The sequence below is a fragment of the Mustela nigripes genome, chromosome 3, assembly GCF_022355385.1.
Source record: "Mustela nigripes isolate SB6536 chromosome 3, MUSNIG.SB6536, whole genome shotgun sequence".
Taxonomy (NCBI): Eukaryota; Metazoa; Chordata; class Mammalia; order Carnivora; family Mustelidae; genus Mustela; species Mustela nigripes.
In genome coordinates this window covers 182,606,447-182,677,691 of record NC_081559.1, presented here as the reverse complement: position 1 = coordinate 182,677,691, position 71,245 = coordinate 182,606,447, and the positions used below count along the sequence as shown (strand labels likewise).

Sequence of the window (71,245 nt, the reverse complement as noted above, 5' to 3'; positions counted from 1 at the left end):
ACCTCACTTCCACCTCATTTTGCTAGTCAGAGACGCTCACGGGCCAACTCAGATTCACGGGGTAGCGGAATAGAGTTGGCCTCCTGATTGGAGTTGCAGCAAAATATGTTTTTCAATCTACTACAAAGTGAGAAATTATGCATGTCTTCCTGGAAAACTTTCCCCACCACTAGAAAATAATTTGGCAAAGTTATATTGTCTGAATCAAAAACCAGCACTCCCAGACTGACAAAGAACTTTTGTCTGATTCATGAGTGTGTGTGCATAGGCAAGTCTTCGGGCTCACATCGAGTTCTACGTCGCCTTATACTTGACTTACAACTTATCACATTGAGTTATTCAGCCCTGGCTGAACAATAAAGTCGCTTGAGAGGCATTTCCAAATCCCAACTCACTGGGTCCCACCCAAGACATTCTGGATGGGAACTGTGATGGCGACAGGGCAGTGAGGGGTGCTGGGCCTGGTGATCTGCATTTTCAAGCTCTCTCCCAGTGATTCTGGTCCACAACCAGGGTTGGCTGGATTACCAAACAAACTTTATGGGAAAGAAGATCAAGGCAGGATGTCTGGGTAAATGAGACATGTGCCTACCTTTTATACACAGGCTTCTCAGCCTACAAGGCCTTTGTTGGAGCTAGTAGAGTCTGACACTGGAGTCTGGAAGGAACAAGAGGCAGTCCCTGCTCTCAGATTGTAACTGACGCTTGCGGCCTGCCAAGCCCCATTCTGTAGACTGTCCATGCATCGCTTTGTTTGAACTCCACAGCTCCTTGAGATGGGTACTATCATGAACCCCATTTTACAAATAGGGAAACTGAGGTTCAGCGAGGTTATGCAGTTTGTCCCAAGTCACACATCCAGTAAAGAGGGAGAAGTGAAATTCAAACTCATGCCTCCTGGCTTCCGAGTCCACGCCCTTAACCTCTAGACCACCTGCCATGCTCAGAACACATCATCCAGGACAAGGAGACTGATAATCCGCTAGGTCAGGCCATGAGCGCTCCAGGGTTGGTGGGGGGAGGCACTATGAGTTTGGGGTGTTTGCTTTCTCTGGTTCATTTATTTTTTTTTATTCAGTTAATTAACATATAGTGTATTATTGGTTTCAGAGGTAGAGGTCAGTGATTCATCGGTTGCATAGAACACCCAGTGCTCATTCCATCACATAATGCCCATCACTCTGTTACCCCATCCCCCACCCCTGACCCCTCCAGCAGCCCTCAGTTGGTTTCCTATGGTTACAAGTCTCTTATGGGGGGCCGCCTGGGGGGCTCAGTAGGTTAAGTGTCTGTCTTCATCTCAGGTCATACTCTCAAGGTCCTGGAATCGAGCCCCGTGGCCGGCTCCCCGCTCAGCGAGGAGTCTGCTTCTCCTTCTTTCCCACTTCTCATGCTTTCTCTCTCTCTCTGTCTCATTCTGTCTCTCTCTCAAATAAATAAATAAAATCTTTTTTAAAAAAAAGTCTCCTCTGGTTTATCTCCCTCTCTGATTATGTCTTGTTTTATTTTCCCCTCCCTTCCCCTATGCTTCTCTGTTTTGCTTCTTAAATTCCACATACGTCACTCACCGTCCTTAAACCAATGGCTCTCCCCTCTGCACAGCAGAATCCCTGGGGAGCTCGGTTTAAAATAGGGATTCCCTACCTCCCAAAGATCTTATCCACCTGCTCCGGGTGGGGCCCAGTCATGGGTTTTGGGGTTTTTTGTTTTGTTTTGTTTTTAATCTCCCCAAGGGAGCTCCAGTGCCCAGAGCTGAGAACAAAGGGTCCGAGAGTGGCTCATTCTTGGTACACACGGTGGTGGTCCCCACGTCAGGGTGTTCCTGGGATCACCATAGCTCATGAACTGCCTAAAAATGAAATAAGCTCAAGCGAAAGGGGGAGGCGCTCTGGATCAAGAGGACAGAGGTCCCCACGTGACGTTGTGCAGTGGCAATACATGGGTGAGCGCGGAAAGGATCCGGATGCCCCACCCCAGTTCTGATTGAGTTGGTCTGGGACGGGGTGGGGCATCTTTGTCTCTCATACTCATCCCCCCCCCATGTTGATTCTAATGGGCGCCCAGTTTGGGAACTACTGATTCGGCCCTAGACAACTCCCTCTACAGATGAAAACAAGGCTCGGAGAGCAGTGACTTGCCCCAGACCCCACAGCAGGCTCACTCCAGAGAAAGAACCAGAGCCCAAAGCTCCCGACCAGTGCTCTCTTTATGCTCCGGCCCTTCCTAGATTGCAAAAGTATTTCACACATGTTACCTACTTGGTCTATACCTCGCCACACTGTGTTGCTTCCTGTCACCATCTTCTCATTTCCCAGAAGATGAAACTGGGGCCCAAAGAAGGAACATCACCCACCCCACACCACCCAGTAAGAGACCAGATAAGAGCTCAGGTCTCCTGACCCCAGAGGAGGGATATGGCCACACTTCTAGATGCCAGAGACCAGCCTTCTACCTGTCAAGTTCCCCCAGTGTGTGAGCTTCTCCTGAGCCTCCACACCATGAGCGGAAGCTTTGTACATCCCCGGGGACAAGCTGTGCAGAGTGGTGGTGGACAGTGGCCAGGTGCATGGGAAGTTCGACCCTGCGGTCATCCCTTACCCCCTGAACTTACCCACGCTGAACTTTCCTGTTTATAATGTGTTTGCATCTAGTGCTTCCAAGGTGTATTAATAACAAGCTCCCTTTTACCAAAAGGCAGACTTAAGCTCAGAGAGCGTTCAGAACTTTTCCCCAGAACCAAAGCCAGACCCAGACCCAGAACCTGGTCCATGGGCTCCGAGTCCAGTAACCCTGGGGCCTGGACCTGGGCCCACCTGCTTTGTGCTTCGTGGAAGTTTTGCCCCTGCCTGGACAGAGGGGCTGGACTGCGTATAACCAGTGGTCAGAGGCCGGGGTGGGGAGGGGGATGTCAGGGGCTCCCGTCTGACCAGTCCTGGTTTCTGGCTACTCCTTGCCAAGAGACGAATATTCCCCCAAAGTGGTGGCTACAGAAAACAGACCTCACTTTTCAGTTTAGGGGAAGGTGATTTCTCCCTTCTTCTAGTCTGACCAATGGAGGATGAGGGAGTTTAAGGGCCTGCTTTCCCTTTGTGCACACCTCCTGCCAGAGGCCAGACAGGAAGCTGTGTCTTCAGGAAGGGCCCAGGATGGACGCCCGTTTGTTTTGCTATATGCCCCGATGGACTGCTCCTTTGGGCGCTCTGAACCGTTTACTCATTTCAGGTGTCACAATAGCTCTATGAGAGGGCTCTGCGCTTATCCCCACTTTAGAGATGAGGAAATGAGCACAGAGAGGTTAACTAACTTGCTCAACGGCACACAGCTAAGAAGAGGTGGAGCTGGGATTTGATCCCAGGCAGCCTGACTCCAGAGGCCATTTTAGGATTACCGTGGCTCACTGAGCAACATTTGCATGGGTTTCTGGTATCGGTTCTGAACCATAAGGCAAAGCAAGGCCACACAGCCCATAGGCTCTTTAATCTAGAGGTAGACAGTGCAAAGACTAACCGCATTTGAGGGTTGTGGTCCACTGACCCGCTTGGGGGTCCACGCGGATGCCCGTTTCAGTTCCTGGTTATTGCTCCCCAACTTCCCTCTCATATGCACAGCTGTGCTTGGAGGCTGCCCCCGTCCCGGGCCAGCCCCAGCTGCTGGCACACTAATAACCCATTGTCCAGCAGGGAACACTGAGGCTCACAGAGGGCCTATGTGACTTGCTCAAAGCCACAAAGCTAATACATGGTGGAGCTTGAAGTAAAACCCTCAGCTTCTGCCCCTGGCTTCATTTGATTCGTTCCAGGACTGTTCAAGGGATTCGCCAGGAACTGCGGCCACCTTCATGGGAAAACTAAGATCAAGGTCACGGGATACGTATGACAGTCCAGCCTCCTAACTACTGAGAGGGACCTCTTCTGCGTCCTGCTCCCATCATTGGTCTTGTGTCTGTTGCCAGCCGTTTTGTCTCTCCATTTCTGGAAGGGGGAATCACATCTTAGCCTGCTGAAACCTGCTCTGTGTCCGAGTCCAGTCCAGGATGGCCCAACGGCCGTTCGATCCCAGAGGGATGAAGTCAAGTCTTAGCTGCCCGCTACCTTAGGGCTTGAGATGTCCAGAGAGCCACCTCTGCCTCTTGCCCCTCTCGCCACGTCTGTTGAGCCAGTTCTACCCTCCTGGGAGGATGGCTGGCCTCATCAGCAAGGAGGGGACCGGATGTGGGTGGATGGCGTCATGTTCTAAGGGAGCCAGTGCCCAGCAAGGCCAGGAGCGGAGATCTCGGGGGCAGCAGTCCCTAACACGGGTCAGCATTGCCCCGGGTACTGTGAGCCTGGCATCCATCCGGGCCGTGGGCTCTGCAGAGCACTGAGATGTCTGCTGCCCTCAGAGGCAGGGACCCGAGGATCACTTGTCCCTGAGGCTGGCAGGACACTTGGCTGTGGTCAGAGGGGCTGCTGGGGTCCAACCACAGTCCTAAATCCCAGGCCCTGCCCCCCACGCACCCTTTCCCAATCCCCGTTTTGCAATCAGTCAGCCTGACCCAGTAAACATCCGTGGCCAGAGCAGAACCCCCTTTCCTGACCCTTTTCTATGTGATTCGAGAACAGCCGGGGTCTGGGGGGAGTAGCTGCTCCAGCCATCAGACAGGAAGCCAGGAGAGGGCCTCTGGGTGCCGGTCGGGCAGCGCAAGCACCGGCCACTTTGCCAAACCTTCCAGATGCTCCTCATGTTCAGGGAAGAAAGGGCATCTGCGGAGAGGAAAGGGGACAGCGCTCCGTCGCCGTGGTTTTACATGGAGGAGCAGGCGGGAGGGGTGGTTGTATGTCAAAGTTCAGAGAAAGGTTTCACACTGCCTCCTGCTTGCTGTGCAACCCACGGCAAGTCTCTAAGCGTCTCTGAACCATTTGCCCTTCAGGAAGGTGGAAGTAATCCCGGGCCTCCTCCGGCTTCATGGGCTAATGATTCTTTACGAGGAGTCCGCTGAGCCGTTTGCCTCACCAAGAGGCCAGTCGTCTCTGGCTTTATTCCCATGAGAGGTCTGTGGGGCATACAAGGAGTCCTGGATCTTCCTCACAAGGCAGCTGAGGAAGCTGAGGCACAGACGGGTTTACTCCCTCCACCAAATGCTTGATAAGCAGCTACAGGTCTGTGCTCAGAAGATGGGAGACTTTGGGGGAGCCTAAGGGACCAGACCCAGCTCTGAACACTTCTGCCTTCCAGTATCCATGAGCTCCGAAGAGAAGAGAAATATGGCTAAGCCCAGCCGGAATCCATCCGTGCCACCGGCGGGCCCTGGACACCTTCTCCGTATCTACCCAAGCGCTTGGACGGCTCTAACACAGCGATGCTTGGTCCTCCTAGAGGCTTCTCAAATGCTCGCTGCACGCACATGTGCGCAGAAAGTGCAACACGGGGCCATGCGGGAAGGGCATTCTAGGTGAAGGAAACTAACTCAACCAGGGGATGGAGGTGGGAAAGCCGGAGCCGGCCCTCTAGCCTTCCCCAGCACCTCTCCGTAAGGCCCTCGGGCCCCTTTCCCTGACCCGCTCTGTGCTATTGCCTTAGGTCGGAGATGCGGCCAAGGAAAAGCAGAGACGGAAATAAGATGGGTCAGGGCCTCTGCAGAGTAAAGGAACTACACCCCGTGGCTGACGGCTGCCTCCCTTGCCTGTACCCATCTTTCTTCCTTGGTCCTGAGAAGGAGGGATAGATCTAGAATTTCAGGATATTGATCTAGAAGTTTCTATGAGCCTGATAGCAAGGAATTTACATACTTATGACATTACCTTTTTTTTTTCCCTAAAGCATCACTGAGGTTGGCAGGACTTTTTAAAAATGATTATTGTTATTAATATGAAAGTAACACATGGTGGATTTAAAAATTCTAATCAGCCAATGAATAAAATGCCAAGTTAAAGAAAGAAAGTGTGTTCTCTTGGCTTCTGGCCCCTGACATGGGCCTTCCTGTCCCTAGCACCAACTCCCGCTCACCAGGATGGTCCCTAACCGGTACCCTGGCCCCTGGTCCTCCATCCACAGAGCAAGTGGCCCGCTCCCGGCAACCAGCAGAGCTGGCAAACAGCAGAGCTGAGCTGCTCTTGTTCCAACAGGGAGTCTCAACCCATTAGCGAGTCAGGAAACCATTTCAGTGGTTGACCATTAGCAATGCTCTACATAAAATAGGAGATAAGAGAAAGCATCAAGACGGCACTATTCGAACTCAGCTATAGCTTTGGCCCAAGGGGGAAACTGAGGCCCAGAGAACAAAAAGGACACCCCAAGGTCAGACAGCAAATACTATCTTGGCATCTGGGTCAAGATTGCACATCCATTCAGGCGGCATTTATCACACACCTACTATGTTGTTCCTGGCATCAGGGAGGCTTTGGTTCAAATAACCATGTATGCATCAAGAATAATTAATCCTAAATAATATTGTATCAACTCTAAAAAATGCACAAAGTGTCTACCACGCCAGGTGAGATCAGTCAGACAGAGAAAGGCAAGTAAACTGTACGATCTCACGTCTGCGTGGAAACTAAAACAAATGAACTCAGGGGCACTTGGGTGGCTCAGTTGGTTAGGGGTCTGCCTTCCGCTCAGGTCATGATCTCAGGGTCCTGGGATCCAGCCCTTGCGTTGGGGTCCTTGCTCTGTGGGAAATCTGCTGCTCCCGCTCCCTCTGCCCCTCCTCCCTGCTTATGCTCTCTCTCTCTCTCATTCAAATAAATACAATCTTTTTGTAAGTAAGGAAATAAATAAATAAAACACATGAACTCAGAGATTCATGGTTGCCAGAGTGGGGAGATGGGGGGAAGGGGTGAAGGTGAGCAGATGTTAGGAGAGGCACGTGTTGAGGGGACCGTGATCATGGCCAACAGCACTGCCTTGTACACTTGAAAGGTGCTGAGGGTGTAAATCTTCCAAGTTCTTACCAAAAAAAAGGTAATTATGTGAGATGACGAATGTATGTAACTAGCCTCATTGTGGTAATCGTTCTGCATTATGAACACACATCAGATTGGTTCATCTTAAGCTTACACATCTTACACAACGTTAGATGCCAATTACCTCTCTGTAAAGCTGGGAGAAAAGTTGTTTGTTTTTTTTTTTTAAGATTTTATTTATTTATTTGACAGAGAGAGCACAAACAAGAGGAACAGCAAAAGAAGAGGGAGGAAGCAGGCTTCCCGCTGAGCAGGGAGCCCAATGTGGGGCTCCGTCCCAGGACCGTGGGATCATGACCTGAGCCAAAAGCAGACATCTGCTTAATGGACGGAGCTCCCCAAGCACCCCAAGAGGAAAAATATTTTTGAAGAGAGAGAGAAAGTTTCTGCTGGAAACCAAGAAAATTGAACATCTCCAGGCAACAGATGTCATCGGCCTCACCAAATGCTGCCAAGTGCCTTGACCCGTTTTTCCTGGGTAACGTGGTCCCTATTCAAACAAACTATTGAATCCACCCAACTCTAAGACTCACTTTTCTTGTTCAAATTCTAACATTGAGGAAATCAGGGCTCCCCTCACTATCAGCATTTGTCCCCACCACACACCAACCTTGCCAACAGATAAATAAATAAAGACTCTTACTAAATCATTACAGCATCTTACAGTCGGGGGGGGGGGGGGTTGTCATGATGACAAGGGGAGGAAGGCACCGGAATAAAGGTCTGGTCAGGCATCTACTGTGGACCAAGATTTGTGCTGAAAGTGTCACACATTATCTCATCAAACATCAGGAGCAGTGGGGTGGGGAGGTGTCCTTTATTAGGAAAGGAGAAACATTCTTCCAGTTTAGCATGATAAAGGACCAGAGCCTTATTCCTAAAAAGCAACAGTCTCTCCAGCTGGAAAAGAGGAAAAGCCAAGTTTATTTCTGTTGACTTTGCACATCCCAAGAGCCCCTCCCCCTCCCAAACATCACCAAAGAAATGACAGTCTGACCAAATTCAGTGTTTTCTCAGAATTTGTAAAAAGTTGTTTTAAAAAAAAAAAAAAAAGATTTTATTTATTTATTTATTTGACAGACAGAGATTACAAGTAGGCAGAGAGGCAGATGGGGGTAGGGGGGTGGGAAGCAGGCTCCCCGCTGAGCAGAGAGCCTGATGCGGGGCTCGATCCCAGAACACTGGGATCATGACCTGAGCCGAAGGCAAAGACTAAACCCACTGAACCACCCAGGCACTCCTATAAAAAAAACTTTTAACATATATAAACACAGCAAATGCTTCCCCATGATGAGTGTTTACAACAACTAGGAGACTGATTTTTTCCATAGGTATGAGACACAGCACCTGGTTTTCTGAGATGATTCTTTCCAAAGTTTTGGCTCCTCTCTGCTTGACTGACCAAGCTACGCGAGGACTTGCCGCTGAGCTGGGTTTGTGCAAATCTCAAATCTCTGAATAACAGGTCTTCGGGACTTTGAGGACCTGCAAAGAAAGCAGAGATTCAGGCAAATAGACTGGATTTGTTTTGCTAATTTGAACTTGCTTGCTATAAAATATGCTAATTTGAACTTGCTTGCTATAAAATATAGCTCTGTGAATGACACACGAATCTTGGGTTTTCTCTTCCTTCCTCCCTTCCTCCCTCCTTTCCTTCCTCTCTTTCTCTTAATAGGTGTGGCCGATTCCAGCCAAAGGGAACAGGAAATGCCGCCTAAACCTTTACCCCCTTTAGAGCCAGAAATAATGGTGAAACCAAGATCAAGGGTGAAACCAAGATCAAGAGTGAAACCAGACTTGCCTTGCCCTTCACCAGGATCAAAAGCCCCTCAAGGACATGTCCTTGGCAGTTTCCCTTTCTTTTCCCTACTTCCAGGGGGCTGCATTTACCTCCTTACCTTGGAGGTGCACCTTTTGATCATTATCAAGCCATCTGTCAGCAGCCACTCTAGCTGGCCCGGAGCTACCTCTCCCCAGAGGGCCCATCTCTCCCTCTGCAGCCATGCCAAGATCCTGCTGGAGACACAGGCTGTCACGTGGAGCTGCTGAGGGACCAGCGACCTCAGGAACTGGCTGGGGCAGCTCAGTTTTCCCAGACAGCACATCGATGAGCACACAGAGGGCTGGGTCCCACAGCACCTTCCCACAAAGGCTCCCGGAGCCCGATCCTATCTGCATCTCCCAGTGAAGCAATCCACGTAATTAGCCGCATTAATACCAGGGCTGTCTGAGGCCGCCTGTCTCAACCCCGGCCCTGGGAGCCTGCTGCAATGAACGCTTTAATGATTATCAGCTCCCTTCCAGCCAGCTGAGGGTAGAAAAATGGGGTCTCATTCTGGAATGGCTGCCTAGCACCCTACTGTCCAGAACAGGTTTTTCTAGAAAGCTGACCCCTATGAGCCAAAAGAGCAGTGTTTGGACATGGAAGCCAGGGTTTCCGGACCTTGCTTTGGCTCTGGACATTTTCTGTTAACCAACCTTTTCGAGACATTTTTTTATGGGCAAAGCCCTCTAGGGGTTATTGAACTACTCTAAGGATTGGTGCAATGTCCTACAGTTTCACAAAATAAGACCCATGTATGGGAAAAGACAAATGGGATGGGTGAGGAGCAGGGCTGATGTCTCCACTAACTGAGCAAGGAGGGAACCGCTGCCCCTGAAAGGAATCACGATCGCTACTTTCAAGGCTCAGTTCTTTGAAGCAGAACCAGGACAAGAACACTTGAAGAATGCGCTGTGTGGCCTGAAGTGACTTGCTTGATCTCTCTGATCCTTCCATCCTGATAACTCCAGGACTAGCTAAGTCACTACCCTGATTATTCTGCTGGCTTCTGGGCAGGTGAGTTTGCCTCTAGAGACCGGAGGGCAGCCAGGCTCACAAGGCTCTTCCAGAATCATGCTGACAATGGTGCCCACGGCCACTGGGCACTGGGGAGGAGGGTGACTGGCCCCCCCTGGGGACGAAGGGGGTGGGGGGGTTACAGGCAATGAGGGACCTTGAAGGGCAGAAAGGGAGGAGGCAGAATTAGGGTTTTTTTAGGTTTAAGAAACAGAAAAGGCTCAGACATGAAGAAACAGGCAGGGGAAGTTTAGGGAAGAGTAAGAAAATTAAAGAGACCCTCATCCCTGTGGCTCTGCCTCACCAAACCCCCAGAACCTTCCTTTTCAGAATTGTCCACTTCCTGTGGCTACATTGCTCAGCTGTAGTGCCCAGTGTCTCACGGGGGTCCCAGGCCCGTTCCCGAGAGGATAGCAGACATGGGGCACGGATGAGCCCGTGGGTTGAGATCAAGCCAGGAAAGATTTGCCAGACACCCCGTCATGCGTGTCTCTCCCAGCGGTCCCCATCTCCCCTCGACCCTTTCTCTTTCAAAGCCCATTCCAAATGCTACCCCCGGCATCCCCCCCACCCCCCCCATAGCAGCACGAGGGAGTGGCTCTGTGTTCAAATCCGACCTCTGCCACTTAGGGCCGTATGCTCCTCAGTTTCCCAGACTGTCAAATGGGGAGTATCACAAAGGCTCATTGTGAGAAGTCAGCCTAATACACATACCGTCTCTAAAATAGCACCCAACGCCTCGTGAGTACTGCATCAGTGTTAGCAATGCCTAATTACTGCGTTTCGTCTCCCTTTATTCCCTCCTCTGGGAATCACTGTGTATCAACATTGGCATAACGCCTTGTCCAGGAGGTGCCAGAAAAGATGGGCTAAGTCATTGATGAGACTTGAGTCGGAAAGCCAGAGGGAGCGTGGCCTAGAGGTTCATGGGTGGGTTCCAAAGTCCCACAACCCGTGGGTGAATTCCAGACCTGCTACTTACAAAGGGTGACTTTGGCAAGTTATCTAGTCTCAGTTCCTTTATCTGTAAAATGGAGATTAAAATAGCTCCCACCCAAAAGGATTCTTGTGCAGATCAGCAAGGTAAGGCCACGAAGACTGCATCAGAACACAGCGGGTGGGACACAGTGCGGGCCCTACCACTCTCGCTCGCACAACCACTGTCCCTCAGAGGGGCCAGCGCCTCGGGCTGGAGCTACCGGGCACAAAATGAAGAAAGGGACAGGTCTTGGAGTCCTCTTCGTCTGCCCCCAGTCCCACACCAAAACACAACTCTCCTTACCTTTAGTCAGTCAGGTAGCTGTGGGAGGGGTAGCCTTGGTGCACAGAGGACAGAAGTCCTTGCTCTGCCAAGTACTATGTGTGTGGCCTTGGGCAGGTCACCGCAGATCCCCAAACCACAGGTGCTGGTAAAACACCACACCAATTAAGTCATTCACATCATTAGACTCCCTGGGCCTTCCCCAAAGGAAACAACCAGAGAAGCGTCTTAAGTGTTGGTCCCTACACAAACATTTATTGATCACTGGGCTATATGTTGAAGATGCGGTGCTGTGCATGGGGTGGGGGATCTTCTAGAAGTTTCCAATCTCCTCCGAGTGGCAGAGGCTCAGACAGAAAGCTCCACTAAAGGTGTCGAGAGGCTACCGTGCACTGAGCGCTCGCTGCAGAAGGCACTAGGCAAAGACCTACTCAGACATGCCTCTTCTCACCTTGTACATCTCTATACTGGAAGTACGATGGCTGCTATAGCCATTTCACAGCTGCGGACACTGAGGCTCAGAGAGGTTACATACCGTTCACAGAGTCACACAGCTAATCGGCTGCTCCGAGTGGGGAGCACAGAGGAGGACCCTAGCAGGAGCAGAGGGTTTATCAGGAGAGAAAGCTTCCTGGAGGAAGTGGTGTCTACATCTTGGAACATAAGGAGTCAGCCAAGGGACAGGGAACACAGCCACCGCCAACTGGGAACCACCTTAGACTGCTAGGTAGCAGAAAACACCCTTCTTGACCTCTGTTACACATGGGGTCCACTTGCTAGGAGTTAGCCTATCCTAACCAACACACTCCATTTTAGAAATGTGGCAAGCGACACATTGACAGGTCAAGACACTTGCTCAGTGTCACAGAGATAATATGTGGGACTCAGGGATTCAAACCCACTGATTCCAAAGCCTGGGCTCAAAATGATTCTTATGACTTGTTCTTTAGACAGGTTTATTGAGGTATTATTCATAGCAATAAAGCTGATCCTTTTAAGAATGAAGTTTCATGACTTTTGACGAATGCAGTCACATGCCCCTCTGCACAACCAAGACCAAGAACATTTCTGTCATCCACCCAAAAGATCTTCTGTGCTTTTTGGCAGTGAACTCCTGTGTTTCCCCCTCCCCCAGCCCCCAGCAAACACTGACCTGACTTCTGTCTCTATATTTTTGAGATCATATAGTATGTGTATATGGCCTTTCAGGTCTGGCTTCTTTCACTAAGCATAATGATTTTTTTTTTTAAGAGAGGAAAAAGGGAACATAGCATGAACAGGGGGAGAGGCAGAGGAAGAGGGAGAGAGAGAATCCTTAAGCAGACTCCTTCCTGAGTGTGGAACCCGATGCAGGGCTCCATCCCAGGACCCTGAGATCATGACCTGAGTAGAAATCAAGAGTCAGTCGTTTAACAGACTGAGCCATCCAGGCACCCCACTAAGCACAAGGATTTTAAGACTCACCCACATTATTGCATATATCAGTACTTTATTCTTTCCTGAATAGTATTCCAATGCACGGAGGTACCACTATTTATTTGTCCTTTCACTAGCTGATGAACATCTGGGTTGTTTCTAGGTTGGGGCTATTACAAGTAAAGTTGCTATAAACATTCACATACAGGTCTATGTATGAACTCATGTTCTCATTTCTCTAGGGATTGATGGGTTATATAGAAAGTACAAGTTTAATTCACAAAATACTGCAACCATTTTCCAAAGAGGTCTCCCAGATTTTTATGAAGATGGCAGCAAAAGTGAAAACGAAAACCTTTGTCTCTACCAAAATCCTAATCCAAAGCAAAGGCTTCGAAGACAAGGAAGACAGTGCTGACAGGTGTCTACAGCCACCAAAACAGTGAAGATCCATACATCATCTACTTTCAGCCCGAGATGCTGTGGCTCCAGAGGCCATACAAGCAATCTTACAAGAGCATCCCTAGGAGAAACAAGCCTGACCATGATGCCACCATCGAGTACTCCCAACCATGAAGTTAGCCATGATGGTCAAGTCACACTGGTGTTCCTCATGGACACCAAGGCCAACAAGCAGATCAGACTTCGAAGAAACTCTGTGACTTTGATTGGCCAAAGCCATTCTTTAACCAGGCATCATGGTGAGAAGGCATATATTTGAGCCCTAACTACTAAATACTTTGGGTGTTGCCAAAAAATTGGGATTACCTAAACTGAGCCCAGCTGGCTAATTCTAAATATAATAACCTTTTTTGATCATCTTAAAACAAAGCAGCTATCCCATTTTGTCTTCTCTCCAGCAATATGCATGAGTTCCAGTCCCTCTGAACCCTCACCAGTAGTTGTCATTATCAGTCTTAATTTTCGCCATTCCAGTGGCTATGTTACTGATGTTCCACTGTGGGCTGTGTTTTTTTTTTTTTTTTTTGAGTATTTATTTATTTATTTATTTATTTGACATGGAAAGAGAACCCAGGCAGGGGGAGCAGCAGAGGAGCAGAGGTAGAGGGAGAAGCAGGCCCCCTGATGAGTAGGGAGCCCATTGTAGGGCTTGATCTCAGGACCTTGGGATCATGACCTAGACTGAAGGTAGACCCTAAACTAACTGAGCCATCCAGGCACCCCCACTGTGGTTTTAATTTACATTTTTCTGATGACTAATGATACCAAGTATCTTTTCACAGACTTATTGTTGGCCATTCATATATATTCTTTGGTGAAGTGTTTATTTAAAAAAAATCCTTTGGGGTCACCTGGGTGGCTCAGTGGTTTAAACCTGAGCTTTCAGCTCAAGCCATGATCTCAGGGTCTTGGGATCAAACCCCACATGGGGCTCTCTGCTCAGCGGGGAGCCTGCTTCTTCCTCTCTCTCTCTCTCTCTCTGCCTGTCTCTCTGCCTACTTGTGATCTCTCTCTCTCTGTCAAATAAATAAATAAAATCTTTTTTTAAAAAAATATTTTGACCATTTCTTACTTGAATTGTTTCTCTTGCGAATATTTTCTCCCTACTTGTGGCTTGTCATCTTACTTCCTTAACAGTGTCTCCCAAAAAGCGTTAAGTTTTCATTTTGATAAAGTAAAATTGAGCATTTTTGTTCTTTTGTGGTTTGAGGTTTTTTTTTATGCTGTCATTCTGTCTTTTAATTATTTAAAATTGTGTTTACGTCTCACCTAGAGAGAGCCTTCTTTGTAGGATGACACTGGGAAGTGGATTTGCAGAAATCACCAGGTGATTTTTGAAGGTTACATTTACACATCACAATTACTTTGTCGGAGGAAGGGTCCTGGCTTTTCATTTGGCGTGTTGTGGCTTTTTGCAATCTTTGTTTATGACAAGGGCCACCAAATGAGAAAGAAAAAAATTAAGGCGATTTGAAAAGGCAGCTCAGAAGTCTTGTGAGCCCAAGACTCTCTTGGCAGAAGCCCGATGCAAAAAATAACAGAGGAAGGAGTCTTGCCAAATGAGTAGAAGAATGTGACAGACAAGACCCATGGGACCAACAGCAGCCATCTTAAACCTGTGGACGGCCAACCCCCAAACCTGGGCTTGTCCGGGAGAACACTATCCGACCGCTTAGCCGTCCCACAAGGGCCCATTTATTGCCTCCCATGTTTGGGCGGACTTTAATAACCAAAGCACAAGGTTTCTTGCAAAAGGCCCGTCCTTCCCCCTGTGGTTACAACCAGCCAGGTAATTCCAGAACAATCTGACTCCCAACTTACCAGGAAGGGACGAGAGTAGGCAGCATATTTTCCATGGCTTTCTCCATGTCCTGGCGGCCCTGGAGCTCACCGATGCCAGCCCAAGGTACTTCAGGGCTGACGGTGCATGATATCACGTGGTGCTAACGCCCAAGCCTGCTGACCCAGTCTAATTCGAGACCGTGTCCATGCCTGCTGCTGGCTTATGGGCCCATTCCACAGCTCTGAGACAGCATAAGAGGTCACACGCTCTGGACCAACTGGATTTTCAAGACCGTCTGTCCAAATCTGGACTTTTCAAGAGAGAAAGACCCAGGATCATGAGAAGAGTGCCTTCACTTTGGTGTCAAAAAGCCTGAGCTTACAGCCCCTGGCTCACCATGTCCCAGCTATGTGGCCGAGGGCAATTCACTCCACCTCTCTGGTCCTCTGTTTCCTCATCTATAAAACAGGGATTCATAAAATAACAGAGGGGTACATGGGATGACACACAAGTGCCCAGCACAGGCAGTCCCTGGCACATTGAAAGGTCTCAAGCAAGCACTTTTTTTCTTCTTTCCCCTACAGACATTCTGACATCAAATCCATGAAATCAGCCACTGGGGTTAACATGGACATGAACCTATTTCTCCACATCGGTGCATCTCAGCTTCCATATTGGTAAAGAATGCTCTGAAGCAAGAGACCCGGAGCTGGAAATATCTATCTGAGCAACGTCACCAACCGGAAGTAGAAGCAACAGTTCAAATGAGACAAATGGTCGGCCTCGTGGACACACTGGCATTCAAGGTCAGCTGGAGGACAAGAGACAAGAGCTGAAGACCAGAGAGAGTGGCTAATGTGACAGGAAACGTGTGGATACCACAAAGAGCACTAGAAAGAGAAGGTCTAGCACATGCTCCGGACTCTTGGCTTGGCTTTTGGGAGGTCCTGTATCACAGGGCAAGCAATGCGGGGTGAAGGTGGCAGAAACATCGCAGTAGGCGAGTGAATGAGCTCAGAACAGAGGGAGAGAAAAAAGACAACAGTTCAAAAGCCAAAGCCGAGGGGGGTCAAGGGATAATGTCAAGACAGGGAAGATCTTGGTTCGTTAAAATGCTGAAGGAAGAGAAGGAGAACAGACAGTGACAGAAAGCCATCAGGAATCCGGGGTTTTGTTGGATCCACATGTGGAAATCAACGTCCAGGCCATGGTGATGTTGGTGCGGTCCTTCGCAGGGGCTGTTGGATGAGCTTGCACAACTTTGACTCAGGAGTGAAAAAGAGCAAGGTGAGGGCAGCAAAGGGCTCCAGCAACCCTGGGACAGAGTGCTGGCCCTGGGACCACCTGGGGTCCCAGTCTCCAGCAGCATGCTCAGAGCCGGGGAATGGAAAGGTGGAGAATCACTACATTGGCCACATGATCCTCAGAGGACAGTGAGGATGAAGTCCAGTCAGGAAGGTGGACGCTATCTCAGTTCTCCTCTGAGAACAGTGAAATACCACGGGGGCTGGGAGGGACAGCAGTCTTAGGAGGAAGAGCAGAGAACCTGACACTAGAGGCAAAAGCTCAACCCTCTGGGGTTCCATAGCCATAGTGGCTTTGACTAATATCTGTCTTGTCCTTCGGAAAGTGCTTTCACAGACAGCATCTGAATTTGGGGGAGAATTAGTCCCATTTTGCTGAATTGAGAAACAAGTTCCAGAAAGTTCAGTGGCTTGTTTAAGGCCATGCAGCTGGAGATGGCAGGGCTGGGATCCAGCCCCCTATTTTCAGGGTTCATGGTCCAACTCCGTCCCCCCACCCAGGGAACTTCTGAAATCAACCCAAGCAAACACACATTTCTGAAGCACCCTTGTGTCCTAGGTGCTGTGCTAAGGCATGAATGATGACTTTTGTGAGTGGTAGAGGTGTTAGCTGTTTGACCGATACCCACCCCACACTCCTTTATTGCAACAGGACTCTGATTTCACTTAGGGGAACAACGTACCTTTGGACTAAACCAGACGTGACCATCCTGCTCGCCAGTATCCCTGCAACTTAGGGCTCGTAACACGACCCAGTTCTGGCCAATGAGCTACAAGGAGAAATCTGCCAGGTGGGGTTTCTGAGAAGATTCTGCTTTCTTGATAAAAAGGGACAGACTCAGCTATCTCCCCTGGTCCTGCTTCTCTATGCTCCTTCCCCTGCATTGCTTGCGACCTGAGACCTCACCGATTCACATGTGACCCAAGGCCAGAGGATGGTGACCCCTTGTATTCTGCAATCATGAGCCCACAGCACCAGGATATGGAAGATGAAAAAGATGAAAAGCTCCCATTTCTGGCAACACCGTGGAGCAGTGGACCTAAAGCCAGGATCCACATACCTGCAGACTTCCAGCGTTGTAAGAGAAAAAACAAAAAACAAAAACAACATCTATTTGCCCCAGCCACTGATATTAGAATTTTTATTGCCCGCAGGTAATTACATTCCTAACTGGCAAACAGGCTCGCTCCAGGAAGGAGGAAAGCCCCAAAGCCAAATCAATAATCCAATTCAATTATGTATTCATTTCTGTGTTTACCGATTCCTAGCTACCAAGTTTAAGTGTCAGCTTGATTGGGCCACAGACATTTGGTGAAACATTATTCTGGTTGTTTCTGTGAGGGTGTTTTCAGATGAAATTAACTTGTAAAAAAGTAAAACAGATTGCTCTCCCTAATGTGGTGGGCCTCATAAATCAGTTGAAGGCCTGAACAGAACAAAACACTGATTATCTCCCTGATACAAGGAAATTCCTCCTGCCTGACTGCCTCTGACCTGGGTCAGCAACTTTTTTCCTGCTTTCAAACTCAAACTGAAGCATCAGCTCTTTTTGGGTCTCAAGCCTGCCAGTTTTTGGACAGGCGCCACACCATCAACTTTCTCCCGGTTCTCAAGCCTTCGAACTCAGACTGGAACCACATCTTCAGCTTTCCTGGGTCTCCAGTTTGCCAACTGCAGATCTGGGAACTTGGCAGCCTTCATAATCATGCGAGCCAACTTTAGCAAATAAAAGTTAGCTAGATAGATAGATCAATCAATCAATCGATCTTATTGGTTCTGATTCTCTAAAGAATCATGGTTAATACAGCTGCTGATTTTTTTTTCTGACACACAAACTGTATATAAATGGTGAGAGCAGCTATACTCATATTAGCCCAGAAATGGAAATAAGTTATATGTGCATCAATAGGGGATAGAGAAACAAATTTTGATCGATACATACAATGAAATTCTACAAAGCAATAAAAAGGAGCCACTGCTGATATACATAAGCACGTGGATAGATCTCAGAAGTATTGTGCCCAGTGAACAAAGCCAGACACATGTATATGGAACCATCTAGAAAAAGGTGACTCTGATATATAGTGGCTGAGAGGATATCCGTGGTTACTGGGACCAGGTACAAAAACATTGGGGTGGTAGAAATGTGTTCCATATCACCGTTATGTTGGTAGTTACATGGCTGTACACATTTGTGAAACTCATCAAACTATATATTTAAAATGGATGCATTTTATTTAGGTAAATGTCACCTCTCTGAAGTTGAAAATGTAGGGGATCCTGGGAGGCTCAATCGGTTAAGCACTTGCCTTCGGCTCAGGTCATGATCCCAGGGTCCTGGGATTGAGCCCCGCATCAGGCTCCCTGCTCAGTGGGAAGCCTGCTTCTCCCTCCCCTCCCCACTCCTGCTCTCTCTCTTTCTATCTCTCTCAAAATAAATAAATACAATCTTTTCTAAAACTGAAAATGCAAGAAAATACAGGGTTTTTTTTATTTTGAAGTGGGTCACCTAGGTGGATATAATCCAAATATTTATAAATAAAAAAATGGAAGACAGAGAGGCTGAACATAAGATGAGGCCAAGACCAAGTCCATTCAAAAAACATACACTGATCACTTGATTTCAGGGACCTGCACATTTCAGGGACATGCACACCCAGAAGACAAAGCACAAAAAGGGAAAAAAATGTTTACAAGTTTTCCTATGTCCATAAGAGAACATCACAGTGCTCATAAAATACAGTTGCATCACTGAGATATGGTGGCTTGGAAGTATTATGGGAACACAGAGAAGGAAATGACTAATTCTGTTTGGAAAAACCAGGAAATGCTACAGAGATGAGGGCAGGGAAAAGAAAGAGCCAATGCTGGCTGTTGGGGGAATGTGGATGTGCGAGCAGGGGGAGCGGGCTCCTGGCAGGGAAACAATCGGCTTAACTCATTTCCTAGATGCCCTTCAACTCCAAAGAGGTCGTGGTCTCAGGAAGCAGGAAGAAGGCTGGGGCCCGAGCCTGTGTCCCTGCAGAGCCGCGGGAAGGAACTGTGGCCCCAGAGCCAGGACACTCATTTCTTAACCCACCGGTTCGCCGTGATGCATCCAAACGAGGGTGAGACCCTAGGTGGACTTTGTCTGGAAGGCCTTCGCCCAGTCAGCACGACCCCTTTCGCTATGGGACTAAGGGACAGCAGGGGGTCCCTGAGAGCTCAGAGCTGGTGGGGAAGCGAAGGGAGTCCTCGCCCACACAGAACCCTTGAGGCTTTTAGCCACCACTCTGGCTGGGTCTCGCTCAGTTATCAGCCGTGGGTCGTCCCTGCCCACACGGATGACCTCTCCTCCCAGCTGCGTTCCGCAGTCCGAGTCATGCCTGATTATCACCAGCTAATGAGAATTCCTGGCCTTGGTCAGCTGCCCACACTCAGGAATGTGCTATTCATGAGAAATGTCAACTTTACGAAAACGAGTCCTGTGTGTCAGCTCTTTTTCCCACATTCGGGGTTTACAGCTGACAGGACTTCGTTTCACATGATGTGCTGATGGGGAAGAGGCCGTAATCCAGGAAACTGCTCTGACAAATCATCCCTGGGCCAGCAGAGCGTTCTGGAACATTCTTTTTATTTGTCCCCTTAGAAGCCGTCTGGAAAGGGAAACCTCGGGGATTTAAACAAGACTAAAGTGGGAGACGGGATGCCTAAATGGAGAAAAGAGAGCAGTACCCTGCAGACCCCAGCCCCATGTCCCTTTCTGTACCCGCAGAACGGCTCCCGCTCTGACAGGAGAGCTAAGACCTCCATGCCGATCCCAGAGCCTGGCAGAGATGAGAGCCTCCACTCAGGACGAGGACATTCCACACCATGACCTTTCTTCTCAGTCGTTCATGGGTTTGAAACTATAAAGTCACTGCTACCAAAGATGACAGTCTACATTCTGGCCCTGGGTAGATAATAGGGACACCATCAACCAAGCGCCAGCCCCTCAGAGAGCACACCTGTTCACCCCTGGCCATGTGGCTTTCTCTTTTTCTCCTAATCTGACTTCTGGACTCACAGAGGACGAATTTCATAAATGATAAGAAGTGCCATCCTGTAGACCTCCAGCAGGACCTGTCCCAAAGATGCATATGCTAGGCCACGGGACTGGGAAGGGCTATTCCTCAGGGGGGACCTTCCATAAATGCAGAGACCCTGGATTGTAGGCTGCTGGACATGACAGTTCTGGATGGAGAAAGCACAGGAAACACTAAAGCTGTACAAACAGAGAGAAAGGGAGGGCTGGGCTCCCATGGGCTCCTACCCCGCCCTATCCCCAAGCAGTGCCAGCTCCCCTGAGGGCCCACCCAACCCCAGCCATGTTCCCAAAGAACGTTGATACTGTAGTCAGCTGCATCCTGCGAACTTACAAGGGCTCTCCGCTGAGCTTCCCACGGCCCCACAGAGGAAGGTCCAGTGGATCTGCTAAGATTGGGAAACCCAGGCCCAGAGAAAGGCCCCACGTCCCACGGATAGTCGCGGAGGAAACAGCCCGGTGGCTGACAGCTGGGGCACTGCAGTCAGAGGCATCTGCTCCTCTGTGCTCTGGCATGGCCTCCGGGAACGGTCCCAGGGCCACCCTGCCGGGCTTCACAGCTCAGCGGCCGTCCTGCTGAATGACTGTGGGCAGCTTATTTAATCCCTCTGTGCCTTCCTTTCCTCCGCTGTAAACTAGGAAGCATGTGGGTACCCACGGCACCTGCGACCTGGGAGCTCTCGCACTCATACCCCGAGAGAAAGAAGCCAGACATAAAGGGCCGCGCTGCGTGATTCACTGATTTGGTGTTCAAAAACAGGCCAATGCTTCATGAGTACGGGGTTTTCTTGTGGGGTGCTGGAAACGCGTTGGAGCCAGACAGTGATGGCTGTATAACATTGCCAACATACTAAATACCATAACATTGTCTATTTTGAAATGGTTAATGGAACGCAGGGGACTCTTAGCCAGCTCAGGAGATAGAGCGTACGACTCCTGGGCTCAGGGTTGTGAGTTGGAGCCCCACGTTGGGTGCAGAGGTTACTTAAAAATAAAATCTTTAAAAATAAATAAACAAACAAATAAAATGGTTAACTTTGTTATGTGAATCTCACCTTAGTAAAATTGTATTTCTTTACTTATCTGTTCAATGGGCCAAACTCACCTAACAGGCTAGGAGCCAAAATAATGGTTACTTGAGTTGGGGAAAGATGTTAATAACTGAGGGGGGACAAGGGAGCCTTCTGGGAGACGCTCTGTATCATAACCTAGGTCATGGGTGGTCTCATGGGTAAGAACCGATCAAGTTCCAGGCTTGAGATTTATGCACTTCGAGGGTTGTTATGATAATGAAATGAGGTAATCCATGGCAAGCTCTTTAAATCAGCCCTGGCACATAATAAGTGCTCAACAGTCTTTTTCTTTTTTAAAGATTTTTTTCTTTGAGACAGAGAGGGGGTGTGTGTGTGTATGTGCACCTTGGGGGAGGGGCAGAAGGAGAGAAAATCCTCAAGCAGACTCCCCACTGAGTGTGGAGCCTGATGCGGGGTTCGATCCCAGGACCCCAGGATCATGACCTGAGCCGAAATCAAGAGTCGGACGCTCAACTGACTTCCACCCAGGAGCCCCAGTGCCTCGTATCCGATCTGTATAAGAAGATGGATGTTAGCTGAGCCTACTATAGTGATCACGTCACAGCATATGTAAGTTAAACTATCGTGCTGCATGCCTTAAACATAATTTTTTAAAGATTTTATTTATTTATCTGAGAAAGAATGTGTATGAGAAAGAGAGAGAGAGATCACGAGCAGAGAGGAGCAGCAGAAGGAGAGGGAGAAGCAGACTCCCCACTGACCAGGGAGCCCCATGCGGGACTCAATCCCAGGACCCCAGGATCATGACCTGAGCTGAAGGCAGATGCGTAACTGACTGAGCCTCCCAGGTGCCCCTACGCCTTAAACTTACGCAGTGATTCAAGTAATGTAGTTCTCAATAAAGCTGGAAAAAAAATAAAAATAAGTAAAATAAAATAAGAATAGGATAATTATCTCAAAAAGTAAAAGCTCATGAGCCTGGTGGTGGGTACTATAGAAGCACATATTGCATGGAGCACTGGGTGTGGTGCATAAACAATGAATTTTGGAACACTGAAAAGAAATAAAATAAAATGAAATGAAAAAAACTTTTAAAAAATAAAAGCTCAATAAATAGTAACAATCATTAGTATGATTATTATCTCATACTGTTTGGAGGATTGAATGAGACCAGGCTCGTAAGATAGTTAGTATAGGAGCTGGCTTTTCATACACATCCGCCAAATAGAAGCAATTCTCATGCATATTAAATTGGACCCAAACCTCCTGGCTCAAGATTCAGAGCACTTTGCAAAGCACCATCCTGCCCACTCAAGAGGTTTGTTTGACATAAGCATTGGGGAAAAGAGCCAAGGATTTAAGAGGTTGGTACAACATACCACAGGCTCCAGATAAGCTGCGTTACCTCCCGCAGACCAGCCTGGGTGCAGAGCAAACCGTTTACCCTTCCATGGGCAAAAATTGAAAGGGAAAAGTCACCTCTGGAGAAAGATTGCCCTTGCTGCATCCTGCTGACAGGTGGAAACCACCCAGCTCATTAATATGCTCCCCTTTTTTTAAGAGATTTTATTTATTTGTTTGTTTGTTTATTTATTTATTTATGTGATAGAGAGAGCTCCAGCAGGGAGGAGGGACAGAGGGAGAGGGAGAAGCAGGACTCCCCAGTGAGCAGGCAGCCGGACGCAGGACTCAATCCCAAGACCCTGAGCCCATGACCTGTGCCAAAGTCACCCAACCGACTGAGCCACCCAGGTGCCCCTAATACACTTTCCTTATGGGCACCCTACATTGCCCAATTATATTTATTGGCAAGGTTCATATGAACCCAGAAGAATGGCCTTCTCTGCGTTGGGCCACACTGTCCCAGATACATACTTACTTCCCTGGGACTTATGAGGTGTGGACAGCTTTCACCCAATTGCGTGTGTCTCCTTCCAAACCCCAGCTCCTTGCGGGCAGCAGCTCTATGCCCACCACCTTTTCAGCCCAAGTTTAACCCCCAGAACATCACAGAGAATTAATACATATGTGAGGATTGGAGGGAGAGAGTGAGGGGCTCCCTGATGGGACAGACCCTTGAGAACAGAATCATTTCCCTCCCTCTGATGCTGAGAAGATTTGTTGAGGAAGGAAACACTGAAGCAGAAAGAGGCCAGTCTCAGGGCGGGGGGAAGTGCACAAGCTTCCTGGCTCTTTCTGAGTCAGTTTCATTCCATTTAGAAAGGATGATCCAGATCCAGAAATTTCAGTGATTGTTGGCTTGAGGTCAGAAGGGAGAATGAAGTTAGGTGCAGAAAACTTGGTTCTATGATGTTTTTTGTTTCCATCATAGGTTCAGATCTTACTTTTTATCAGCATGGTGATTTTGCAGCATATAATGCCAACCACAACACATTTTCATCTAGACTAACTTATACAGGACTCAATAAAATAAGGGCAACACTTTCCCTCTGAGGTCTTCCTCCCCAGAGCCCATAACTGCAGACTAATTATGAAAGAAGCATCAGACAGATCCCACCTGATGCATATTCTACAAAATCCCTGCCCAGGATTTCTCAAGACTATCATGGTCATCCAAAACAAAGTCTAAGAAACTATCACGGCCAAGAAGAGCCTAAGGAACCACAGCACGAAATGTAATGTGCTATTCCAGGTGGAATCCTGCAGTCATAAAAAGACAACAGACAAGACCAAGGAAAGCTAAATAAAAATGTGAATTTTACTTATTAATAATATATCAATATTGGTTCACTAATTATAAAAATAGAAAAGAAATGAAGAGAAAAGAAAAAATAAAATGAAAAAGTACCCTTCTAAAGTAAGACAATACTAGGGAAAACTGGTTGCATGGTATCTTTGCAGTATCTTTGCAATTTTTCTGCAACTCTAAAACTATCTTAAAATACAAAGTTTATTTTTTTGACAAAATCACTGCAGAGCATTCCTCAAAATGTCAACAACCTTGTCCCACTCACCACCTCCTCAAAAACGTACCTGCTCTTCAAACCACCACTTAATGTTGAAGACAGCCTGAGGCAGGTGGAGGAGATGATCCCTGCCCAGATCACCTCCCATTTCATTATTTCAAAAATCAAAATAACTCTAATATTAGCCGCAGACTAATAATTTTCCTATTCCGAGTATCCAAACTTGACAATTTAGTCATGTAAGAAAGCTATTGGTATTTATTGCATGCCAAGCATCAAGAAATATCCATGAGAGAGATAAACAGGGTCCCTTCCCTCCTGGGGTTTACATTTACATCCTAGGATGCATGGCAGACAAGTGAGCCAATACAGGGATGAGGGTGTGACAGTGACTGAGAACTTCTGCTCCGGGTTTGCTCCGGGGGCAGTGTCAGGTGGTCAGAAGACATCCACACCCTTTGACTCTGCCCTTCTTTGGACCAGGAAGATGGTTAAACGAGGTCTGATACAGCCTGTGCCACTCAGTTAGAGGTTTTTCCAGCCCTTGTGATTTGGGGCCTGAATCTTATCCTCAAGACAAAAAAAGATTTCTTCCAGAGGCTCCATTACTTCAACAAGTCATTAATAACTCTTCATCAGAAAAATACATCTTGAGTGTCTGGGGAGTATCCACTGCTCTACTAGAAGATGTTTATATTGTGAGAAAAGACCCAGGGAGCTCAAAGTCTAGCATCAGACATAAACCAGAAAATAGACCGTGAAAATACAGGGTGGGAAGTGCTAAGGTAGAGAGCAGAGGCCCGCAGGGCATCCCAGAGCCAGATCCCCTGAGTGGAGGCGTCTTTAAAAATCACCCTTATTGGGATGCCTGGGTGGCTCAGTTGGTTGGACGACTGCCTTCGGCTCAGGTCATGATCCCGGAGTCCCGGGATTGAGTCCCACATCAGGATCCCAGCTCCATGGGGAGTCTGCTTCACTCTCTGACCTTCTCCTTGCTCATGCTCTCTCTCACTGTCTCTCTCTCAAATAAATAAATAAAATCTTTAAAAAAAAAATCACCCTTATTGAGAAATCATTGGCATCAATCAAATGCATCTGTTTTAAGTGTACACTTCTATGAGTTTAACAAATGTGTTTACCTATGTAACCAACACCACTATCATGATGTGGAACATTCCCGTCACCTTAAAAATTTCCTTTGTACATCTTTAGACTCAATCCCTGCCCTCCCCACTCCAAACCACTGACCTGTTTTCTGTTTTTATACTTTTGCCTTTCCTAGAACTTTCTGGAATCCTTCAATATATAGTCTTTAGTTTCTGGCTTCTTTCATTTAGCCTCATGTCTCTGAGATTCATCCATGTTGTTGGGTGTATCAGTGCATTCCTTTCTGCTGTGGAATGGTGTTCCTTTCCAGAACTTCCCTCACCACTAGAATAAACCATTGGCTGATGTATTAGTCAGGATGGACTAGGTTATGCTGCAGTAACAAATAGCCCCAATTCTCAGTCGCTTACAACAACACAAATTTATTTCTCATTCTACCCTATGTGTCTGGCACAGATTGGTTGCTCCTCTTTTCAGTTTTGCCCTGGAACCCAACTAGACAGTGGCAGCCAGTTAGGGGGATATGACTGGTTGTGATGAGAGAGGGAAACAAAAAATATGTTTAAGAAGGTGTTGACTTTTAAGGCTTCTCTCCATTCATTCTTTTCCCATTTCATTGTTCAAAGCAAGTTAAATGACCACATGGGGGTTGACCATGACAACAATGTGCCATCTTCCTAAAGGAGGGACAGTAATAATCACAAATGGGCTGCCTCTGCCACTCCACTGAGAGCCTCTGGAAGGAAGCACTGAGCACAAGTCAAAGCCACACTCCCTTGTTTGGCGTCATGACCTTGAGGTTTGACAAATTAAGCAAGACCAAGAGTTCTTTTAATTTGACCTAGAGCCCACAGGTTTACTTGACCCCAAGTTGGAAAGTCCTCCTATAGTCACAGATCCTGTAGAAAAGTGAACGAGCCTGCTATCATCAGAGGACAATTCCCCCTTCCAAATCACCAGAAGGCAGTGTGTCAGCTGGCAGGTAAGGAAACTCCTCCAGCTTCTAGCTGCTTCCAAGGGGACTGAGAACCTTTAGTATGTGGGCACAAGAATGATAATTCAGCAAGTGCTCTACAGGCTTTGTTGCATTTGATCTTCAAAACAGGCCTTTGAACCCTATGACCAGGCAGGTAGCAGCATCCCCAGGGGGCAGATGAGGCCATGGAGATGGTGGAAATCTTTGAGTATCACTGGTAAAAACACAAAATGGTGTAGCCACAGTGGAGACCAGTACAATGGTTCCTCCAAAAGCCAAACACTGAAGTGCTCTATGATCCAGCAATTCCGGGGAGGGGAGTGGGGTATATATCCAAAAGAGAAGGAAGCGGGGACTCAAACTGGTACTTACAACCCAGTGTTCATGGCTGCATTATTCACAACAGCCAAAAGGTAGAAGCAACCCAAGTGTTCATTGACCCATGAACGGATAAACGAAACACAGTTTATACATGCAATGGAGTATGTACTCAGTCTTGAGATGGAAGGAAATCCTGTCACCGGCTTCCACATGGTGGAAGCCTGAAGATATCACACTGTGTGAAATAACCAGCTGCAAAAAGATAGATACTGCATGACCCCACTTCTGGGAGGTACACGGAGTGGTCCCATTCACAGAGACCCAAGGTAGAATGGTGGCTCCCAGCAGCTGGAGGAAAGGGGTGGGGGAGGGTTGGTTAGCAGCGGGGGGAAGTTAGGGCTTAAATGGGCACAGGCTTTCTGTCTGGGAAGATAAAATATATTCTGGAGAGGGATAGTGGGGGTGTTTGCACGACCATGTGAATGCAGTTAACGCCCCTGACGTGTACGCTTTACAACAGTTATGATGCTAAATTTTATATCATGTATATTTTACCAGCCTGATAGTAATAATAAAAGGACAGAGTCAATTAACGTGCCCAAGGGCACACAGGCAGGGAGAGGAAGACTCGGGGCTTAGGAATTGGAGGCCAGGGTTTATCTTCCAGTATCTCATGGCTTTGCACTGTCCTTGGCTCCATCTCGGTGCCAACCTGCCTATCCTGCCTCCCTCAGTTCCTCTGTACCCGACTGGGGGCTCTCCCCCTTCCCCAGACCCAATCCCGGTAGCTAGAACATAGTGTCCGACGTCCCTGGTCCACTCATTCATTCCTTTAGCAAGCAGTATCAGAACATTCGACATGCATCCGGCTCTCCCTGATCCGGAACCAACAGAGCCCAGTCCTAGCGCTCCAGGCCAGACTCTTTCTGGACACAAAGTTCTGGAAAATAGGGCTGAGCAGGAAGGTACAGAAATGCAGAGGGGAAGGCTCTCGACTCTGCCGGGAGACATCAGGGCAGGCTTTGAAGGGGAGAAGACATTTGATCTGAGCCTTGGAACATAAGCAGGAGTTTTCCAGGAAGAGAAGGAGAAACATATTCCATAGAGAGGGAGCACTGGGTACAAAGTCACAGAGACAAAACAGAACAGGTGGCCAAGGAATCCCAAGTCCTTGAGGACAGGCCAGACACTTGGGAATTTAAGAAGTTTGCAGGGACCCCATCACACCATGGAAGACCTGTTAGGTCAGAATAAAGAGTCTCACTGTCTTCTTCTGGGTAATGAGGAGCCATTGCAGGACTGAAAAAAATTTATTTTATTGACAGAGAGAGAGAGAGTACAAGTAGGCAGAGTGGCAGGCAGAAGGAGAGGGAAAAGCAGGTTCCCCGCCATGCAGGGAGCCCAATGTGGAGCTCGATCCCAGGGTCCTGAGCAGCCACTCAACCAAGCGAGCCACCCAGGCACCCCAAGAGTTGCATTTTAGAAAAACTATATAGAAAGCTCACAGGCGTCAAGGCCGGAGGCAGGAAGTACAGCAACGGGAATGTCGTCAAAGCCCCGGCAAGACTTCGGAAAGGCCTGAACCAGGAGATGCCAATGGCTATGAAGAGACCAGGGAGTCAGCGCCACCAGAGAGAGATTCTTCTGTGGTTCTGTGGTTCACTGCTCTGTGCTCATTCCCTGGCACACAGCGGGTGCCCGTAACTATTTATCGAGCGACCCATAAATATTTGTTGAATGGCTGACACCAGGGACAACTCAGCAGCCGAGCAACAGGACTCGGAATGAGCGGATGGACAGGGAACGAAAGAGGAGCCATGGCAGAGCAGATTCTAAAATGACTCCCAGGTGTTGCCTGAGCAACCAAGGAGGCTGAAAGGAGTGTCTCATCGAGACAGGAACTCAGGGCCGAGAGGAGCCCTTAGGTCGGACCATGACGCTCCCAGCTTTGGGCCTCCAAGCCTCCGGGGCCTCGGCGGACCGTCCAGGCGAAGAGGAAGTTCGCCAGGCGGCGCTGGGTTTAGACCCAGAGTGGGAAGGTGAGATCTGGGCTGCAGAGTGGCATTTCCTCTGGGAACAGCAGGCTTTACTATTTGGGCCAAATGTCCTTTTCGAGCTAGGAAGGCAGTGGGGCCTCTGCTAGCCTCCCCCAACCCCCGGAAAAATTCCAGAGAAGGCGATAAACCCCAGTCCGTGTGGATTCGGCCTCTCGGCCTCCGGCCACACTCTTCCCTCCTCAAAGCGAGCTCCATGCTTGGCTTCCTCCTTCCATCCACTCGGCCTCCAGGATGATCCCACCTCTCTCCTCTGTCCCCCGGCTGCCTCCAGCCAGCCCAGCACACAGAGGTCTGACCTCCAGGTCCTAGATTCCTGTGGCACTTGCATGGACTCCCACTCTGCACCCTTTCACACTACGGTGGTGTTCCTTTGGGTTTGGGCATGTGTCACAGGGACTGTCTCCTGCGCCACTGCTAGGGACAGCAGCCCCCTAGCCCATCCCTCCTACAAGCTTGCCTCCTCTCCAGATAAATCTAGTGTATCTCCAGCCCGCGAGCCAATGCCATGTACTTGAACCTGGGTCTGACATTCCTCCCCTACCCGAAAACTTCCTCAAATTCGGCAAGGCCAGGGGACACAAGCCAGATTCCTTGGCCTGGCATACGAGCTTTCTCTGAGCTAGCCCCAACCTGTGCTTTCAGTCTGACTCTCGGCTCTGCAGCCCTGCAAACCCAACCTTCCAACCGATTTCACTTCCCCTACAGAGCCTGGGTCTGTCATCTACCAACCATGTCTCCAGGGGCAAGTTCTTGAAGCTCTCCGACAGTAACAGTATCTACCTCTAGGACTGTTACAAGGGTGAAATGAGTTAATGTTTGCAAAGTGTGCTGGGGCTGGGCTCATAATGCTGGCTTTGCAGTCATTGCTGGCTCCACTGCTCCCTCTCTCCAGCGTCAACTTCCCTAGCACCGGCTTTCACAGTACAGGCCGCTGCCCTTGAAGCCTCGTCCACAGATGCCACCCGGGCCCCCACGGCCCAGAGAGCCGGGGCACTGTCTACATTGTCGCAGGACCACAGTGACTTGTCTTCACCCATCAGCAGTCAGTAAGGTCCCGTGGTTAGACATGGTGGCCTATTCCCTTCTGAGACTCCCATGTCCCTCATTGTTGCTCTGAGGCCGGCACGTCCCTCAGCAGAGTACGGCAGCATGATTAGTGAAAGTGGAGTCTGGCAATCTCAAGTTCACACCTTGGCTCCGACACTAACTAGCTGTGCAAACTCAGAGAAATTACTGAACCTCTCTGAGCCCCAATGTCTACTGATGCTCATCTCATTCTTACCGAGTTGTGGGAACAAATCCAATGATGTCTGGAGAAGCTGACACGGTCTGGCTCAGAGGAGGCCCTCGACCAAGGTCAGTTTCCTTTCCACCTTTAATACATGTTGAGCTCAGGTCTTCCCCAGCTTGAATGGAAGCAGGCAGGAGCAGGGACCAGGTCTCGGTCCTATAAATGAGAGGACCTGTGCGCTCACAGTAGATGTTCAATAAACACATGAACCCCAACAGTATGAAGCTTGAAGGAAGCAGCTTCCTGCGAAGTCCCTCCTTGGTCCCCATGTCAGGGTGGAAAGGGTCAACATCTAAGTGACCCTGGGGGTAGGCAGGCAAGGTAGGGGCTGGAGGAGACAGGAGACTAAAATGAATTTGATTTGTGGCCAACTTGCTTCTGGCCAAAACCCCACCACTCCCCTCCTTTTAAAGGGAGAATAAAGGATGCTGTTCCCAGGGGACATCCAGCGTCCCTTTCCATTGCCACCTCCAGAGGCTACGAGACACGATGGACGTTCCAGACTCTAGCCAGACCCAGCAGTATCTCCTTTCTGGCTACTGGAGGGAGAGAGGAAGCCATCCCTGTCCTGGCTCCAGCTCTATTTGCTTTGCGAGGCAGGCATCCCTGCGGGCCTCGTTCCGTGGCCCCACGCCAGGCTCTGGTCACCCTCTCGTTACCTAACGCTTTCCTAATCTGCAGTTTACGCAAGCCGAGTACAAATCTCTCTGAGAACACCGAGAGAAACATCCCACCAGCCACCTCCCGGGCCAGCCCGCACCCCACTTCTGCACGGTTGGTTTCATCATGGAGGAGCTCACTGTTCATTCCTGCGTGGACCACTTGGTGGGTCACTCAGAGCTCCATTTCTCCCGTAAGGCGCTTCACCCCTCCTCCGCCATCCCAGTCTGTGCCTTCACCCCTCCTCTGCCTCCTCTTGTAATGGATTGTAAATTCTATTCTATACAGAACGGTGAGCAAAGCCTTACATCTTTCTGTCTTGCTACAAGACAGTAGCTCTTTCAACGAACACTCCTGGAAAAATTAGATAATCGATTGTTTATATATATAAAACTTGGTTCATGTCACATATAAAAGTTAACTCAAGGTCTCAAAGTGGATCACTGACCCAAATATAAAACCCAAAACTCTAAAGCTTTCAGAGTAAAGTAAATGTAGGATAGATATAATCTTTGTAGCACTGGGTTAGGCAGAACTTTTCTTCTAATGGAAAATAGATAAATCATAAAGAGAAAAAAGTGGTAAATTGGGCTTAATAAAAATGTAAAACTTTTTTCTTTGTCTTGTTTCTTAAATCCCACATATGAGTGAAATCACACAGTATTCGTCTTTCTCTGACTGACTTATTTCATTTAGCGTTATACTCTCTAGCTCCATCCATGCTGTTACAAAAGGCAAGATTTCACTCTTTTTCACAGTTGATTAATATTCCAATATGTAGAATAGAATAGAACATACAGAATGGAATATAATATGTATAATCATATCTTCTTTATCCAGACAAATAAACAAACAAAAAGACTCCCGGCTAAGGAGAACAAACTGGTGGTTTTCAGAGGGGAGGTAGGGGAGGAAGAGAGAAATAGGTGATGAGGATTAAGTGTACATTTGTCATTATGAGCGCTGAATAATGTACAGAATTGTTGAATCACTATATTGTACACTCAAAACTAATGTCACACTGTATATTGATTATACTGGAATTTTTAAAAATCAATATTTTTGTTTTAATGTGAAACTTTATCTCCTCCAAAGGAACTCTTCAAGAACATGAAAAGACAAGGAAGAACTACTTGCAAAATGTATCTTAGATAAAGAACTTGTATCTGCAAAATAAAAAAATTTCCCACAACTCAATAAGAAAACCAACATCCCAACTGAAAAGTAGGCAAAATACTTGAGCTGAGACTTCAGCAAGGAGAAGGAGATGGCAGGTGAGTGCAGAAGAAGATGCTGAGCCTTGTTATTTGTTAGGGAAATGGAGTCTAGAACCATCATTAGATATCACGACACATCTACCAGAACGGCTAAAACATCTATTGATTTCTCATCAAGTTAAATGTATGATCCTACAATCCCACTTCTAGGTGTTTACTCAAGAGAAATGAAAACATGTACCTACACAAAGATATGTACACGAATGCTTGGGGCAGTTTCATTCATAACCCCAAATTGGAAACAACCCAGATGTCTCTCAACTGATGAAAGGATAAACAATATGTGGTATATCCATGCAATGGAATATTACTCAGCAATAAAAAAAAAAAACCCACACTGGTATATTTTCAACAGCACAGAGAAATCTCAAAAGCATTCTGCTAAGTGAAAGAACACAGACACGAAAGATTATGTCCATTTGACCCCCAAACTCTAGAAACAAATCAGATCAGTGATTGACAGGGGCTGTGGGTAAATGAGGAGTTTCGCTACAAAGGGCACAAGGGCACTTCTTCATGGAAATGATTAATATATGAGATTTGATATCCATTTGCTTGACAAATGGAAACATTTGGCAGATCTCATCCATCCATTCACTAGACAAAGGTGACTTTTAATGTAGGGATATTTCATCTTCATGAATGTGACTTTTATTTTTTTAAAGGTTTTATTTATTTGACACAGAGAGAGAGAGAGATCACAAGTAGGCATAGCAGCAGGCAGAGGGAGAAGCAGGCTCCCCACTGAGCAGGGAGCCCCATGTGGGGCTTGATCCCATGACCCTGGGATCATGACCTGAGCTGAAGGCAGCCGCTTAACCCACTGGGCCACCCAGGTGCCCTGAATGTGACTTTTAAATAACAGAAAATAGAATAAAGTAAAATAAAAGGTAAATCCGATGGTACTTGTCCTTCACATCATGAGGATAAAATGACATTAATAATAGTAACAGCCAACATGCAGCAGGCACTGTCCTAAGAATTTTTTCCCACACTGTCTCGTGTCAACCTCAAACAACCCCTGCAGGTCCTCAAGCACACCAAGCACTTTCCTATCTCAGGGTCTTTGCACTTGCTGTCCCCTTTACCTTCTGTCATATAATCCATCTCCCATATCCCACTGGTCTCTACTCAAACGTCACCTCCTCAGAAGAGGCCTTTTCTCCAAAATGGTATCTAAATATTCTATCTAAAATAGTCCCTTCACGTATCACTCTCTATCCCTTCCCTAGTTTTGTTTTCTTCACAGAGCTTAGTACTACCTGCCATTATACCACACACTGTTCAATTCTCTCTCTCCATTAAGAATGTCACTCTTCCACTCATTCCTTCCATTAGACCAACACCCACCAAGTCCCCACCCGGGGCACGTGTGGACAAAGGCCAAGCTCCAAGAGGCAGACAGATGCCCCAAGGCCAAGGGAGTGTTGACCAACTTCCCATCTCCCTCCTGCAATCCCTCTCAACACCTGGGGCAACAAGAGGCTTGCCTGTTTTAGGGTCAGAGAAGCTGCAGCCTGGAAAGAGCACTGGTCTAGGAGTTAAGACACATTTACACCAGACCTTCCAACATCCCCTTGGAGACCCCAAGCCTGGCATCTCACCAAACAATGCCTCAATGTCCCCACTTGTAACATGATTTGACATGTTTCAAACGGTAGCATGAATGGAAATGCCTTAAGACCTGATTAAAAACACATGCCCCTTCCCCATAAAATATGAGTCAGTAGATCGTGCCTGGGGTCCAGGAATCAGCGTTCTTAACCCTCACCCAGGACAATGAGGTAGGTGGTCTAGGAAATACATTTTGCATATTCACGATGTTCCAACTACTTTTCAGCTGCAAAAATCTTCCTCTGAATAAAAGTTTACCCAGAAAACCACATCTATTATATGTAAATCAGAGCGGACCTGGGCAGGGGAAGGAAGCAGGATGATGCTGGCTCCTCTTCAAGTTTGTCCTCTGACACCCGCTCCTTCCCATCACTCAGTGGCCCCAGACACCCTAGGGTTTCTTGGAACACAGTTCAAAAACCACCACTCTAGAGGTTCCCTAATCCAAGCATTGGTGAACATTTATCATGTGTTAGGCACTGTTCTAGATACTGGGTATCCAACAATAAACCCAACAGAGAAATCCCTCTTCTAACAGATTTCGCATTTACGAGGCTGACTTGCATGGGATGGTTTGCATGTATTAGCTCATTTACCTTTTTTTTTTTTTCAAGATTACTTATGTAGAGAGAGCGCGTGCATGTGCAAGCAGGAGAGGGGCAGAGGGAGAAGGGGAGAGAGAATCTCAAGCAGACTCCGCGCTGAGCACGGAGCCTGACATGGGGCTTGATCTCATGACCCTGAGATCATGACCTGAGCTGAAATCAAGAGTCAGACACTGAACTGACTGAGCCACCCAGGCCCCCCTGTATTAGCTCATTTAATTCTTACCAGAACTTCACCAGACAACTACCAACATTTGTCATATTTTACAGGCCCAAGGAGAATAAATAACTTGCCCAAGGTCATAAGCCAAGGTTTGAACCCAGAAATTGTAGCTCTGGCCAACATGCTCATCCGAAACCCTGCCCAGTTCTCTGTGAGCACAGGAGGTCTGCGGGAGTCCACTGGGTGGACGGAGGAGGGGGTTGGGGGTGGAGGGGGGCCTGTCTGCCTGCCTTTCCCTGTGCAGGCTCAGGCCTATCTCTCCGGCACTCAGGCCCTCTGGGGTTAAGACTCCGAGCCTGGGCTCCAGGTGAAACCAGATCCCATATGACTTCAAGTTGACGCAAGTGGCCTTTCTACCTGCAGAGACGCCGAGAGGCTCATCTCCGGGGCATAGAAGAATGTTCTGTCTGGACCAGGGGCTGAGTTTATTCTGGTCCCCGCTGCATTGCTTGGCCTGCTGTGGCGAAGACGCCCGTGTCCAGCAGCTCTGCCAGTGTTCCTAAGTGGACGGGCGACATCGATACGTCTGCAGTGAGGACATTAGCACCGAGTAAGGAAGCAGAGTGGGGACGCGGCCAAGGGAATGCTGAGTAAGGGCTGCGCACACATGAACAGATGAACTCTTCCAACGGGAGGTGGGGGGGTGGGTGGCTAGAGGTCATTTACACCCAGGCTGCTCTCTGCCAGCAGGGAAAGCGAGGTCCAAAGGGAGGAGGTGTCTTGTGTAGGATTGTCTCGGCTCCTGCATTGCCTCTGAGGTCCAGAGTGACAGCCTTGGTGATGGATTAGAGGCAACGTGATGCAAGGCCATATCTCGGTCCCATCTTTTGCCCAGCTTTGGGATTCTGAGCGCTGAACAAGTGAACCTCAATTCCCCACACGTATGGTGGACGCGGGAACTGCACGGATTCGGAGAGAATTCCTGCAACACCCCCGATACCAAGCTGCTCTCCCCTCCCCTCCTCCCAGATTCACCCAAAACCGACCCATTTTCAGGAATTAGCTCATCTTAACTGAGAACTGCTAGGTCTCTGCTTGTAAATGGGTTTCAACCCCAGGCTGCGCTGGCTGTGAGTGGTGAGCTGGCAAGGTCCTCCGTGCCCACTCATGAGAAGCAGTGTTTAGGATTGTTTCTTTTTTTTTTGGATGGTTGGATTGACTTGCTGCTTTTGACCATCATTGACGTGGGTAACTGGGTAGCCAACACTGGCTGAGCATTTTGTAAATGTCAGGGAAATGCTTTACAGGCGGGATCTCATTTCAACTGCCCAGTCTCGGGAGGCGAGAATTCTTACTGACCCCGTGTCACAAATAAGGCAACTGAGGCTGAAGTGGGTGAGTACTCGGGCCGGTCTTTAAGCCCTGGGCCTCTGTGACTCCAGGCTCCTCTCTTTGCCACCCTACTGGCAGGAACTAAGCTACCCCTGCTTAATTCTCTTAATCCCTTCTCTCCTTGTGGGATCCCAGAGAGACCCTGGGAATCAAGGTGGTACGGGCAAACTGGCGGTTTCAGGTCACAACCCCCCTCCCCCTGCCCAGGGTGAGTTTCTGACACCCTAGGGGAGCAGGACTGCTAGACAAGGTCAGAGAAGCCAGACTGCTTGCCCCTGAAGTGCCTACGGTCAAGGTCAGCAGGACCCCAGGCAGCAGGTGGTGGGAAGGCTGACCCCCACAGCACTGCCCCGCTCCCTGCCACCGACCCACCCCTCCAAACGGATCCCGCAGGGCAGTCAACACTGACTTTGACAAGCCTGCAAACCAGAAGGGAAAGAGCAGGGAAGATGGAAGAGAGAAGGGGAAATGATTAAGAATGACAAGACGAACACTAATCTCTGACTACACTCCCAGGCCAGGTCCTTGCTGTGATTTACCCCCGGTCCTGCCTGCAGAGCGCTGTGCAAAACACTTACTCTGTGTACCATTTTATGGATGAGGAAATTCTGGGTCAGAGGGAGTTTTGCAATTTGCTGAAGATCACAGGGCGTTTAGTAAGTAGCTATAGGCTGGGATGCAAATCCGGGTCTGTCTCACCTCCCAGCTGGGTTCCTTCCACTTTGAAGCCATGTGCCTGACTCTCAAGGCGGCTGTGTGGCACCCCAGGCCTGGCCCTGGACAGGCAGGACTTTGTGTAACCGTCACCGCCTCAGCCTGTTGCCGCCACCGAGGCAGGGAGAGGTCAGGTGACTTGTCTCATTCCTAAAGCTAATCAGGTACCGAGCTAGGATTTGCGACCAGGTAGCTCTAGCCCTGAAGTTCAAACTTCATCCTCTTTACTCCTAGCTTTGCAGAGTGTCCAATGCAAAGCGTTTTCCCTCGAGGGAGTCGGGGTATACTGACATGATAAGACTTTCACTGTGAGAATAAGACAGAAAAGTTGAACCCCTGCCGAAATGAGGGTGGCAGGTCACCTACATGTTAAAGGCACATTCTTTAGGGTGGGACTCTGCATGTCAGGGTCCCATTCGTTCTCTGGGTGACCTTGAAGAAGTTATTTCACCTCTCTGGGCTTTCCGTACTTACCTGCAAGATGAGACAAATAACAATGTGTCTGAGAAATACTGAGGGCTCTGGGGCTGCTGGGGGAAATGCCATTCACAGATTCACTTCCGCAGAGAAGAAGTAAGAAAGATGCTTATCAGCAGGAAACCACTCTAACTCCGGCTACGGAGAAAGAAATTTCTGGATATGAGAAGCATCGACTGCAAATTGGCTCTTCTTTCCCCTCTCGGGTGTGGCTTTCCTGCTGGAACACGGGAGTGAGGTTGGGCTAACGACTTCCTGGCCCCTGAAGGCTGCGGCCCCTGCCCAGGCGCAGGGCACAGACTGAGCAACTGTCCCCAGGACGGCAGGGAGCAGGTCGGCTGGCTCTCCACCTCCCAGAGACCAGACACCCTCTTGACTCGGAGCCCGGATGAGAAATGTGCTCTGGAGTGTACAAGAGCCCCGACTCCCACAGGCCTTCCTCTTTAGCCAGAGGGTGCGCCTTCCTTGCAGGGACATCCCCCCAGCTCACCCCCGCGGTCTTCGAGCTGATGAGGAGTGGAATTACAGTTTGTGAGGGAGCAGCACAGCCCCCCCCCCCCCCACAGGCTTGGTCATGAACAGATGAGGAAACGGACAGAGACACTCATGCAGTCACTGGTCTAAAGGTCAGACCGAGACACTGACTTTTCAAAATGTCATGTCCCGTGGCAAGAAAAGTCGCTGACACATTCCATGGAAACGCCTCACGTTCACCTCCTTTTGCTCTAGACATGTTCTGGAAGGTCACACCAGCCAGCACCCCAAGGAGCCGGAGCAGCCGGGCAGGGCCTGGGGAGGCTGTGTCCGCAGGGACCGTGCCTCCAGGTCTCGGCCTCGATTTCCCCTCGCTGAAAATGGGGGCAGTGTGGGCTTAATGTGTTTTATAAATAAGCTTTCCATTTTGGAATAATTTGAGGGGTACAGGAAAGTTGCAAAGATAGTACAGAGGCCCTCACTCGGTTTGCTCCAAGGTTACCCATCATTCCCGTGGTACAGTTGGCACAATTAAGAAGCCAACACTGGCGCGTTGGTATCCATTCAACTCCAGACTTTCTTCAGATTTCATTCATTTTCCCATTAACAGCTTCTTTCTGTTCCAGGACACCACACCGCATTTAAGACGAAACAAATAGCCAGTAAGGTTTAGAAAGTCCCCTCCCCGGTCCAAAGATCCAAAAACAAAGGGACAATAGGCCTTAAGGGCTTTGGATGTGTTAATTAGCAAATGAATGCCATGCTGTGTGACTTTGGGCAAATCCCTTGCCTTCTCTGAACCTCAGACTCTTCATCTGTCCAAAGGGGGGAATAGCAGTACTGCTTGCTTTATAGGGGTGCCAGGAGGTAATCCTTTGCTAATCCTCTTAGAACGCCATGAGCACCCCATTGATAATCTCAGCTTGTAGAAATCATAGCCCGACAACAGGACTAATCCCTCATACTCACACTTCCTGGCAGAAAATGTCCCAGTATAACGGCTACTCCAAAAAGACGGCTTTGTGTCGCTGACCTAATCTGCAAAGCACAGGACAGGAAGGGACAAAGACTGGCAGTTCCCAGGCCTGGGCTGGAGTCTGCCCCTCTCCCCGCTGGCTGAGGGACCTTGGGCAGACAGTCCAGACTCTGGGTCTCAGCATCCACATCTGTTAAATGGGAACAGATCACCCACCTTACAGGGTTGCTGAGAAGACAGAGTGAGGTATGTGTCGTCCAACATCAGGGAAGACTTGAGGTGTGACGTTTGGCTGCATCTTGCCTTTCTACCTCTTCTAGGAACCACAACTGTAGTTGGGATCCTTGCAGAATCCACCAAAACCTGACGGGCGTGGTTCCGCAGGGCTGGTGATGAGATCTGCTCGCCATTTTTTTCCCCCCAATGGGGGTAGGGGACGATTAACTACACATTTGCCCTCTCTTTCCCTGCCAAAGCCTTGTTAACAAGCCAATTCCATAATCTTCATTGCTGCAATGCCTTTCCTTGCCCAGAGCGAAATTAGACAGCACACCCAGCTGTGCTGTTTAAAAGGGAGATCAAAACTATTCCCATGGTCAGTCTGACGAAGATCGTTAGGGGACCTATTTCCACAGAATTGCAGAATCATTCTGTTTTCCCAGGATGGCAGCTGAAGGGACGGAAGAAGGAAACCAAAGAGCATCACTCCCATTTAAAGATGAGCAAATGAGAACTACAGCGGCAGATCTGTTTGCTCAAGGTCATACGGTGGAAGGGATTCCAAGATAGGACAAGACCCCGGTCCCAAGATTTCTGTTTCCTTGGTTGTGGCTCTCTGAGCTGCTGAAAGACATCCATCCATCCATCCACCCATCCACCCATCCGTCCATCCATCCGTGCTGGCCCTGGGCACCTTCCTTGTGGCAAGCACTGTGCTGGGTGCTGGAGAACCAGGTGTGAATACGACTGTCACAGTCCCCAACCCCACGGAGCTACCCATTCAGTGAGCTCGGACTGAGGCTGGGTCCTCTGTTTCCCGAAGGTCCACAGGACGTGGCATATGACGGGTCACAGTCGTTTACTCAATCCTGCCTCTCTCATCTTGGGTAATGCTCCCACCTGTATGACTCATGCACTGGGTCTTTTGGAAGAGGTTAAGTAGGTTAAAAGCTCAGTATTTGTGTTTACCTTAAACCACCTCTTTCAATCATCATCTCCTACCGGACGACTTTCATGCTGCCTTGTGCAGACACAACAACAACACTGAGCAAGGAAGGAGTCCAAAGACCCGAATTCAAGTCCCAGCTCTGAGCCACTTACCCTGGAGTCGCTACTGAAAGACACCGGTGACTCAGTTTTCTCATCTACAAAATGGAGCAAATAATATTTGTCTTGCCTAGTTCACTCAGCTTCTGAGAATATAGAAGGGGGAAAGGGGGGAGGGCAAGAGTAAACCTTCTAGAAGATGAGCTATGAACAAAAGGTTATAGAGATGTTACTTGCATGATTTACTCCAACAACAAGTAGGTTGAGGACACAAGGGGAAATAAAAGTGACCAGCTTTCCAGCCGGTGCTCGCACACTCATTCTAAACTTCTATAGCGCAACTGGGTTGAAATTGCCCCAGATTTGTTCCCACCCGGGAAGAGATTACATTTCGGTATCTGTGGCATCACATGCCATCGCAGCCAATCCTGACCCATATTTGTCTCCACTTGGTACATGTAACAACAGTACTAAGATATGTTGTAACCTTAATTGCTTGCAAAGTGTTTTGAAATCCTTAGATTAAAAAGCTCAGGGAAGTCCAAAGTATTAGCTTTCTGTGTGCCCAAGGAGTTCCACGGAGCCTTGTCTAGATTTGTTGGAACAAGGAGACACCATACTGTGTATTCTGAGGCCACAGGAAATTCGAGATTTAAAGGTCTTATTCATGGGATGACCCTAGACCAACCCCCGGCTTCCTAGTTTCTAAGCTACTCGGGCATTTGGCCATCTCCCCGCGCTGCTTTTGATGTGCTTTTTCCATTTCTTTTAAGTTCCTGGGTCACGAGGCCTGAGTTGCAATTTACTTCAGTGTCATAGGGCCATCCCAGGCTGAGTCCTAGAAAAAGTCAGTTGTGTCATCCGTGACTTCGGTTTGCCTCTTCGTTTAAACCCAGAGTTGATTTATTCCTTCCATTCTAATTTTCACTCTGAAAACAATTTGAAATTCTACCCCATAGGAGTGACCCTTGGAGTGGGTGTCAGGCAGGGACTGAACGGGACAGGGGATCCCGGGATCCTCCAAGTGAACTGCATCCAGATGCTGGTTTTGCCAGCGTCTTCCGGTGTTGGGCTTGTGAAAATTCAGAGCTAAATACTTTCATGTGCATTTGTCTGTATACTTGTTAACATTTTACAGCGTAAAGTCTTTTTTAAATCACTCCCGATGCTAATTTACTTCACTTAAAATAGATTCTGATGTAACCCAGAAGCTATAAACCTAATTATATAAGAATCCTTTCTTTCGCTGTACCTCTGTGATTCAAAATCATGTCGCTTTAGTTTCTCCTCCCTCTATTTCCAGTTTTACACTTAGAGGGTAAAAAGGAAAAGCATCAATTAGCCTTTTTAATGAAATCTAATGGGGGGGGGGGGTGGAGGCTGGTTCTCGGTGGGAAGCCTGAGATGCCCTCAGGAACACATGCAGACCTCGAACAGCTGTAACAGAATTCTGTTGGATCTGCCTGGGTCCACTTTCCTCCCCCGCCACAGCTTTCATTAAATTCTCAAGGCTCCTGGACCTAAAAAAGACCAAAAGCCACAGGGACTGTTCCATGGCTCCTCTTCAAATGTTTCTCGGCTCTGCACCAACCCACCTGATTTCACGAAACTGGCTTCACCCATCAGAATGAATTTGCCCACTTCAATGGAAAAAGTGAATGGCTTCTGCTCCGCCAAAGGTCACGCGTCGTGTGCATTTCCCCCGTGATATTCCAGAGCCTGCGGCCGGAGACCTTCGCATCCCCGGCACAGCTGCACACGGCGGAAGGCAGACCAGACTCAAAAGGAATGCATGCCCCTATTTACGAAACCAGATTTATTAAAATTTCTCTACAAGTCAGAAACGGCCGTCTCACCGTTCACATATATACACATGTACAGGAAGGATCTAGTGTTTCGAGCTTTCCCGGCAGAAGCCCCGGCCAGCCCGGGGTCCCCAGCCGAGTAATGTATCACAGATACAACCGTCGAAAAACCACGAGCACGTTAGTCCGACAGAGGCCTCTGTCCTCCCTCTTCTCCGAGTCCCATGATTCTGTCAAGGTAATATTGCCGATAATCATTCACATTTCACGTGGTTTTAGACACGCAGGTAATTCAGACAGACGCAGACAACGAAACAAGCCTCGGAGCCGGAACAACAAAACATATCGGACCGAAGGTATAAAAGGCAAAATATATATACATACAAAGTACACAGTACGTGAGGTATACACAGCATTCTCACAATGCAGGTTAGGTGTTTGCCTAGGCGTAGCCCTTAAAAATGACTGCCTGGTTTTGTGCCATTTTCTCAGAATACAGTATGTTTGGTTTACCCGTTTAACCACTGAGACATTTACTGATATTTCATGTGTTCTGCTTTTTTTAATGCGAGTTGCAGTTTTCTCTGTTAAGCTCTAAGCTTCTGTAGGTAGTGAGCTCCCATCTCTGGAAGCATTCAAACAGAGGCTGGCTTCCCACCTGAAGGAAGCTGAAGGGAGGGTAGGGGTGAGGCTGGGGCTGGGGGGGAATTTCTGCCTTGGGAGGTGGCAGAAAGAGGAAAGAAAGTCGGAGATACTTTTAAAGGCTCTTCCGACTTTAAAGATTTGGGGCCATTTCGCTCTAGGTGCTGATTACAGAGACGATTCGTAAACCACACCAAATGTAAAATATGAACCCATCATGCAAAACTGCAAACGCACGCACAATGCCAGAGGCAGACCATATCCATGAAGGGTTAAAGTACAGTCCTGGAGGTGGGTCCGAGCATCGTTCCAGCCGATCCAAAATTCGCTTTCTCTAAAGCACGAAGAGGTTTAGCTTCTGCTCTTGGGAGAGGCGACGAGAGCCTCCCCTTCTCTTTCTTCTCGTGGACAAAATGCTCCACCCTGAGATGGTCTTGGGAACAAAGGCTCAAGGCTGACACGTTTGAGGGGAACCAACAAAGCTACCGGATTCCAAGGGCTCAAGTTGACCTTACAAATCTGCAGTCTCTCGGTCTGAGCTCAGAGTTCTGAAATAGCCAGGAGTCCGAATCTTTTGTGATGCTTCTCCACGGTTAGCTGGTAAGTGCTTTTCTAGCAAATAAGGGGACATTTCAAGGTCAGAAAGAAGGCATTAGTGCAAATGAGGTCTTGGCAGGAAACGGAGGAGAGAGTCTGGGTTGGTGGTGCGGACAGGCTCCTACGCTCCTCAAACAGTCTGCTCCCACAAAGGAGCAGGGTCACTGGTAAGTGTGAGTGTGAAGAAAGGGTGTGTATTAACCCAAACCCAAAAAAGAACTTTCCAGTAGAGAAGCTAGGTAGCTCCCAAAGACAAGTTCAAAGATGGCAGGTTTATTGGCCCAGATGATTGGTCACCCCTTTGAAATACGGTCATTGCCCCAAAATGCCACCGTGAGACTTACTTCCTCTCCCTTTAAAATGTTCGAGTTCCTTCCACCTAACCAGGTGCTGCTATAGGATATCCACACTCTTTGCGCCTCTGCAGCCACAGAACCGCCCCGTGTCTGACAGCGCGCGGCAGTTGGCGAGGGACCACTGAGGAGGGCAATGACCTTGCAGGGCAGCCGACCGGCGCGTGCGGGGTTCAGACCCGGCCAGTCACTCATCACAACAAAGAAGAGGGCGCCACATTGAGGTCAGCAGCTACAATCTTCACGGCGTCACGAATCTGGCTGGCAGCGCGTCTCAAGGCCTGTCCATCTTTAGAAATGGAAATGCCAAGTGTGAGAATTATGAGGTTTCTGAGGTTTGGGGATTAGCAGAAGAAGGAACTAATGTCACTGTCCTCTTGGTACTCTGGAACAATCTGGTCTGAAGTTCCTATTTCTGGGTCGACGTAGCCAGGTTGCAAGACAGACTCGAACCATGGATGGAGTAAGATCTCGGGAGCAGTGAGTCTCTCGGAGGGCTCCCGCCGCAGGAGGCTGCGGATGAGGCACCGAGCTTTGGGGGAGATGTGGTCAGGAATGCAGAACTGTCCACGGCGGATTTTGGAGAAGAGGGCACTGGGATCTGAGTCATGGAAGGGGTAGCGGCCCACCAGGAGGGTGTAGAGCATCACCCCGAGGCTCCAAACGTCGGCCGCCTTTCCGGAGTAGGTCCCCGTGGTGTTCAGAATCTCAGGGCTCACGTAGGCCGGGCAGCCATGTTTGTCTGACAGAGCATCGTCCTCCCCCTTGATGATGTGTGTGTCTTCTAGACTTTCCAGTCTGAGCTGGCTTCTGCAGGAGAAGAAACAAGCTATTACTTCCAGATCAGCTGCTATGAAAAACACAGCGTTCTCTATAACAGCACCCACAGGCACTAAAAGGAAAGGCCCAGGGAATGCCATTTACCCCTTCATCCAGTAAGCAGTGCCCTGCGACCTCCCAGGACTCAGGATTTCACAAACCAATACGAACTGCAATAAACATTTGCAAAGTATCAAGAGAGAGCCTGGGGCGGAGGGTATGATGCAAAGCCCCAAACACTATTCATTATGCTAGCGCTTAGAAGAGATATCCTAATAGGGTTACACAATTTACAAAGTTCACATTGCAGAAGTGGGAACTTGTCTTAGGGGAATGCTGACATTTTTTACAAAGCTATCAGGGAAGAATAGTATAGCCTACTTCTTCAGTGGGGGCGGTGGGAGGGGGATGGGGAGCTGAGCATCCTATAGGCCCATCTTTTTCTTATCATGCCCCTGTGGGCTACCCGGGCCCATACTTTGCACTACAGGACATGGGGCCCCAAGTCACTGGTATTATGGTCACATTGCCAGCACTCTTGCTCACGCTGACATATACGCACAGAGGGAACCCCGTCCACCTGGGCCCAGGCCGGGGTAACTGTGATGGGCAAGGCACCAGGAATGTTAATTACACTTATTGGGGTGTTTAATTGCACAAGCCTGGACCAAGAGGTTATAGGAGCAAACAGAAGTGGCTGATGGATTTCAGAGATGCAGGGCCTACGAACATCTGTACCCACGGAATGCCCATCAACACCTGACCCTCTTCCTTCCAAGTTGGGGGCTTATCTGTTCAGGTAACCGCGAAGGTCTGAAAAATATCTTTAGGCAAAGGCTCTCATCTGAAGCTGCTGGTGCCTCTTTACTCAGACCCAGCCACCCACAGTTCACGGATTCCCCCAAAGCCCAGAGGCACGTGGGGAGCCTCTATCATCTGGTAGCAGACTGTGCTCCTCCCTGCTTCTCTGAAATAGCCCTGTTTCAGTAAGCCACTGGTTGTGAAGTCAAATGCAAACATTTGGTACTGGCTAATAGGTCAATTTCTTTTCCTCTCAAAGGTCTGGTTGTTTTTTTTTTTTCTTCCTGCCTTCCTGTTCCCTGGAGTGTAGTATACATGTGCTAACTTCAGTATGTCCTCAGCCTGACCTCCCCGTCGTTATGTAAAATACCCATTGGTTCTGTAAACGGAAAATATGACTCAACCCACACTGTCTGCCCCTGATTGGCTGCTGTAGTACTAAAACCCTGCACCTGTGCTGGTTACACGAATAGCGTCAGCCTGCCATTGCTTAACCCTCGGGTTGCCAAACTCCGTGCACATGACATTCGCCTGTGCAACGCGGATTTCAAAAGCTAGTAAGGAGGTGTGTAAGGCATGTTTCAGAAAATACATCAACATATCAAAGGAGCATGTTCCAGGAATTGGAAACTTCTCCATTGCAAATGCTTTGCTTTTCTTTGCTAATCGGTTTGTGTTCCAATACGTATTGCAAAGTCTGATAGAAAGCTCTGCTTTATGGCAACTTAACCCTGTACTCTTTCTTTCCTTTGATCGGGAGGCAGGGGTAAAAACGCACAGGTCGGGGCAGCCCCGCGTGAAAACCTGCAACAAAATAATGCACAGCCCTCCACAATTCTACAAGGTGTATTGTTCTTAGTTTTCCCGTAAGGGATGTGGCCCACCTCTTAAAATCAGGTAAGGTTTACTTCCTGCAGCTTCCTGAATTCCCTCGCCCGAAACCTCAACTCGGAATCTCAATGTCTCATTATTCTTTTATCAAGCTCATCCTGTCCTTTATGAGGGAAGTCATGATCTATATTTAGCAACCAATTCGAGCCAACATCCATGTATTATTCAATGTGGCTATTTTCTGAAGATGTATCCAAACAAGAGGTCTAAAAAGTCACCAGGGAATGTGAAGAAAGTCCTGGGGACAAGCCGGAAGTGGACCGGGCATATGGTACAAAGACGGAGGGCGGAAGAGTGCACATACAACAGTTTAGTTCTGTGATACTTCCTAGGTACCAAAAAAATAAAAAATAAAAAAACCCACTTGGCAGAAGCAAGAATTTGAGACCCTCCGTTAGGCGTCAATGTTGTGAAGGGCGGGTTGGCCATTTGTACGCCCAGAAGAACTGACCTTTCTGACCACAATGGGGAATAAACTTGATCTTGGAATGGAAGTGGGGCAGGCCTCCTGTCCTCATGTGACATCCCACAGAAAGAAGCACCGAGGTATCCCCGGGCCACATCCACCAGAGTGCAGAATAAACCATCCTTGGCCGTGGTTCCTTGGGAGAGGACTCCTAAATACTAATTCTCGGACAACTGAGCCCTCGGCTTTGGTGTGAACCAACACTCTGCACCTAACCCCGCAACCTGCCCCAAAAGGCCAGATGAGGAGCTGCGGAGGCTGCTCACCTCTCCTCCGTGGAGAAGACGAATTTCCTAAGTTTCAGGTCCCCAAGCACGATGGCCGACTGGTGGCAGTGGGCAACAGCGGAAACGATCTGCTTGAAGAGCCGGGCAGCCTCCTCTTCCCGCAGCCTCTTCCGGCTGCGCACATAGGAGTGCATGTCCCCAAAGTCCTTCTCAAAGAACACATAGGCCTTGGTTTCCCCAAGGATCACTTCCACAATGCCGGTGATGTTCCTGTGTGACGGCAGCTGGATGTAAGGCCTGATTTTGTCCTGGTAGTGTTTAATGGGAAACACCTGCAGAGAGAAGGTGACCCCCCAATTTAGGGAAGCAGAGGCTGTCCCCTGAATCCTGGACTACAGCTTTCAATCTTTGGCCTCCAGACGGCAGTAAGTCTCCCTTCAAAGACACCCCCTTATCTCTGCCACCCCACTGTATGCAGCCCCAGGTACCTGACACCCCAAACCAGCACCATCCAGGGCTCTAGGCTAGCAAATACCCACGGGGTTACTCTACGGATGGTTTAAAAGAACTGCCTTCTATATATGTTACCTTCTTTCATGAGGCCATCACTCCCGCCCTTCCCGGCAAAGAGCTTACTAAAGCCCCCACCTTCTGCGGCCTGCCTTGTTTTGCAGGCTGCTGGAAGAAGCAGATATAAGGTCCCCCCTCCCCCGCCCTGATCTCCAGGAGTAGAAAATGCATGACCTGCTGCAGACCCGAAGCTCTCTCAGAAGCAGATATAAGGTCCCCCCTCCCCCCCGGATCTCCAGGAGTAGAAAATGCATGACCTGCTGCAGACCCGAAGCTCTCCCCACGGAGAGCACAGAATGTGGGGACTCTGCAGCGGAAGCAGGGGCTGGGAAACATGCAGATATGTCATTAGTCAGAAGAACCGATGACTCGCAGAGAGACTGTGACAACACAGCCTTAAACAACTTGCTATAGTCTGACTCAGGTGTAAGCAGCCTGGAGTTAAAATTGTCACCAGAGGGATATGGGATGGTCTCCCTGGTTTTTACATTTGTTTATCTCCCCCCACCCTCCCCCATGGGGGGGGGGGGGGGGGGCAGCTCCCGCCCCCATCTTCACCAGGGAAATGGGTAGTATCTCCTCTCAGAAACTAGCTGGTCTCTTTAAGGGCCTTTTGTTTGGTCCGGTTACTCATATCCTAGACTGAACTGGAAACGGTGACACATGGGCTGTCACCATCTGGATTCAGCTATTATCTGTTCAGAGGAACTGGAAGGGGTTGCACAATGGCCAGACCCACCCCACCTCGGAGGTCTGGCTGCCCTGGCCCCGGCTAGAAAAATCTCTCTGCCGCCCCCCCACACCCCGCCCCGCACACATATCCTCCCCAAACCGCTCTTAGCCCCACGTCGGAGAAGAAAAGCCCCCCCCCCCACCCCTAAACCGGGCTGGAGCGCGCATTTGAAATTTCATTCAGGTCGGACAGTAGGTGGCAGCAGCAGGCCCGGGACCGGGGCGGGAGGTGGGGGGGCGCGGGTGGAGTTCAGGTGAGTTGCCGACAACCCAAGAACGACTTCAACCAAGGGGTGACCCTGTCTTTCGGTTGGAAAGTAGCACCCGGGTGTCAGGCTCGCAAAGGCTGGGCTGTGGGAATGTTCCGCGTCTAGAGGCGCTGGAGGAGCACGCGGAGCACCCCGTCTCCAGGAGTTGTATCTCCTGCGAAGCGGAACCTCTCACGTTCCTAAGAAAGTCGCTGGCCGGCAAATAAAGACATGAACGGAAGCGAAGGTTCCTAGCCGGTACCGGCTTCCCAACACTTCTGCGCGGGGCGAATCCCCCGCCCTGGCTGGAAGACCGCCTCAGACCTGCTCTCTGGGGAGGACGAGGTTCTCATCCCGGCGCGGGTTCAAGCCGGAATCCCCAAGCCGCGAGCCTGACACGGTCTTCCCACCCCTCACCACCCACAGGGGAGCCCAGGTGCCTTGGAGCCCCGGGAGAGAGCTGCCAGCTGCTCCAAGCTCCAAGGAGGCACCCACTGCAGGGCGTCCTTCCAGGACAAGGGGCGGGGGGAGCCAGGAAAAGGAGGGAGGGGGGAATGGCAAGGCCCTGGAATCCATTTCAATTCCACAACTTCTTCGGAACTACGTGCGCTAAAGTGGGAGCTAAGCAAAGCACAGAGATAAAGCCACTGAACACCGCACTTCCTCTTGCCGGCCGAGCCCCCATTCTACTGCTCCATCCGAAATCCCTCAATCCCCCAAGGGGTGTGAACCGTTCCAAATGCAACCCACCGCGCTCGAGTCACCGCGGGTGGCACCTGAGGCCCCGGCGCGGGCAAGCGAGACCCCAAGCGCCTTTGCCGGCCACCGCGCCCCCGCAACCCCACGGCAGGTCCCGACCCCGGGCGCCTACCTTGCAGCGCAGCTCCCGGCCGGTGTGGATGCACAGCGCCCGGGACACATGCTCGCGCTCCGCCAGGGGCAGCAGCAGGTAGTCTGCGATGCGGCTGGGCCCCGCCGCGCTCCCGGAGGTGCCGCCAGTCCCCGGCGCGGCGGGCGGCGGCTGCGGACTGCAGGGCGAGCCGGGGGGGCTGAGGTAGTCCGGAGGGCTCGAGCACTCGGAGACGCGCGGGCACTTGGCCGCCACGGCCGCCGCATCGTCCGCGTCCAGCAGGCGTTTGGCCGGGGCGCCCCGGGCGGCCGGGAGCAGCAAGGCCGGGCCGCGGGGCTGCGAGGCGCCGCTCATGGCAGAGCGCACAGGACCGACCCGCATCCCGTCCCGGGCCGGGGCGGCCCCGGCTTTGTAGGTCCCGGGATCCGCGCGGGAAGGCGCTGCGGGCTCGGCGCCGGCGCCGAGACCTATTCCAACGGGCGGGATGGACTTTGCAGACGGAGCTCGGCTCAGCCCCCACTGGGGGCGAGGCAGGAGCCGCTCCCGGGCGCTCGCGTTGCACGCGGGAAGCACGCTGGCCGCGCGTCCGGAGGGAGCAGAGGCCGGCTGGGGTCCCGGGATCACCGCGGGCACCGGCTCGGGGCGCCTGGCCGGAGGCGGCCGCCGCTATTGTTGTCGAGGCCGCCGACAGTCCCGGAGGCAGAGACGGCGGCGGCTGGTGTTCCCGACGTCCCGAGCCGCGAGCGCAGGATTCCGCAGGCTCGCCAGAGCCGCGGAGCGAAGTCACTTCCGAAAGCCCGAAGTCCCGGAGAGAAAGCCGGAGCAACTTTTCCGCGGCGCTCGGGATCCTGCGCGCTCTTGGGCTCCCGGCGTGTGTGTGAGCGAGCGAGACGCGCTCGGAGAGAGTGACTGAGTGTGAGTGAGTGTGTGCGCCGTACCGATCCCGGCCAGTGCACTCCTCCTTCTCCTTTTCCTCCACCTCCTCCGCCTCTCGGTGACTCACGCTGTATACACACACACACTCACAGGCCGGGCTGTGTAAACAGTTGGGAAGCCGGGTTGAGCAATGAGGTGGCTGCGACGACTCTGGCCCTGCCGCCCGGCAAGCAGTCACCGAAGCGGAGGGAGGAGACCGGGGCAAGGGGGGAGCAGGGGGGAGGAGGTGGAGCTGGGTCGGCGGGGGCAACGGGGGTGGCCCGAAGGCTGGGGATGCTCCGGGCTGCGCGCGCTCCGGGGCAGGTGGTGTGTCCCGAGCGGGCTGGGACGCGCGCACACGCCCCCCGGGCTGGGATGGGCAGGAGGCGGCGCGCCCCCTCCCGCAGGCCCCGGACTCGGCTCTAGCAGCCCGGGAGGGGGCGGAGGAAAAGTTCCCGTGACGTCAGGGTCCCGGGGAAGTGGGCGGGAGGGGCGGGGCCACGGGGGGGCGAAGCGACCGCTGATTGGTGCGCGCCCCTCATTCACACCGAGCACAATGGGCTGCGGGCGCGCGCATCCCGGTTCTCGGCCCAGCTGCTCGCTGCCGCGGGACGGTTACGCGGTTCGCCCCAGGGATCCCTCCACCGCCGCCAGCCTGGAGACCTCGGATAGGAGCCGTGGGCGCCGCCCAGGCCCGGCTGCCGCCGGAGGAAGGGAGGATAGGAAAGGTGATGAATTCCAGAATCAGTCATTCACCCCCACGCGGTAGTTCCGGGGAAGACCTATGCGTGGTAGTGGATGTGGCTTTTTTTTTTTTTTTCCCCTTTTCCTTCCCCCTCCCAGCTCTAATCCCCAGCGTCTGTTCGCTTCCACAAATAGAACCTTCTGTTGGATGAAATAAAAGCAAACACTGGGCCTTCTGCGCTGCCTCCACCTCCACGCCCCTCCCGCGCCTGCCGCCCTCCCGGATTGCACGGAAATAGCTTCTCCAGACTCCCCGGCCGCCCCTTCGCGGTGACTCGCAGAAAGAGCTTCCTGAGCCGGGGCCGGTGGGAAACAAAGGATGTGGGAAACAGGCGGAAGGGGCCCACGTGGCTGCCGCCAGATTCCTGCCCCCTCCCCGGCCTCCGCAAGCGCAGCAGGGTCTGGGGCCCCGGTGCCAGCCCGGGTTCCGTGGTGGGCGGGTAGGGGAGTAGAAGTCATTGTGGCCACCAACTGTGATGCTGCCTACACCCGGACACCCTGCCAGGTTGTGTGCGTACATTCGTGCAGCGTGATTTGGGTGAGCATGAAATGTGTGCCAGACCCTGCACCAAGAAACCTCCATGAGAAAATAACTTTAAAATCTGCCGTTTTTCTTTCTTGAGAGAACCAAGTCCGTTTCGGGTCTCTGGACAACCCAACACAGATAACTCTTTCAGAGCGACTTAGGCACTCCTGCTCAAGGCTTAATTCTCTAAAACGAGGTGGAGCCCCAAGGATAAATTCTTTTACATATTAAATCTCCATTCATTCAACAAACACTAATTAAGCATCTACTAAAGGCCAGACGCTGGGGATTAGACATTGGAAATGCAAAGAATAACTGCTCACATTAATTGAGGTCTGTAATGCACTGTTCTTAGCATTTTACACATAATACCCCGCTTTGGTTTTACAACTGGCCTGGGGAGGGGCGGTTGCCCCATTTCATAGAAGAAGCCTTCAACAATTTGAGCTCCTTGCCGGTTTGGAGTCGCTAGTGAGCGGTGGAGCTTTCAGGCTCTTAAGCTCTCATGGGGACCCAAGGGAGAGATTACAGTGTGTTTGGGAGAGGAGCACTAGGGAGGAGGGCCAGCTAGAAGGCAGTGTTTGACCTGGGTGGATGTGCAGCACTGGGATCCTTGCTGGGGGAGGGGGCGTGGTATGAATGGCGGCTGTCGGGGGAAGAAAGGATGGCTCAGAGGCAAGAGTGGTGGGAGCTTTAGAAGTTGGGAAGGGCGCCAGGGCTGTGCTGAGGACGTTGCCCTTGGTCCTGTGGCCAGGACAGAGCCTACCTGAGGTTTTCCTCCTTTCAGTTTATTCCGTGCGGTGCCGGTCTTTAAGAACCACTGATCTACCAGCTGGGCATGTGCACCTGGATGGCAAACTCTACATGAGCCAGCAGCACCTTCCTCCAAGGGGTGCGCTTCCTTCTCTGTCTTCCTGGAGAAAGCATCACCAGCACTCACCCCACCCACCCTCCTGGGCACTCACTGCCCCTTGAATCTGCCCTTTTCCCGTTACCCCCAGCCAGTCTCGGGGCCATCCTAGATCTCGCTGAGCCATCCCCTGCCCCCCGCCCCAGCTCTCTGGCACTGTCCCTGGCAAATGCGTTCCCACACTTTCTTACCCACTAGCTTCCAGCCTGGTTCCCCAGTGAGAGGGCCTAGAGGGAGATGGGAAGGTGGGGAGCTGCTACTGCTTCCCTTTCGCTCTGCCCAGGGCTCTGGCCACCGCTCCTCTGCGGCTCCTGCCCCACCTAGGCAGCCCTCTGCAGGGCTACTGGAGTGTGCTGCCAGATCCCCCTTCTGGATTTACTTCTCCAGTTGCTGGGATTACGTTTTGGAAGCCCCTTTTGAAAATTGCCTTCACTGAGAAGAGCTACCTTGCCCAAGGTCACACTCCCTTCCCAAGAGGTCTGTATCCAGTGGTTGCAGTAAAAGCGTCCAGCCTCCTTGTCCCAACTTGGTTGGACTCTGAAGGGGCTCCCAGCTTGACGGTCATCCGAGGCCCTCCTTGAGACTGCACTCAGCCCAGCTTTTCCCTCTGCCCAATCCTGTCCAGTCCCTTCCCTGAGAAGCCTCTACACGCTAGTCTCCATCTCTGACTCTGCTTCTTCAGGAACCCAACCTTGGCAGCCCTCCCTCTTCACAGTTCTGCTTTACTCTAGGGACTCTTGCTCCTGGGATCAAATGCCACCTCTTTCGTCCCCTCCAGGCCCTCCGGTGGCAGCAGCTTCCTGATGCTGCTAATCTCTGGGTTGCCCCTCCCCCCGCAAAAAAAAAACCACACACAAGCCGTGTTGTTCTGTTCTTCCAAAACTTTTGTAACTAATTCTCCACTGTTCATTTTTTCCAGGGAACTTCTTAGCCTGTTGCATTTCCCAATAAGACCCCGGTGGAGACCAACCCTATACTTGTCCCATGTCCATCCCCTCCTCTCTACTCCCACGATCTTTGTTCAGGACCTCCCCCTGGGCTTCTGCAGTAAGCTGCCTACTGGGTCATTCATTCATCCCTTCAACAAACAGTGAGCACCCAGGCTGCCAGCACGCCTAAGAGGGGCTGATACAGCAGTGTGCAGAACAAAACGTGCCCTCTACCTCCAAATCCTTTCACTGCACATCTATTTCTAAAATTTGAATCTGATCATAGCAGACCCTGGCCTAAAACTTTGCAGGGACCCTCAGATAAAATCTAAATGTGTGTGGAAATAGAAGCCCTCTTTTCTGGTCCCACTTCCCTTCCCAACTGCAACTTTGTGTCTCCGTACCTCTGTTCTCCCTCTTGTCAGCTCCTGCCAGGGTCCTAAACATGCCCGGCCAATTCACACCTCTGCACTTTTGCCTGGCCTGATTCCTCTCACTGGAATCCCTCCCCCACCCCCAGCTTCCCCTACCAATCTGATAAACTCCTATTCATCCTTCAAAACACCACTCAGATTTCCCCCAGGACCACAGTCAGATTTAAATGATCTCCTGGGTGCTGTTGAGTCCTCCATCCAGCTTTCTTTCATGGCACCTTCCACTCAGCTGTGTTCCCACAGGGCAGGGCCCACATTGTATTGGGTCTTCTATCTCCAGTCCCCAGTCCAGTGTGCATTGTAAAGGAGGGGCTCCGGAGTGTCAAGCCAATGAATGTTGTCAGGGCAGAGGGTCACACGCAGGGAAGGTGCAGAGGAAGAAGAGGCATTTGAGCACAGACGGGGGCTGAGGGATAGGGCCCAGATTTCAGAGTTGAATGTCGAGCCTGGAAGCAACAGGACGTGGCAGTTGGGGAAAAGAATAAAGGGCTTGAGTTTTGGCGGGGGATGGACATGGACCCTTGATGAAGCTGAGATCAGGTCAGCCAAGGGGACAAGAGAGCTAAAATTGTCTTGATTTCATTGCTGGGGCTTTCTCCGCTGGCAAAGTCTGGATGGACCTTTCATCAGAGGTTTTTCAGATACTGATTTGAGGAAGCTTATTATGGGCCCTCAGTTATCTCACCTTTGAAATGGCATAATAAAGGCCTGCTTTTGCTCCCTGATGAGGTTCTTATGGAAACCAATAGGTACCAAGATGTGAAAAGTCCTTTTTGAGGTGCCTACCCATCCATAAACGTGATTGTCAGGTATGGGGATTCCTTGACTTTAAACTATGTTCCCTTAGTCAACGAATGTTCAACGAATATTCGTTCAAGGTTTGCCTTATGGCAGAACTGAAAAAGGCTTCTACTATGAAAATCCAAACTGACAAATATAAACATTTGCAAATAAGTAAACAAAAGGTTCATTAGGCAGCGATTCTTCCCATTTTGCAAGGAGGGTTTACCACGTGATGCCATTAGCAAGCTCCTTTGGTGTATTTTTTACGTGGCTTGGTAACAACGGAAGCACCTTGGAGCAAAGAATCCCGGCTGTGCATGTATACACGTGTGTGCACACACGTGTGCACACACCTGGCCTCAGCACAACACTAAGGGGACATCCAATGCTCAGTACATGGTGAACTGGGGAAAAAATTTGATTTCCCTCCAACTTTTCAGGAACTCACCTATTACGTAATATGGGGAGACCTGTATTGATTTTTCTGGACAGGGTTGAGCTCATCATGAGCTCAGGCTCGATTCGTTTTCATTCATGCTCAGGTAGGCGCCTGGCAGGAGTATGATGAAGGAGCTAAGTATTCAGTGGTTCTGAAATGCTGGGAAGTCCTTGGAGCTGAGACTCCCTGTTTCACGGCCCATGAGACTTCATGGCCCCTCACAGGATGTGTGATGCTCCCTGACCCAGCAAATGAACAGCAACAAAAAATCAGGACACGTCTAAGGAAGTCGCTATTAGTGTCTAAGACAAGGTCCTGTGGTCTCCTGGGTGGCTAAGTCGGGTAAGCTTCAGATTCTTGATCTCAGCTCAGGTCTTGATCTCAGGGTCATGAGCTCAAGCCCCACATTGGACTCCATGCTGGGCGTGGAGCCTACTGGAAAAAAAAAAAAAAAAAAAGGCAAGATCCCAAAAGCCTGGCAAAAAATAAAAATTTCTAAGTTCCTTCCGTATGCTCAACCTTGGCCCAGGCTCTTGTTTGAATTTCAAAATAATCTCTGCCATCTATTCTCAGTATGAATTTGGGCAGGTCCCTTCCCCTCTTTGGCCCTCACTTTTCTTCTTTTTGGCATGAAGAGGTAAACTGGTGGTTTTCAAACCAGGGTCCTGGGAACCCCAGAGCTTCCAGTTGGCACCTTAGGAAGAGAACAGAAGCCAATGTGGGATTCCAGGCAACCCATTCCAGGTTTTATCAGATGTTCTACATCATGCTTCTCCTGTGACACCTTGTTTGAGAAAAGTTTTCCACTGCCTTAGAGAAAACAAGTTTGAAAATCACCCGTCTGACGATCTCTGAGGCCTCACCCGTCTCTAACACTGATTCTTTTGTTTACTGTTAGGAGTCACAAGGTGGGAGCTCACAGGCCAGATCCAATTGGCAGCCATGTTTTGTGAGAGGGACGATGGCTGCTTGGGGGTGAGGCATGCCCCATCTCGTTCCCCACAGTCCCCACTGGTCCTTTTTGCCTACCACCTGCCACCTCGCGTTTACATTGGCAGCCTGGGCCTGGACATCTTTGAGTTCGCTTCTTCAGAAATGCTCCCCTGAGATCCTCTCTTCCCATGAGAACCCTGCCCCCCCACCCCCTCTGATGGCAGAAAAGAGAGGGGTCCAGAGCCTGGAAGCAGACGCCCCCAATCTAGAGGGAGCAGGGTCGTCTAGCTGTGATGGCTGCCCCTCTCTCTTCCTATCCGCCCAGCCCAGAAGACCGCTGTAGCAGTTCAACAAATACCACTGCAACTTCTCTGCCGCGCTTCCCCTTGAGAGGCCGAGTGTCTCGAATCTGACTTCCCTCTGAGACTTCTAACGAAAGGCCAGGCGGCGCCTGCTTTGTTCACCGGGACACTGGCCATGGGAGCCCTGGGTGGCCAGGTAAGAATTCTTCCTCCCCTGAGAACGCTGTGCTGGAGAGGCCACAAGTAGGCCTTCAGATGACAGACCCAGCCAAGCCTTCCCGCAGCTGTCCCGGCGGCGGAGCAGGTGAGTGAGAAGGCCAGCGAGAGAATGACCCTCCAGCCTCAATCGCCCGTGCCTTCCAGCTGAGGCCCCAGAATAAGCAAAAGCCATCCCCACCGTGCCCTTTCTGAATTATTGGTCTATACCACAGTTAACCCTCTTAGTTTTAGGGTGGTTTGTTACACAGTGATAGATGACGGGAACAACATTCTGGAACCATTCAGGATAAATCAGGAGGTGTAGCAGGCAGGGCCCTCCCGGCCCACAGGACACCCTTAGATGCTAACTAGAAAAGGACACCCTGTCCTCTGGCTGGGTCCCACCCCACACTGGGGCAGAGGGCTCAGCCGGCTGAGTGCAGGCTGGATGTCACAGCCACGTGACCAGAGACTCCTTTTGTTCTGCCAGGACCAGTGTGAGCTATGCTAATGGGAATGGAGGCATTTTCTAAACACTCATGTATTTGCCCCATAGTCCCTTCGAACATCTTCCAGGATTTGGGGAAACCCCTGTGCTCACACCTTACTACCTCTGTCTCACCAGTGAATCATCTCAACACATAAAGTATTCACTGAAAAAATATACGGGGCGCCTGGGTGACTCAGTTGGTTAAACATTTGCCTTCGGCTCCAGTCATGATCCTGGAGTCCTAGGATCGAGCCTCACCTTGGGCTCTGTGCTCAGCATGGAATCTGCTGCTGCTTCTCCCTCTGCCCCTTCCCCTGCTCCTTCTCTCCTTCGCTCACTCTCTCTCAAATAAATAAATAAAATCTTTTAAAAATTGAGGTCATTCATCTTGCCTCTTCGAACACCCCATGTTCCCTCACTCCCTGTGCTCAGGACAGTTTGGATGCTGGGCTTTGCATTTCAAAAACAAAACCAAAAACACCCCCTGTAGATCCGCAGCTCCTCGCCCCGTTCTGAGGATGGCGGCCGACTGTGAACTGAAGGGCGGACAGGCCTGGGGGCGCATCAGAGCCGGCGTCCCACGGCCGCAGCGCACCCCCACGGGCCTGTGGGTGGGAAGGCCGGGGAGGCAGGGAGGCCCCGGGAGGTGCAGCAACCCCGTCTCGGCCTGGACCTGCCTTCTCCGGACCTGCGGGCTCAGCGTGGACAGCTGGCGAGGGGTCGGGACAGACGCTGTAACTCCCTTAACCCAAGCCGGGTAGACAAAACCGGGCGCCCTGTCAGAGATGGCCGAGAGGTCACCGTCCTCGTGGCCTGGGGGTTCAGGCAACCTGCTTTCTCGGGAGAATGCCTGGTCAGAGACGATTTGCTCTACCGGGGAAGGGGAGCCCCCTGTGCTGGTAATGCCCGCCCTGGGTCACCGAGCACTGCATACATGATCTCCCTGATCCGCACACCAGCCTGCAGATCCAAGCATCACCGTCATTTGCCAGCTGAGGGAAGAGCCCATCAGAGAAGCCAAGCAACCTCCCCAAGATCACACAGCTAGAAAGACGGGAGCCAGGATTCAAACCCAAGGGTGGCCCATGTCAGGGCACGCATGTTCCTCTTCTTCCTTCTCTCTACCTACCTTTTTCAGGCACTTTGGTGCTCACTTGTTCTCTCTCTCGCTTCATCCTTTCTCTTTAAGAAACTCCAGTGGAGTGGAACTGCACAGGTCCTCCCCTGTGGGTTTGAGGGGATGCCCATCCTCTCTTACCATCCTAGTGCATGTCAACCCATTCCGTTTATCCAAACCTGCTTTAAGACCTTTGAAGAACGCTTCTGTTCGTACACGGGGACGAACCTGGCCTGGGGCCTTTGAAAGGGTCTTTATCCTTGGCCAGAGTCATTCATCAGTGGGCCCACGTTTCCCGAGCGCCTACCATGGGCCCCGTGTCCGATTAGACACCGGAAGTGGGGAGCAGCCCCGTCCCCAGCAGAATGGGGAGGAAGGCCCCATTACAGAGTTCTGAACATGAGCAGAGTGAAATAAGTACTAGAAGAGGGACATGCAGGAAGGAGAGAGGTCAGTTTTGCCAGAAGGCCCCACAGGCACAAGACTCTGGAACCCAAAGTTGTCCTTGGTGGGGGGGCAGAGGCAGACTCACAGGAGCAGGGTTCCCGGAACTTGATATATGTGAGAATGACGTTGATAAAGGCAGGCGCCCAGAGACCAGGATGTATGCATCAGCAGATCAATGAAAACATTCGCTCTGCCTAGATGAGCCACCCACAGGAAGCCACATTATCGGAAAGCGTCGCGCACTAACAGAATCCACAAAGGGGACTTGGCAGACATCAGGAGGTCTATTTCAGGCCAGTAGCTTGAAGCATCTCTGACCCCACAGGAAAAGTCTTCTTCAGGAAACACTTGTCATCGAGTTGGCTCTGGCAAAACTCCCTCCGCCCTTACAGGGCAAGGCCGGTAGTTAGGGCAAAAGGCTCTGTGGCTACAACAAAGAGTCCAACAACATGGTTTGAAGAATCCAGAGTCTGCTTCTCTCCCCACTACCTTCCCGAGGTGAGTATCCCTGACTGACAGAATTTGGGACACTGGCCCTCTCCGTGTCGAGGTTCCTACACCTCATCCATATGGGGTTCCAGGTCTCCAACACCTCAGGTTCCGGCTGGCTGGAAGACGACGAGGGCGTGACAGAGGCACACAAGGGCCCTCCGCTCATATCCACATGCCACTGTGGAGAATTTGGTTCCACGGCCACACCCAACATCCAGGGAAGCTGGGAAAGGTGTCTGGCTAGACACACAGCCCATAGGAAAGAGGAGGTATAGGTGGACCCCAGGCACATCTCTGTTTCAAATGGCTCTCAGAAGTTGGCAGGTGTTACCAAGACCTTGACTTACATCATCTTACACCCATCGGACAACTTTGGGCAGATTCCAGGGTTGGCTGATTCGCCAGCTCAACCATGGAGAGTTCCAGGTCCCTATCCCCTTGTGGGCACCCCCCACCCCAGGCTGTCCTCAACATGGCTGTAGCAAGCCCAGATACCACATCCCAATATGATAATTCTCAGAGGAAGTGGAAAGCATCTCTCCCTGTGCTATCCTTTAGGGGAAAAGAGAGTTTCCTCAGCAGCTCCTTTTACACACACACACACACACACACACACACCACTCCCCCCAACCTTCTACCCCCCACCCCCCAGAGACATCCTCTCTTACCATTGGCCAGACATGGGTCACATGCCCACATCTTAACCAACGACTGATGACAGAGGCTGAATGGTGTTACCTCCAAATTCACATGTTGAAATCATAACTGTGACCGGGACTGTATTGGGGAGAGCCCTAATCCAATATGGCTGGTGTCCCTTAGGAAGAGATCAGGACACAGACAACAAACATTCCAAGGGACACCCATGTGAGGACATGGTGACCACCTGAAGGCCACAGAGAAGTCTCAAAAGAAACCAACCCTGCCAGTACTTTGATCTTGGGCTTCTGGTCTCCAGAACCCTGAGGAAATAAATTTCCATTATCTGTGGTATTTTGCTAGGGCAGCCCTAAGTAACTGATACGACTGGTGATCGGAACGGAGCAAATCAGGCCACTCCGGGGGTGCAGTCAGCACATGGGAGAGGGAAGTCGGGCTTCCAGAGAAGGAAGTCGAGAGGAGGGCTGAACACTCAGGAGGCAATGCCCATGATGCGATGGCTGCCCTTCGTCCCACACATGCTCCTTAACGATTCTTGTCTGCCCAGCCCATTTTCTGTTCACACCAGCCCGTTCCTAGCCTTCTCCAAAGAGATATCAGACTGTTCGACTAGACACCTGCCCACCGAGGTACCTTCACTCTCCAGTTGGCTTTGCTAGGAACTGGGGGGCTGCACGGTCTGTCCTCTCGTCTCTACCACGGAGGACCAGTCCTGCTTTAACTCCATCAACCTCATTTCCAAGTTCTCAGGGGACAGTGGGGTGCTGGCAAATCCTTCCCCTTCGGTTCTGGGTTGTCCTATTTCTTGATCTCCAGGATGTAAGTACTTCATTCTCAAGAACCCACAGGAGGTCACTGAGCATGGAGCAGGGACGCACAGTCTACGGCCATACCACCCTGAACGCGCCCGATCTCGTCTGATCTCGGAAGCTAAGCAGGGTCAGGCCTGGTTAGTACTTGGATGGGAGCAGGGACGCACACTGCTGCTCGGGACACCTCCTCCTTGCCTTCACGGACGACGATCATCTGAGAGACGCCACATCCCCAGACGATGTTTGTGGGGAAACGATCCATGGAGTAGGAAAGGGTTAAAAATATTTGGCGAGCCCCTGGACAGGAGCACACAGAGGGCATGGGAAAATCCCCAGGGTGCTGCATCCTGGAAGGGTCCCTCTCCTTCGCGGTTCCCAGGCTGTGAGAATAAACACCAGGCTAAGGAACAGAGAGCAAGTAGGACTCAGCCGGCCCAGGAGGGCCAGGACGATCACCAGCCCGGGCCCCTCCCCCATTCACCTCTGTACAATCCTCCCTCTGTTCCCTGAGCTCCGCTTCCCTCAGGGTCCCCTCCAAGCCTGATAAAGGCCACCATTGATGGGCACTTCCTCCGCACCAGGCACTGGGCTGGGTCCTGCAGACCCGTTTTCTCATTGAATTCACACCACCGCCCCCACAGACTTGGTGGGCACAGTTCCGTCCCAAAAAGGAGGTTCACGGAGGTCAGCGGAGCCGTTTCAAGGTCATGGTGGCAGGACCCAAGGGACTGAAACTGTGGATTTTCCACAGCACTTCTGGGGTCAAACGGGCCAGACAGAGTCCCAGAGTAGTAATCCCAACAGCCGTGGCTAACCCTTTACGGAGGACTTCATTTAAAAAGTGCGGTCCCCATGAATGTTGCCCTCCCCAGGGGATGGGGCTGAATTACCACGCCCTCCGCTCAGAGAGGGTGTGCGACTTGCCCTGTGTTACAGCTGGTTAGTGGCAGGGCCGGACCATGAGCTTCTTGAGATGGTTTGGGGTTGGGCTGGGGGGGCTGCTCCTCAATCTGTTCCTGCTCACCCTAACCCCCCCACTCCCCAGTCTGGCTCCGGCTTCCTGAGTCTCTTTGTAGCCCCCCGGGAGAACTAGCACTTTGCGGGGAAGGCGTTTGGGATAGACCCGAGGTCCTCCCTGCCACAGGCATTTCTGGGTGGTGGGAAAGGAAATACTTATCCTTCCCCCACCCCGGGTGCCCTACCTCCTGTTGGCCGCGGAGCCAGCACCTGGGCGGGGAGAGGATAGAATGGCGCTATTCAGATAGTTTTCCTGACGTAATAACCATTGCTAAACCTTCGCATCCCTGAGCATTTCGTGGAGGGTGGGGATTCTGAGCAGCAGCAGGAAACCCCAGCTGCCAGAACAAGGCCCTGCAGGCCGGACACTAATCCAGGAGAACAGTTCTCCCGAGGCTGGTTAGAAAAGCAACAGGAACACCACCACCAACCTCTCGGTGGATCCAACTCATCCCCGCCCCTAACTACATCCGATCAACAAAATCCTCTCACCTGGGAGGGCCAAACCCGGGTCTCCATCTACCCAGGACAGAACTGATTTGCCCGAGGTCACGGAATGAGTAAAGGGCAAAAAGGGGGCACAAATCTGACTTTCACACTCGTGGTCTCATGCTCACTTTGCCACAGCCAGAGGCCCATGCTAGGGAGAGTGGGTGATGTTGTCTAGAGGGTTCGGAGGGTTCGGAGGGTTCGGAGGGTCCGGAGGGTCTAGAGGGTTCAGAGGCCAGCAGAGCCATCAGAGAGAGAACAAGACCAAGGAACCCTTAGCCAGAGTGACCCAAGAGCAAACCATGGGCCTGCAGCATCGGGCAAGTCACTTACGTCCCCTGGGCCCGACGTCCCTCCTCTGCAGGCGAGCGGGGATTGTGGTTAAGATCTTGGGCCCTGGAGTCAGAACGCCTGGCTTTTCATCCTGCACAGGCATACGGCCCGTGTGACCTTGGACAAGTCTCTGTGTTCACACCTCTCTGAATTCACAGGAGCATTTAAAGACCCACCTATGGCTTCCTCTGAGAATATTCTTTGCAAATAATGCAAGTAAGTCTCTTAGCGCAGGCCTGGGTGATGGGAAGCAGTCAGCAAACCGTAGCCATCCGTACCACCTGCAAAATGGAGAACAAAAGGGCTTCCGGCAATTAGAGGAAAGAGCACGTTCCTGGGGGAGGTGTGTCTCTGTGTGTGTCTGTATGCGTGTCTCTGTGTGTTTCTGTGTGAGTCTCTGCGTGTCTGTGTGTGTGTGTCTCTGTGTGTCTGCATGTGTGTCTCTGTGTGAGTCTGTGTGTCTGTGTATGTCTGTGTGTGTGTCTGTGTATTAGTCTTCGTGTGTGCCTGTGAATCTGTGTGTCTGTGTAAGGAAGTGTGGGGGATTTCTCCACAGATTGAATTAGAACCTTCTAGAAAGCAGGAGAAGGGGATCCAGGCTGGCCCCGCACCTGCTTTGGGATGCTTCCCTCTGAAACAACCACCTGGCCTTCACCTGTGTGCTCTATCGACTCTTCCCTGTGAGTCAAGTGCTACGTCCTTCCAACCTCTCCTCATTCCAGCAACAATTCCCTTGGGACAACTACCCCAAGCTGGAAACCTTCCTGGCCAGAGCAGTGAAAGGGCAAAATGTAAGTACACATGGGCCCCAGAGTTTCATAACTGCCGTGAGTCACCCTTCTTCACAGAAGACATGGCAAAGGGACAAGAGCTCCACGTCTTATCAGTGAGGCTGGGCCCAAGTGCCTCTCAGGCATTCCTCATCTGGGCCCTTCCCACGCTCTCTCTCCCCTGGAAGCACATCCCCTCGATGTTCTGCCGTTGCCATGTCAGGCTTAGGAGGGGAAACAGAACCTGACCAGGTCAAACATCGTTTCTGCCTTCTTGATTCTTAGCTGTTCCTGATCCTTTCCCGGTGGCCTCAGAGACCTGGCAACTTGCTGTGTATTTGTTAGAAGTTCTTTTTTTTTTTAAGTTTTTATTTAAATTCCAGTTAGTTGACATACAGTGTAATATTAGTTTCTGGTGTACAATATAACCATTTAACAATTCCACATATCACCCTTGTTAGAAAATTTTTAGTTTGAAAATAAGTAGAATTATAGTATCATAATAAATAAGGGTTGATTTTCTCACATAAAAAGAAGTTCAAGACTGAATAAAAACCGTTGTGACTTTGGCAGCACAGCAATGTCAGGGCCAATCATATCTTGATTCTGTTTGTTTTCCCTCAAGGTTGCAAAACGGCTGCTATAGCTCCGGATAATCGTATCTATTCTCAAGGTAGAAAAGGAGAGAAGGGCACAAAATAATGGCTTTATTAGCATCTATTCCTGCATCAGTCAGTCATTTACTCTTGCATAAAATACCACTGCAAGACTTAGAGGCTCAAAAGAACAATTATTTATTAGTTCATGACTCAGGGTCAGAGTTTGGGCTGGGTTCAAGTGGTAGTTCTTCTTCGGGTCTGGTGGGCTCCCTCATGTGACAGCAGTCAAATGATAGCTCCGGAGGGGCTCTGTTGTCCAAAACAGCCTCACTCACATGTCTGCTGCATGATGCTGGCTACTGGAGATACGGTGACAGAAACAGAGGTAGGAGTAATGTCATTGCTGGAAGGGACCACTAGCCAGGGAGTGTGGGTGGCCTCTGCAAGCTGAAATCGTCAAAGAATGGATTCCTCCCTAAAACTTCCAGAAAGAACAAATCCTGCCAACACGTTGATTTTGTTCCAATAAGACCCATTTTGGATCTCTGGCCTCCAGAACCGTAAGATAATAAATTTGGGTGAAGTCGCTGCCTTGGTGGTATTTTGTTATAGGAGCAAGAGCAAACCATCTCCCTCTGATGCTCTGTCATCCTCGAAGGTCCCACTGCCTGATTTTGCAAAGATATATTGGAACGTGAGCACCCATTCCTTCCTGTATGATCTACGTCTGCTTTCGCGTGACAGCAGCAGAGTAGTCGTGATGGACGGTGTATGACCCATGAAGCCTAAAGCATTTACTCCCTGGCGCCCTTGCAAAGAATGTTTGCCAGCCCTGGCTTGAGGAGACTGGCCGGGGTCTCCTTGCATGGTGGGTTCAGGCTAGCAAGAGAACAAGAGTTTGCTTCAAAGTTCTTGGACGTTCAAAGGCTTGGAAGTCCCACAATGTCACTTCCTCTCCATTTTGGTCAAACAAAGCAAGTCCAAAGGCCAGTCACAGAGGTCAGTAATAAATGCCACCTCTTAATGGAGGGACAGCAGGGTAGACTGCAAAGGAGTGTGTGCGCGGGAGCTCTTATTGTGTCTGTCTGCAGACCACCTCAGAGCCCCCTTTTATCAGGGATCAAAGCCTCCCCACAGACTCCCGGCCAGACATCCCTTCAATCTCAGCGGCCAGGACGGGGCTGTGTGGGGAGCCGGGAAAGCAGCAGCAGAATTATCATGACTGGTTTAGGCCAAGAGCGACCCACTGCTCAGCAGGCAGGCTCTGTTCGCAAGGAAGGGGGAGCCGATGCTTAGGGGGCTCTTAGCAGAGCGTGTCCTACCTGTGCTGTCTGGGCAGTCCTGAACGTACCGAGTTTGCTCACTCCACAAATAGCATCCAAACACCAAGAACCTGCTCTGAATCCATTTCTGAACAGAGCTGGTGTAGGGAAAGGTGATGTAAACCCTGTCCTCAAGGGGGCCACAGCCCCCCCAAAAAACTCTCCCCCATGGCCAAGGAAGGTCTTCACCAGGATTTTCACTGCAACTCTATTCTTAGCAATAAGTAACAGGGAACACACTGCAACAGAAGAGGATAAAGAAACTCATTATATGGGGCGCCTGGATGGCTCAGTGGGTTAAAGCCTCTGCCTTTGGTTCAGGTCATGGTCCCAGGGTCCTAGGATCGAGTCCCGCATTGGGCACTCTGCTCCGCAGGGAGCCTGCTTCCTCTGCTCTCTCTCTGCCTGCCTCTCTGCCTACTTGTGATCTCTGCCTCTCAAAAAAAAAATAAATAAATAAAATCTTTAAAAAAAAAAATAAAAGAAAGAAACTCGTTATATGATGGGCACACTTAAAGTAATTAAGATAAATGAACCAAATCCTCACACATCAACCTGAATAATTCATGAACGCATCTGACATGAAAAACGCAAGGTGCAAAATACTGTGTGGTGTTGAATATAGTTGATGTAAGTTGCGAAACATATAAACAATGGTATAAATTGCTTTTGGAAAAATAGGAGGTGGAAGAAAGATGTGAACATGGGAAGGAATGGAGAGGAGACGGGGATGTAGCTGAGGGGCTGATGTTTCATCCCTTTAAAAAACACTGGAGCGAAGGTGCCTGCGAGGCTCCGTCGGTTGAGCATCTGCCTTCAACTCAGGTTTGGGTCCTGGGGTCCTGGGATTGAGTCCCATGTCATGCTCCCTGCTTGGTAGGGTGTCTGCTTCTCCTCCCTCTGTCCCCAGCCCTTGCTCACGTGCCCACTCTCTCTCTCTCTCTCTCTCAAATAGATAGGTAAGATTGTAAAAAAAAAAAAAAAAAAAAAAAAAAAAGTAGAGCGATTAGAAGGATCACATTACAATGGTTATAAGTTATTATTCCGTGTGTGTGAATATAAGAACATGTGTATGTCCATGTCTATGTGTGTATATATATGAAACATTTCATAATAAAAAAAGTTTTTAGACATACCAACTAGCTGAGAAGCAGTGGCTATCAAACGTGAAGGAATCAGTGAACAAGTCAAGGGCAGTCTGTAGGGCCAGCCTGTTCTATGTCACACTTCGTGCTCCCCACCCTCGCCCAGGAGCTAGGAATTCAGTGGACATCCTTGTGTTAAGTTTTTGGGGATGCCCTGGAGCATGGAAACTTAAGTGAAGGGCAAAAACTCAGTTTTCCCAGGAGTTCAGAAAAAGGGCATCACTGGGGGCCCAGGCTGGCAAAGGGGCTGTGGCCTGAGGCTGGCAGGACTGGTGGTGTCCCCCCCAACAGCTCCTTCTCCTTCCTGAGCAGACTACTTGCTCTGTGTCATGGCAGCCAAGGATGCTGGCAGGTACAGAAGCTTGGAATCGCCAAGCCCAGGGTAGGGTCCCGAGCTCTGCCCGTCATAAGCCATGCAACTGTGCAAGTCTTGAGTTAGCTCCCCAGGGCCTCAGTTTTCTCATCAGTAAAATGGGTATCAGAACCCTGCCCCTGCCTCCCTCACTGGGTTGCTGAGGGGAGTGGAAAAGATCAAGGGTGTACAAGTCCCACAGGCCAGGGAGGGATGTGTGTTCCCCAGTCCATGTAAACTGAGGGTTTCCACTGATAGGTCTGCAGGGGTTTCTCTCAACTTCCGGTGGGGACCTTTGATAATCTAATTTTCACGAAGCACCGTGAACTTGTTTTATTTACATCATACTGGTACTATCCTCTGTGCTTAGAGAAATGTCAGCGGCTGGGTGGGTACCCAGGAGCAGAGCTGAGGAGATGGCTCCCATCCAGCCCACCCACCCCCCATGGATTCATTCCAGAAACATTTCAGGTGGGGCACCGGGATGTCGGAGGACGGTGAAGCCAACAGAGTCAGCCCTTAAGGAACACTCAGTATCAGGTCAGTGAGGGGCACCCCAAGGAGTTCTGAGATCGTCCACCACCTTTTCAACTATATGTTGGGAAAGAGAGAGTTTCCAAATTCAGATGATGCAATCTGCTGCTTCTCCCAGAGGCTTCTTTGTTGGGGGAGGAAAACACCTAAGGGCAATCTTGGAGGCCAGGTAGGAGTATCCTGGTTTGGGAGGGAATTCTAGGAAGAGGGGACAACTTCAATAAAGCCCTGGGAGCAGGATAGCTCATAACTTACCAGGGTTTCGAAGGGACAGCTCCACTGATGATGAGCTTTTGTCTTTGCTGTGTTTGTTTTGTCATTTCATTGAAAAATTTTTTTTAAAGATTTTATTTATTTATTTGACAGGCAGAGATCACAAGTAGGCAGAGAGGCAGGCAGAGAGAGAGGAGGAAGCAGGCTCCCTGCCGAGCAGAGAGCCCGATGCAGGACTCGATCCTAGGACCCTGGGATCATGACCTGAGCCGAAGGCAGAGGCTTTAACCCACTGAGCCACCCAGGTGCCCCCATTTCATTGAAATTTAAGCTGGAGCTGAATTTTGCCATTAGGATTAGAGGAGGGAGGACCAGAGCTCAGCCCAAGTTCCTCTGCTGTAAATTCTTCATTCTAAGCCTCAATTTCCTCATCTTTAAAATGGGCATATTGCAGACTTGTCCAAGTAAGAAATGAGAAATGGAAGTTAAGTTTTCAATAAACACTTCATTCAAGTAGGCTTCATGTCAATCATGGAGCCTGATGCAGGGCTTGAACTCACCACCCTGAGATCAAAACCCGAGCTGAGATCAACAGTCACATGCTTAACTGACTGAGCCACCCAAGTGTCCCTCAGTGAACACTCTGAACTGAACTGCTCAGAAATGTACTTTGCCCACCTGCTTGCTGACTTCTCGTTCCTTCTCGGTGCCCTGAGCCTACCGTAAGGAGCCACTGATCTTCTCCCAAAACACACCCTTTGAGGCGAGGTTTAGCTGTCATTGCCCCAGGGAGAGTGTCCCCCGAACAACAGGTGACACTGGGGGCTGGGGTGGGACGTGCTGCACAGGGAGCTGGGGGAGACTGTGAGCAGCCTGGGGAGATGGTGGAGCGGATCTCTGGGGGCCAGGGCAAGAATCTCGCTGGAGAAGCCCTCTTTCTCTTTCCCGTCTGCCTCTGACCAGCCCACGGAGTCCACTTTCCCATGCCCCGGGCCGGTGCCGCCCGTGACAAGGGCAGTGCCTGGACGCCTGAGTCACTTGTCCCCGAGCTTCCACTGTAGCTCCTGAATTTGCAGGGGGGACATTGAGAATCTTCGCAGAGGCCCCAGGCCCTCAGGTGACCTCCCCCAGCTGCAGAGCAAGGCTCTCCATGCCCTCCCTCGGCCATCATGTTGGCCGCCTGGTGGGAGGCCCCTGGAGGTGGCCAGCACTGGCAGGCATGAGGTCCTCCAGACATGACAATGCCCTGCAAGGTGGGCTCGCTGCTCCCTCCCTCCTGTGCCAGCTGGGCTGATTAAACTGTGTGGCCAAGGTCACACAGCTGCTAAGTGCCAGAGTTAGGGCTTGCCCTGTGGTATCAGGGATCCGTCTGACTACAAAGCCCCTGTGGTCCCCGAGCCCTCCTGCCTCTCTTCCCCTAGACGGGCAGGATGTGGGATCTGAACGCACTTCCCGGAAGGGGCGGCCGGGGAGGCCGAGGGTGACTCAGAGCCGGCCCTCTGCCATGTCCTCTCAGGAAACACTAGGTTGATTGTGGTCCATTGTGGCTCTCCCCGCACTTGAATGAGTGTGAGTAACTGCCAAACAGAAAGGAGGCAGTTCCTGGGCAGGGGGCACGGCCGGAGGAGGGGGCATTCTTAGGAACAGGAGGTGCCCCTTTCCCGCCCCAGGGGGACTGAGCCCCATCTTGTCTTGGGTGGACAGGAGAGGAGAGCCGGGAGGGTCCCTGTACCGCCCGCAGCGATGCCAAGTGCGTACATGCGGGCACGGAGCCGGGGCAGGAGGGAGGGCCGGAGCGGATGGACAATGGGGCAGCATCTGGGGTCTGGATGCATGCTTCTGGACTTGCAGCCGTGATGCAGGCCTGCTCCCACAGATAGGACCCACGTGTGTGGTCTCAGGGCTGCAGTGAGAGAGCCTGGGGACTACCAGTGCTGGCGGTGGGAGTCGGGGGGACTTTGAGGCAGTCAGCGCATCCTCTGTAGGTCCAGAAAACAGACATCAAGGGCAGCATGCCTGGCCAGACCTCAGTGGTCACTGGCTCAGAATAAAGCCTGAGGGGAGTACGGGATGCCCCCCCCCCCCAAGGTGGCCAAATGCCACTTCTTAGGATATTTATCAAAACATGGAAAATCTTTATCAAGGTAATAAAATTCAAACCCCTCCAAGGCCGCTCAGCCCTGCCCCTGTCTGCTGGAACTTTGGCTCCTCATCACGTTCCAGCCCCACCTTTTTCTCTATATAAAAGTGGCAGAAATTTTCTGCCCCAGGGCCTTTGCACATGCTAAAATCCTCCTCTAGAAGTCTCTTCCTTGCCACTCATCCGATTTCTTCTCCCCATCAACTCCCACCCATTGTTCAGGTTTTAGCTGAAATGCCCCTTCCCCAGAGACACCTTCCCCAAACCCCTAAACTAAATTAGCTGGGTCACTCTCTTACCTCTGCTCCCAGAATTCAGTGGGGCTTTCTTTCTATCACTGACCATCAGAGGGAAATGAATTGTGCAATTACTTTTTAGTGCTTGCCCCATCCCATTAGATCACAACTGCTGGCAGGCCGGCCACCATATCGGCCTCACTCACCGGTGCACCGCAGCCATCCTGTGTCGATAGGAAAAGGGAAAGGAACAAAGTAGGCTAAACGAAATGGTGGGCAGACAGGAAGGACAGGAAAGAAAGAAGGAAAAAAAAGAGGGAGAAAGAGAGGAAGGAAGGAAGCAGGAAGGGAGGGAGCGAAAACGGAGGGTTCTCTGACGGCAGCAGCAGAACAGGGCCAGTCCTCTTCGGGGAATGGCATAGCTGCCCCCCGCCCCATGCAGTACGCGCCCTGTCTGCTCTCCTCCCTCCCCGAAGCCAGAAGCCATGACTCAGTACACGGGATAATCCCTCGGTTGGAATGATTGAGCAGAGAAAGGCAGGTCCACCTGTCCCCAGAGACTCACATCGAGCGCCCCCCCTGGGCAGCCCCTCACAAGCTGGGCAGCTTGTGAGCTCTGCCCCACAGCCGCTCCGTCTGCTGGGCGAGATCCTTCACTTCTCAGAGCACCCACTGGCTCTCGTGTAAAGTGAGAAACAGCGCCAACCTTCCACTGACATGGGACGCGAGGAGATGGACCAAGATGGTGGCCCAGAGGCACCTGGTGACTGACTTGGCCCAGCAGAGGTGTTCAGGCACAACCACCTTCTCCCAGGTCTTGTGTCTCCACCCTCTTCCGGCCTCTTTCTCAGTCTCTCCCGTAGTCTCCACTGCCTGCCAGCAAGTGTGCGCCCTCAGGCAGAGCCCAAGCAGGAGGCAAGGGAAGGAAAGAACAAGAGAAGGGAGCATCCGAGAGCTCGGGTGTTCGAGCCCTGCCTAAGCTGGAATCATGACTCGGCCATTCTCTGGCTGTGTGACCGTAGCAAGTGATTTAATCACTTCGTGTCTCAGCTCTCCCATTTATAAAATGAGGAGGGACGGAGGAACTTGTCTCCTGGGCTTGTCCTGAGGACTGAAGGAGCTGATTGATATTTAGAAAGGAGTTAAGAGAGTACTTGGCACATAATGGGCCATGTTTACAAAATAATTAACATCACAATAGCCATCATTTATTGAATTTTCCTCCTGTCAGGCTCTGGATAGCATTTTCCTGCATCATTTCTGTCTCCCAAAAAACTCTTGGACTCAGGGGACGCCTGGGTGGCTCGGTTGGTTGGACGACTGCCTTCGGCTCAGGTCATGATCCCGGAGTCCCGGGATCGAGTCCCACATCAGGCTCCCGGCTCCATGGGGAGTCTGCTTCTCCCTCTGACCTTCTTCTCGCTCATGCTCTCTCTCACTGTCTCTCTCTCAAATAAATAAAAAAAAAAAAAACTCTTGGACTCAGGAACCCATCCATAGAGGTTAAGTGACTTGCTCGAAGTCACCCCTGGCTAGACCCTGGGTTCCCGATGCAAATGGGAGTCCGTTGAATTCTTTTTTCTTTCAAGCTACAGCCAAGGACACCCTAACACAGTGTTCCTCCATCCTTCCGTCTCAGTCACCACTGTGCACAAGCCAGAAGAGATGCCAGACACCAGGTCACTTGGGCGTTCAAGGTGGAGGTTAGATGTATGTGCTGTGTCAGGATTTTATATTTCCTCAGAAGATCTGATCCTTTAACTCAAGGAGCGTTGCTTTCTGACCTTGATCTTGATCTCGGCAGCTGGCTCCTTTAGAGTTACTGCTCTCCGAATCCAGGTGGCCCCTGGTCCCCATTCCTTGTTCCCTTGTTGGGCGGGTAAGGGCAGGGGGAGGAGGGCTTTGGCTGGAAGTCCTGGGCCCCCTCCTCGTACTGGCTCTAACTCTCTTCTCTTCTCTTAACCTAGTCCCCCCATCTCTGAAAGAAGGGGGTTTAACTTCAAACTAAAGAAGCAGTCTCCTACTCAAACTATGTATTACAATTATTTGGGGGGAGATTAATTTTCGAGGATTTTATTTTTAAATTTTTTTTAAAGATTTTATTTATTCATTTTATTTATTCATTTGGGAAGCAGGCTCCCCACCGAGCAGAGAGCCTGACATGGGGCTTGATCCCAGGATCCTGGGATCATGACCTGAGTCGAAGGCAGAGGCTTCAACCCACTGAGCCACCCAGGCGCCCCTAAGACTTTATTTTTAAGCAATCTCTACACCCAAGTTGAAGCTCAAACCCGGGGGTGGGGGAATGTTTAAATACCTATGTCTGCCCCTATCTCCCTACCGGAGGTTCAGATGAGGTGATCGAGAGAGTGGCCATCAATACCATTAGAACACTTACCAGATAATTCTAAGAGCCAGTGGACAAGACTTGCGGTTCTAGGAGCAGAGTGAAATGTTCTATTATCTTTGGCAAAATGAGAAAAAGGACCAGAGTGCATTAAGTTTTCCTTAGACATAAGTGTGTTCAATGTAAAGATATCTTTTATCTGACAATCTATCCTT

At 50.6% G+C, this 71,245-nt stretch overlaps 1 protein-coding gene across 1 annotated transcript; it reads right to left on the bottom strand.

The window, feature by feature from the left end:
- Positions 1–41,198: 41,198 nt before the first annotated feature.
- Positions 41,199–48,798, bottom strand: TRIB1 (tribbles pseudokinase 1). The gene is made up of 3 exons (XM_059395155.1): positions 48,424–48,798; positions 46,042–46,334; positions 41,199–43,608 (listed from the first exon to the last, which is right to left on the bottom strand). The coding sequence occupies exons 1-3, from the start codon at positions 48,781–48,783 to the stop codon at positions 43,143–43,145; spliced, it is 1,119 nt and encodes a 372-aa protein (XP_059251138.1). The 5' UTR covers positions 48,784–48,798; the 3' UTR covers positions 41,199–43,142.
- Positions 48,799–71,245: the final 22,447 nt, after the last annotated feature.

What these genes read in the sequence shown, in the direction of transcription:
- TRIB1 (XM_059395155.1), bottom strand. Translation starts at nt 48,783, where the DNA reads ATGCGGGTCGGTCCTGTGCGCTCTGCCATGAGCGGCGCCTCGCAGCCC. An exon ending in GCCGGGAGCTGCGCTGCAAG is followed by an intron (nt 46,335 to 48,423) that starts GTAGGCGCCCGG and finishes TTCTCTCTGCAG; the next exon opens with GTGTTTCCCATTAAACACTA. An exon ending in GTCTTCTCCACGGAGGAGAG is followed by an intron (nt 43,609 to 46,041) that starts GTGAGCAGCCTC and finishes CTTCTCCTGCAG; the next exon opens with AAGCCAGCTCAGACTGGAAA.